The sequence below is a fragment of the Medicago sativa genome, chromosome 8 (genome assembly GCF_051527215.1).
Source record: "Medicago sativa cultivar Bolivia chromosome 8, Bolivia_mono, whole genome shotgun sequence".
Lineage (NCBI taxonomy): Eukaryota > Viridiplantae > Streptophyta > Magnoliopsida > Fabales > Fabaceae > Medicago > Medicago sativa.
The window spans coordinates 88,620,244-88,681,191 of NC_140756.1; the positions used below are offsets into that span (position 1 = coordinate 88,620,244).

General features: G+C 35.2%; 4 protein-coding genes, 1 long non-coding RNA gene and 3 pseudogenes across 27 annotated transcripts in view; 2 read left to right on the forward strand and 6 right to left on the reverse strand.

Annotated features, from left to right (window-relative positions):
* The window catches only part of LOC146902942 (uncharacterized), a 4,402-nt gene extending 3,690 nt beyond the window's left edge, over positions 1-712 (forward strand). For 6 of the 7 annotated variants that reach the window (XR_015023933.1, XR_015023931.1, XR_015023927.1 and 3 more), the window contains one exon: positions 407-712. This is a non-coding gene — a long non-coding RNA (uncharacterized LOC146902942). The remainder of the gene's footprint in view (positions 1-406) is intronic. The other variant, XR_015023928.1, reaches the window with a different exon arrangement.
* A 2,028-nt stretch (positions 713-2,740) lies between these two features.
* LOC146902943 (stress-response A/B barrel domain-containing protein UP3-like) lies at positions 2,741-3,881 on the reverse strand. The gene is made up of 2 exons (XM_085738650.1): positions 3,043-3,881; positions 2,741-2,886 (listed from the first exon to the last, which is right to left on the reverse strand). The coding sequence occupies exon 1, from the start codon at positions 3,840-3,842 to the stop codon at positions 3,048-3,050; it is 795 nt and encodes a 264-aa protein (XP_085594776.1). The 5' UTR covers positions 3,843-3,881; the 3' UTR covers positions 2,741-2,886; positions 3,043-3,047.
* Positions 3,882-8,653: 4,772 nt separating this feature from the next.
* On the reverse strand, positions 8,654-9,904 carry LOC146902944 (stress-response A/B barrel domain-containing protein DABB1 pseudogene; annotated as a pseudogene). Its single transcript, XR_015022624.1, has 2 exons — positions 9,752-9,904; positions 8,654-9,594 (listed from the first exon to the last, which is right to left on the reverse strand). The product of XR_015022624.1 is annotated as a stress-response A/B barrel domain-containing protein DABB1 pseudogene (transcript).
* Positions 9,905-17,048: 7,144 nt separating this feature from the next.
* LOC146902945 (stress-response A/B barrel domain-containing protein UP3-like) lies at positions 17,049-23,221 on the reverse strand. The gene is made up of 2 exons (XM_085738651.1): positions 22,939-23,221; positions 17,049-17,932 (listed from the first exon to the last, which is right to left on the reverse strand). The coding sequence occupies exons 1-2, from the start codon at positions 23,181-23,183 to the stop codon at positions 17,356-17,358; spliced, it is 822 nt and encodes a 273-aa protein (XP_085594777.1). The 5' UTR covers positions 23,184-23,221; the 3' UTR covers positions 17,049-17,355.
* Positions 23,222-27,982: 4,761 nt separating this feature from the next.
* LOC146902946 (stress-response A/B barrel domain-containing protein DABB1 pseudogene) lies at positions 27,983-29,233 on the reverse strand (annotated as a pseudogene). Its single transcript, XR_015023071.1, has 2 exons — positions 29,081-29,233; positions 27,983-28,923 (listed from the first exon to the last, which is right to left on the reverse strand). The product of XR_015023071.1 is annotated as a stress-response A/B barrel domain-containing protein DABB1 pseudogene (transcript).
* An 8,814-nt stretch (positions 29,234-38,047) lies between these two features.
* On the forward strand, positions 38,048-48,836 carry LOC146902947 (protein ELF4-LIKE 4 pseudogene; annotated as a pseudogene). Of its 2 annotated transcripts, none has more exons than XR_015021693.1 (2): positions 38,048-38,226; positions 48,300-48,836. The product of XR_015021693.1 is annotated as a protein ELF4-LIKE 4 pseudogene, transcript variant X1 (transcript). The 2 variants fall into 2 exon arrangements; XR_015021694.1 differs by lacking the exon at positions 38,048-38,226 and adding an exon at positions 47,975-48,170.
* Positions 38,624-46,143, reverse strand: LOC146902948 (uncharacterized). Of its 13 annotated transcripts, XM_085733250.1 has the most exons (13): positions 46,009-46,138; positions 45,688-45,717; positions 45,417-45,598; positions 45,006-45,079; positions 44,716-44,904; positions 44,222-44,331; positions 44,000-44,120; positions 41,765-41,815; positions 41,541-41,684; positions 40,967-41,083; positions 40,811-40,876; positions 39,959-40,201; positions 38,624-39,534 (listed from the first exon to the last, which is right to left on the reverse strand). In XM_085733250.1, exons 4-7 carry the CDS (start codon positions 45,054-45,056, stop codon positions 44,006-44,008), a joined length of 465 nt encoding a protein of 154 aa, XP_085589376.1. In that variant the 5' UTR covers positions 45,057-45,079; positions 45,417-45,598; positions 45,688-45,717; positions 46,009-46,138; the 3' UTR covers positions 38,624-39,534; positions 39,959-40,201; positions 40,811-40,876; positions 40,967-41,083; positions 41,541-41,684; positions 41,765-41,815; positions 44,000-44,005. The 13 variants fall into 13 exon arrangements, with proteins under 13 accessions (XP_085589376.1, XP_085589368.1, XP_085589375.1 ...); XM_085733242.1 differs by lacking the exons at positions 45,417-45,598; positions 45,688-45,717; positions 46,009-46,138 and adding exons at positions 43,762-43,842; positions 45,250-45,405 and having other exon boundaries at positions 45,006-45,115; XM_085733249.1 differs by having other exon boundaries at positions 45,006-45,178; positions 45,417-46,143.
* Positions 48,837-57,801: 8,965 nt separating the features above from the next.
* On the reverse strand, positions 57,802-59,018 carry LOC146902949 (uncharacterized). The gene has a single exon (XM_085731548.1). The coding sequence runs from the start codon at positions 58,479-58,481 to the stop codon at positions 57,912-57,914; it is 570 nt and encodes a 189-aa protein (XP_085587674.1). The 5' UTR covers positions 58,482-59,018; the 3' UTR covers positions 57,802-57,911.
* Between the last annotated feature and the right edge of the window lie 1,930 nt (positions 59,019-60,948).

Sequence of the window (60,948 nt, forward strand, 5' to 3'; positions counted from 1 at the left end):
TTTACCTTCAGACTTCAAGTTTGATTCCTGAAATTAAGTATGCTAAACAATTGCTTTTTAAATTTGCTAGACCTTGCACTGGTTTGTAATTTTTTATTGTGTTAACTTCATTGCTTAATTAATGTAAACTTTATCAACTGGTTATATAGTAGTTCATATGATGATAAGGTTAACCTTAAGGGCAGTCTTGCCCCTGTTTCTCGGAAAATGTTATTTACTAATGTTATGGAAGGTATTTTCTTTTTCATTCGAAAGATGACATGATTTTTGCTTTTTACAAAGGGTTTGACTATGGAGTAAGTCTGTTTTTTTTTTTTTTTTTAAAGAAGGCTATAAATTGAACTTTGATGATTAGCTATAAATTGCACCGCTTTCTTTCTCTCTATTTTAACTTTGAAGTGTTTAGTAGGAATAGGATCTACTAGGAAGGCTCTATGTTGAATCTTGGGTAAGAAGACTTGGTAGATTAGTTAACGTACAAGTGGAGTTAGGTGCATGCATGGAGGGAGTTTATCTATGAAAGTTTATCTACGAAGGACCAAATTCAATGTGCATTATTTTTTGAAAATCAATTTATCCTGCTGCTATCTTAATTTAGATTTACATATGTAATGTCTCTCTATAATGGTGATGTAAATGAAACCCTCTTACACTTCCTAATACTATGTTCTTTAGAAATTTCTTTAGAATAGACAAGGCTACTTTGTGATTACACCATTGTCATGTATCAGATATTTAACAATCAATTAAATTGATTGATTGGGATGAGATTTCCCTTTTAAAGTGGAAAAAAATTCAAAACACGGGAGGTTATGAATATTTGATTTAAGTTTCTGTTTAGTAAAACCTAAACATATTCTCAAAAGACATGTGATATATAGGTATTATATATTCTTAATACTTTAAATTATGTAGTCATTTAATCATTATTGGTCAAGGTTATGTAATTGCTTTAAATTAAATTGAACTATGTCAAATGATGACATTTATTTTGATGATGACAACATCTTATTTATTTAAGAAGTGCATTATATGTTTTTATTTTGGTAATACGTTCAGAGTAATATTTTGTTAACGCCACAATAAATATTATTTTGCTCCGTGCGTTGCACGGTGGAAATCCTAGTTCTCTAAAAACGGGGTCAAGCTAGCCTACGAGGCCAACCCAAAATGCTTTAGTTGTTTACAAATTTGTAAGGTCAATTCAACCTAAAATACGGGTCCATCAAAAATTGATCAAAACACTCTCAAATCTATAATACACCTTCATCTTATCCAATACAATATGTCAACTATGATTTGAATTTGATTAAACTCACGCCAATGATATGATGAGGGAACAAAATTTGCAGCAACCAATAAGCAAAATGACCCTTGCAAATTTGGTTGTCTAGACTTGTGCAAATCATTTTCTACATGTTGTTTCTTGGTCGTTACTTATACAAATCCAAGAAACAAACTATTGTGTAGTTTTCTTCTCCAAAATCTAAGTAGAATTAAAGAATCAAAACAATGAAATCTATCAAGTCTTTTATCACTAAATTTAGTGATAAAATTGGAGAGCAATTTCATTAAACTATTTTGTACATAAAATGATTGCCTGCGTAGAATTGTGTTACACTTATTGTGTATCGTCATAGAACTATTATCATCTATAAAAAGCCTAAAAGAATACCTCCACTTTTATACACTCCTTATAGTTTGTGGCACACCCTGCCTAGATGACAGAGAAACTTAGACAATTCAAGCTGGAAATGGATGCTCATCATTTCCTCTCTACATTTCTTCACTCCATCACTCAAGTTTAGTAATTTTGAGGAGTTTGATCCTCTGTATTTCTAAAAATAATGAGTGTGAAGCATGTGAGTGAAGGTTAATGAAGAGGAGCGATTGCGTAGGAGAGGGCCTACGGTAAGATGGAGGACTTGATCAAGGGAGATGAGAGAACCGAGATTGTTGATCATGGAGGTGATTTTGGAGGGCCAATTATTTGAGTGTATAGTAAACGATATTTAGGCCTAGAGATAAAAAGCAAAGTGCCGACAAAGCAAGGAATGGGTATGACAGTTTTTAGAGGCAATGCCGTACTGAACGTCGAAGGGAAGTGGAAACCTCTTAATGGCATTTGCTTGCTTTCTAGCGTGGACGTCCCAAACTTCTTGTGTAGAGGAGAAAAAGAGCTTTAGGCCATATATGTATGTTGAGCTCACAGAGAATTCTAAAAAGTGACTTGGGAGTTGGGATAGCTCTAGTGGAGAGTGAATATGGCTGAAGAATACAGAAGGAGAAAGATTAATAGTGCATGTGGGTGATAATGATAAGAAAAAGGATAGCATGAAATTAAATAAAATCTCAACTTAGTCTATTAAGTATAACTCTCCAACTTTCAAGACTGATTTATCTATATTTAGAACTAAATTGGAAGAGAGTGTGATATATATTCCAATGACTAAATTGAAGGTTTTTTCCATGAAATTTGAAGAAAAGGAATGGTGGGGACTAGGGGTAAGTGTGAAACTGTGTAAGGTTGCTCTAATAATTTCATGCACCCTTTGCAGGTATATCATTATGCTATTTTACACACAACATCAACTTAAAATTCAAGGAAAATGTTAAAATTTAAGTCCACAGGCATGATCCCATCATTAAGCTTTTTTCCTGTAAGACCATCACATTCATAAGCTTACTAAAGCTTTTATTATCATGTTTTGGATGATTAACCCCTAATATAAGGGTTAGCTTTGGTTAACTTATAATATGATCTTATTCACTGAAATAAATATTTGTGACATTGTTTGAAAGAACCTTCGAAAACAACTTACAACAAGTTCATAAGCTATTTCTAGTTCAAATTTTTCTTCATAAGCTCTCCAAGATGTAATAAAACTGCAAAATAGAGAGTCTGAGATACATCAAGTCTACAATGATACAATACACACAGAAGTGAAAATGTACCAAACTTAATTAATGTTCTACATTGCATTGAAACTTTATTATGTAAGTAAAAATTCAAAAACAATGATCAAACAGAAATAAAATAACCTTGATCAAAGACTTGCTGATTGAGGAGGTGGCGGCGGCGGCACAACATAATCAACGACAACAACACTCTCAATCTGATCCCTAACCTTATCCTTCTGAAAATTGACCAACTCATGATTGGAATCATGTTCCTCCATCTCCTTCTCTCCCGGAAAAACCGCTAACGAAGCAATCGAATATCCTTTAGCTCTCGCCGGAGAGAAATTCTCACCATAGGAAATTTGCTTAACCTGTTGAAAATTTTCAGGAATTTCTTTAATAACCTGTAAAACCTTATCATTAACAACATTCTCCTCCTTCAATTTCAAGAACATAACTCTCATCGCAGAACCCTCCTTCGGAACCAAATCCTCACCGTTAAGATCCTCAGCGATCCAATCAACGGCCATGATATCATCAATGATAGGAAGCACGTTTCCTTTAACAACGCTGACGTGGCTGGGGTGAGCGGAATAAGCTTCGAGATCTTGTTTGGTTTTGTAACGAGTGTGGAGCATGTGAGTGAAGGTTAAGGAAGTGGAGCGATTATGTAGGAGAGGGCCTACGGTAAGATGGAGGACTTGATCAAGGGAGATGAGAGAACTGAGATTGTTAATCATGGAGGTGATTTTAGAGGGCTCGGTGTCTTGTTTGACTTTGAAGAGAACGATGTGTTCTATGGTTTGGGATTTGGATTGGGTTGTTGACATGGTTTTGATTGAAGAAGATCTTGATGGAAATGAGAGAAGATGTGGTGTGAGGTGTTTTGAAGATCGAATGCGAAGTGGAAATGAAAGCTGCGTTGTTCTCAGACACAACATCGTTTGCACTGGAAATGATGGTGACCGGGATAGTGGGTGGGTCACTTGATTCTTGTGAATCTAATATTATTTTTTTAATTATTAATTAATTTGCACGTGTAAAATATATCTGGGCTGAACTTTTTGCACCCCTATTTATTTATAGACTCTCCCCTCCATGTTATTTTTTTTTTTTTTTTTATCAAATTATCACTATAGTAAAGTATAACGTTTTTATTTTTGGAAATTTAATTGCCTAATTTCTGGCTATGGTGGCCACATGTTTAACAAGATCTCATGTTTTCCATGATGTTCCAACATGAATAATGTTAACAACACATTCATATATTGTTTCTTCTTTTTTTACACAATTCGGTATGTTATGTCTAATATAAACTCTTTCATTAATTGAAAAATTTACGAGTTCCACTAAATGTTATCATTATTCATTAATACTTGAATTAGTACTAGTTGATGGTAATTGCTCTTTAGGAACACTAAAAAACTGAATGGTAATTGTTTTAGATTGCCTGTGAGCAATTTTTAGATGTTTATAGAGCAATTTCCCTACTTATTTTTAATGGTTGGGTCATGAGGCATAAGCCAGCAAGACGTTTACTCTCCACCCAGCACATTTTGCTCGCGCCCTGCAAGCCAACCAAAAATGCCCTTGCGCAAGTTAACTTGCGCAAGTGTTAATCATCCGCTACTTAACTAACGCTACGTGAGTTAACATGCGCAGCGTTAGTTAACTCACGTGGCGTGCTGTCTTAAGCATGCAGACCACCTCATTTCCTCATTTCTCACCTAAAAATCAAAAAAATCTCAAAAATCTCTCTCAAATCACCCAAATCCAAAATTCCTTCAAGTTCAAATCAAACAACACTCTAATAACAAGTAAGTTTTCATGATCAAACACCATTAACCTTTTATTTTTACATGTTAGATTTTTTCTCTTAGATTAGAAATTTTTTAGATGTAGAGTTTGTTTAAATTTTGGTGTTTTTAGCAAGAAATCATACAATGTTAGGATGTAAATGACTTGTGTTGCTTAAATGTTTAGATGTTTGCATGTTTATGTTGTAGTTTTGAGATTTTTTTTAGAGATGACTTGTTACATGCAAATGAGTAATATTGACTTGTGTTGCTTAAATGACTTGTTTAAATTTTGATTATTTTTGCAATATATGCTACAATGTTACATGCAAATGAGTAATATTGCTTAATTATTTAGATGTTTGCATGTTTATGTTTAATGTATAATTTTTAAGGTTTATGTATAATATGCACTCCAAGTGTTTGATGAAATGTTTGAATGAGTTTTTTCATTGATTGTGTTTAATTTCTTAATGTGTAGATTTGAAGCAATGGCCGGGTGGATCGACGTTCATGCAGAATTCAACGGCGGAGAACCTCAGAGGTTGAAGGTTCGGTGTCTTGATGTAACGTTAAGAGGTCTCAAGGATCAACTGGATGAATTCAACCAAGGAGTCAGCCCCAGAGACACAAGGAGGGTGTAATACGTCCGGTATAAACGTCCAACGCTCGACGAGGGGAGGGTATCATTCACTTGGGTGGAGTTAAAGAACGACGAAAACGTGACGAGCATGTTTTGGGAGCACACCAAGTTCCAGTGAATCGATATGCGGGTGACGTTGCTGAGATCAACTGAAGATATCATCAACAGCTTGATTCCGCCAGAAGATCGTCATTAGTTAGGATAATAAGGTGCATTCCAACTACAACATTTGTCTTACCTCTGAAATGGGGTAATTCAAACTTGCCAAACGGCGAGGACTCAAGCATTTCGCTCGGCATTCATGTTTTTCCTTTGAAAAGATTAAATTCTTGTTAGGCTGGTTTAGATGAAGGTATTAGGTGTCAAGGAATGGACCTCATTTCGGTGGCACTTGAATACCTTCATCTAAATCAAGCCTAACAAAAATTTATTCTTTTCAAAGGAAAGCATGAATGTCGAGCGAAATGCTTGAGTCCTGTTGTTTGGCTAGTTTGAAATTACCCCATTTCAGAGGTATGACAATTGTTGTAGTTGAAATGCACATTCCAACTGCAACAATTGTCTTACACTGGATGGGGCAATTCAAACTTGTTAATCGGCATGACTCCAGCATACGATAAGCCTCTTGAATGCTGGTATTTAAGTGTCAAGGAATGGACCTCATTTCGTTGGCACTTGAATACCATCATTCAAGATGCTGATCGTATGCTGGAGTCCTGCTGCTTAGCAAATTTGAATTTTGCCCCATTCAGTGGTAAGATAATTGTTGCAGTTGGAAGGTACATTCCAGAATGTAATGTAATTGTTGACATACATGGCATTTATGTAATGTAACGAAACCTTAATTCGGATTTTTATTTGAATTCACGCTATCACAATTTTTATTCGAATTCATGTTATCGCAATATTTAATCAAATTCATGGTATCGCAATATTTATTCGAATTCACACTCTCGCAATTTTATTTTATTGACTTTATTCTAAAATTTTATTTACTTTATTCTAATTTATTTTATTCTAATTTAATTTATTTACTTTATTCTAATTTAGTTTATTTACTTTAGTATAAAAAAATTTATTGCGTTAGTTAAGTCACGCAGCGTGACTTAACTAACGCACCTTATAAGCTGTGCGTGAGTTAAGTCACGCACCTTATAAGTTATGCACCTTATAAGCTATGCGTTAGTTAACTTGCTCAAGGTGACCGGTACTAAAAACTGAAGCACAAACGTTTCTTGGACGGTAGTCAATGGTCTTCAATGAGTTTTGCACGTTTTCCTTAATATTTGACCACGTTTTTGGACCTCATTAAGTGTTATATACCTATACCACCTATAAAAACCCTCACATACTTCCTCTTTTCCTCACATTTTCTCCTCCCACTCTCTCCCCCTCTTTCTCTTCTTCTTTTGTTTTTATAGTTTCTAGGGTGTTTATACCCCTTTAGGTAAATACCGGTGGCTTTTGGGGGAAATAGTGGTCCATTAAGTTGGGGAAAAGGGCATCATCCCTTGAGGTAAATTTCGATTTGCTTCCTTTTACTCCCAAAATCTTTTTACCGTGGGTAAAAAGAATCATCATGGGGGTATAAAAGGAACCAAATATAAATTTACCTCAAGGGGTCTTGATGTCGTTTTCCCCAACACGATGGATCACTATTTTCCCCAAGAGCTATTAGCATATACCGAAGAGGGTAAAAATAAATATTAAGTAGATTAGTTAATTGGAATAAAAGATATGTATTGTTTATTGTAATCTTTGAATAATATTAATAAAATGAGAGTTCTATGTTCTATTTACTATTTGTATCTATTTTTGCATTTATTTTTGCATTTATTTTATAATTTCGAATAAAAATGAATTAGTATAGAATAAAATTGAATTAGTATAAAATCGGATTTATTTTATAATTTCGAATAAAAATGAATTAGTATAGAATAAAATCGGTTTTTACACAAGGTGTGCAAGTTAACTTGCGCATAGACCATGGGTGCGTGACTTAACTCACGCATTGGTTACAACGTGCGTTAGTTAAGTCACGCTACGTGACTTAACATGCACAAGGACATTTTTGGTAGGCTTGCAGGGTGCGAGCAAAAGGTGCTGGGTGGAGAGCAAAATTCTTACTATATTGGGCTTTAAGCAACCATGTGAAATTAAACATCACATCTTAACTAAATTCTTAAGGCGTTCGATTTATGAGTTATTTCATTTATATATTGTAACATCCATTTATTTTTATGCAGTATGAGACTCTTGGTCACAATTTGACATAACAACACTAATAAAATGGTTTAGTTTTGTCTAAAGAAAAATGTTGTACATACGAGCTTTGAGGCAAACAAGGACTCAATAACTCAGAGTAACGAGTCATATTTTTTTGTCTAGGAGTAACGAATCATTTATGAGAGCTATTGAGGACGAGTCCAACATTTTGGGCTAGCTCTTGCAGAGGATGACAGGGCTACATCATTTTATGAAAATGATCTGGATGTACTCCCTCCGTCCCAATTTAATTGACCTACTTTGGTTTTTCACACAGATTAAGAAAAGTGTATAAATAAAGGGGAAAGTGGAATATATTGTATTGGGAATGATAAAAGTAGTATTATTTAGTGTTATATTGTATTGGAAATGATGAAAGTTGTATTGATAATTGAAATGGGTCAGTTATTTTGGGACACTTTTTTTTAGAAAATGGGTCAATTATTCCGGGACGGAGGGAGTAGTATATTTTCAAACAAACTAATCCTCTGAGAAATTAATTTAATGATACACAAACATGTGATGTGTATTACTACTATATACACATAATGACAAGTTTATAATATGTTATGCTCCCCTAAAAAACTGTTTATAATATGTTATGCTAAACTCAAATGAAAATGCTCAATCAACTCGGTAAACTAACAAATTACGTAATCCAAATGATTCCCTGTAAAGAAGAATAAAAGGGTTCCAAAAGGTCAATGATTGTCTAACAAGTAAACATCAAAAAGTATCTAGTAAATCATCTTCCAGTTTTACTTTTCTAGTCTACTACTAGTAGTTATTACACCGAGAAACTCATAAAGAACATGACCACGGTGACAGTCAAAAAGAAGAAGAAAACAGAGAGATATATTAAAATTGTAAAGAACATGACATCAAAATTAAGGTGGCTTGGATTATACTTCATCAATATTTCACTGTTTTGTCAAAAAAACATCATCAATATTTCACTACAGAAATATTTTATGGAATTAACTTGCTTAAGCACATGATGCTAGAAGAATGAAAATTTTGAAATATTTCACACAGTGCACGCTGAAAGTAGCTAAAGTAGCAAATCATGAATATTCCCACTCAACCAATTTAATAAAGATCAACTTACCTAATTTCGGAGGTAGGTAGACTATATAAATCGTGTCATATCATCATCGTACCTAACTAACATCACATTACAATGGGTAACATTAATTCAACTAGCAAACAGGACTTTTAGTCAAAACAAAAATATCAAAGTAAAAAAACCTCGTCAAGATGATGTTGGGCTATGCATCACATACCCAAGGACCAGTACAGTGTCCAGGTTTTCCTTAATCTTATCATTCATGTGATACTTACCAAATTTCTCATCAGAATCAGCTTCCTGCAATTCAGTTAAACCTGGAAAAACTGCAACGGAACCAATAGAGAATCCTTTAGCTCTACCAGGAGAGAAATTTTTCCCACAGTTAAAGTGAACAGCTTTTTCATGTTGAATTCCACTTATACCCTTCAAAACCTCATTTTTCACTTCTTCTCCCAAACCCTCCTTCAACTTGAAGAACACAACTTGCAGAGCAGATCCATGTTGTAGAACCAAGTCCTTACCGTGAACCTCGGTGACCCAATCAAGAGCCATGGTTTCATCAACTATAGGCTTGTTATCTTTGATGACAGCCAAGTGTGTAGGGTGCACTGCATAGGCATGGAGATCTTCCTTGGATCTGAATCTACTATGAATCATGTGAGTGAAACTGAAAGATGAAAGGGAATTGGAGGATTGAATACTTACCAACGGACCCATAGTTAAGTGAAGTGGCTCTTCAAGAGAGACAAGGGAATTCACTTGCTTCACCATGGAATCAATCGCTGATTGTGGAGCGTCTTCTTTGATCCTGAACAGCACCACATGCTCGATTATTGATAACATCCTTTCTTTCTGTTGTTGGTTCTCAATGTTCCCTGCAAAATAACTCTCCCATATTCAATACTTCCTTCATTCTTTAACTTTAATACTTTTAACAGTTTAACTAACCAAATAACGGTCCATTCCCACGGTTTACCTGATTTTTGCATAGTAGTTAAGTTCAATATTATGTTAAGATATATTTTTTTAAATTGATATTATATAAGAAAAAAAATAGTTTTGTGACTAGAAATTTACGGAGTTCAACTCTTGTATACTACAACGTCATTTGTCAACTTAGCTATACTTACAAGAAAAAAAATTAAGTGAAGGTATTGTACAATTTCATGTAAAAAACAATTAGGTGATTTCATGTAAGCCTTATTCAATCAATAATATTGTTTTAATTACAATTTTCGTCATTTTTTTTTTGCTTGAAGAAGCTAAATTATGTGATTGAATTTAATTTTACTTGCACTTTTGAATATATGTTTATGTTACATATATCTTGAATCATAGAAACTCAATGACAATTATTAGATAATGATAAAATCTCGGTCTTTTGTATTTCTTACTCAAGAGGGTTGCTCTTTGGTTAATGTTTTAATTTGATCTATGTTGATGAAAACATTGTTTGATGTAAATAAAATTGTAATATTGGATCAAATTTGAAATATTGTTGGAAATAAGTTGTTTTCAACTTGGTTTTAATGTTGGAAACAAAAAAAATTGTATTGTCTCGCAAAAAACCACAACAATTGAACAAACTCAAACCACATTGATTTGGTTTTGTTCGATTTTTATTTTAATAGGCAACCAAACCAAACTAAACCATATCATTTTTTTATCTTGCAGTTTGGATAACTTTTAGCCTAAAAACCGAAACAAACTGCAAACACACATAGTTGTATATAGTCTATATTATAAGTCTAATTGATGAATTTGAAAATTGAATTTTTGTTTATATATGAAATTGGAGAGAATATTAGTTAGAGGATATAACCATAAAAATGTATTATCTCAGTTCCAAAACATCAAAAATTGATCAAAACACTCTCAAATCTATAATACACCTTCATCTTATCCAATACAATATGTCAACTATGATTTGAATTTGATTAAACTCACGCCAATGATATGATGAGGGAACAAAATTTGCAGCAACCAATAAGCAAAATGACCCTTGCAAATTTGGTTGTCTAGACTTGTGCAAATCATTTTCTACATGTTGTTTCTTGGTCGTTACTTAATCAAATCCAAGAAACAAACTATTGTGTAGTTTTCTTCTCCAAAATCTAAGTAGAATTAAAGAATCAAAACAATGAAATCTATCAAGTCTTTTATCACTAAATTTAGTGATAAAATTGGAGAGCAATTTCATTAAACTATTTTGTACATAAAATGATTGCCTGCGTAGAATTGTGTTACACTTATTGTGTATCGTCATAGAACTATTATCATCTATAAAAAGCCTAAAAGAATACCTCCACTTTTATACACTCCTTATAGTTTGTGGCACACCCTGCCTAGATGACAGAGAAACTTAGACAATTCAAGCTGGAAATGGATGCTCTTCATTTCCTCTCTACATTTCTTCACTCCATCACTCAAGTTTAGTAATTTTGAGGAGTTTGATCCTCTGTATTTCTAAAAATAATGAGTGTGAAGCATGTGAGTGAAGGTTAATGAAGAGGAGCGATTGCGTAGGAGAGGGCCTACGGTAAGATGGAGGACTTGATCAAGGGAGATGAGAGAACCGAGATTGTTGATCATGGAGGTGATTTTGGAGGGCCAATTATTTGAGTGTATAGTAAACGATATTTAGGCCTTGAACCGTCATAATATTCCTAAAGGCTTAGAAGCCCTCCAGAAAGGCTCTAAGACCTCCAGAAAGGCTCAGGCGCCCTCCAGAAGGGCTCCTGAGACTCTGGCGCGCTCGCCTTGAGGCACCGCCCTTCTAGGCTTCTAGAAACCTCTAGAAACCGCCTAAAATACATAAATACCCCTGTTGCTTGGGAACCAAGCAAACCGAAACCCAAGCCCATGACAGGCTATAAATACTACTCTTGAGAGCATTCTCAAGGCATCTAATCATCAGTCTAAAACCCTAGTACACGATCCTTAGCCCTAGAATCCTTACCGTACTTTTGCAAGTACAGTTGGCGCCGTCTGTGGGAACCTCGGTAAAACTAACCTAGGCCACACCCTTATTCTAATGGCGATTTAGAAAACACAAACGATAAACTCTATATCGCATTCCTCACTGAGAGGGAGAAACCTTTTCTCAATCTCTCAGGCCATATCCACGATGACCCAATCCTCCGGTCACGATGTCGTTCGGTGAAAATCAGTTTGAAAGCATGGCAGCAACCTCGCCGCCGATAAGAAGTTGCTTCGTCGCCGCATGTCAACACCTCATCTCGTTCTCACACAGAGTAACCACCTCCAAAGTTATACATGGCAAAGTAACTATCGCTACGCACCCACTACGGCAGTTGTTTTCTCATTTCGTCCACCAGGGGCGAGAGAGGTCGCGATTGTAATGTTTTCAGGTACCCCTCCAGCTGTCTCCAAACGATGGCCCATAAAACGATTCCCGAACCTCAGTTTTCATCTCGCCGGGAAGAATTTGGTCGAAGCCGCCGACGCTGCTCGTCCTGCGTATGAATCCAATTACATCCGAATGAATTTTTCGATCAGGTTTTGCATTCCTTTATTATTTAAACACGCACATGTATCTCCCATGGAATAGAATCGAAGCATAAAACAAGTTTCGTAAGTTACGCACCAACTGTGTTGGTAATTGGATTATCGCTCTTTTTCTCTTTCTTATTGAACTGTCTCTGATTTGAAATCAATTAACAGATTGAAACACTAGTTTAAATTATCACCTATATACCTATCTTTTCTTGTTAGTTATGATTTTTTTGAAGTAGCTTTAGATTGAAGGCTTAAATTTCAATCTCTTATGATGTTCTATAACCAATTGATTGTGTACTTGATAGTAGAGCAGCTGGCCGTGTATGTTACAAGTTAGATATGTATTGTTCCTATAGGAAAGTGGATGGAATTCAAGTTGAATTGCTGAACGGAAATCAATGTTGGCTGAGATTACTAGTGCTATTCATGGCAACTAGTTCAAATATATTAAATGATGTTCTATATTTGCCCTTCTTTAATATCAATTTATTTTCATAACGAATGTTTGAATTAGATTGTGGATTCGATGATGATTGGTTTAGGAATGCTGAACAATGGACTTTACCACCTGGAAGCTACTGTTTTAAGTCTAAAGTGTCAGCTTCAAGTCACCTAATTTGTACTCAGATGAACACTCCAAGGGAACACTGTGCAACCGTAGCAACATCACTCGAGACTCAAGAGCGAAATTAACAATCAGGTTTCATCTTCCCGATCATTAAGTGTAGAACAAACTGTATGACTAAGGTAATCCAAAAGTACTCATTTATCCAATCAAATTGGTGCCTTATGTCTTTGAAAAAATATTAGTTGTATGAATTGACATCCTCATTTGCTTTGGAGATTATTTTTGGTACATATACATGGACGACCAACTGCCTGATTATTATTCTTTGCTAATCTATTATTTCAGCAACAATATTTCATATCTATTCTGATGGACGAGTGAGTGTAAGAGGAGTAAGAAATAAGATAATGGGCGAGTTAGTTCCAATTCAACTAGATGAGTTAAGCCACAACTTAATACGAGAAAGAAGAGAATAAGAAATATAGGTAGAAGAAATAGTTCCCTTTAACGCGAGAAAAAATAGAATAGTATACTTAAGTAAAAGACGTAATTCATTTAGCAGTAGAATAACAAGAGTAAAATAGCTATAAGTATTCCTTTGTCACTAGCAGAATTATTACAACACCCTTTAACTATCCTAGGTACCCAATGGCACAAGTGAAGTGTAGTATTGTTAAAAGGTCACATAAAAGGGATTCTGTCAAGGAAAGCCTTGGTATTTAAGTGGTCCAGGTGACCCACCTCTCTTTCCTGGGAACCCCTTTTATGCACCATTTACTTTGCAAACTAAACTAATGCTTAGTAAAACATAAGTATTAGACTAATAGCCACATGTTAGGATAAAGACAAAATGGACCCAAATAGAAGAATAAAATGAAGCAGAAGACTTAGTTCTAACTTCATAGGTGGGGGTAGAGACATAGAAAATAAAGTACCAAGCAAGTTAAAGTTCAAGTTAGTAGGGAAAATAGAGGGAGTATAAAATAAATAGAACGAAGTGGGCAAGTTAGTATGAATCTAATAAGGAAATAGCGAATTTCGATTTAGGAAAAGTAGTAAGAAGAATTAAATCCAATCTAATAAGAAGAAAGAAAAATATCACAAGATAATTAAGAAAGTTGTGGAGTGAGAAAAGCGAAAAAGAATAGGAAGAGGAGTAAGAAATGTGGGCGAGTTAATAAGAGAAGAATAGTTAGTTCTCATTAAGTATGATTGCATATGATTAAAGGCTCCTTTATTTATGATATTGAAGGAAAGTATGGAAGAATTGTTATATTTCAGATAAATAAGGTTTGGGAGGCAAAACAAGCCCGCCAAAGGCAAGGTTAACGAAAGGAGAGTACTCGCCAAACAACACGCCATAATGCATATGGAAGCAATTGTCCCGCCATTAAGAACAGGAATATGAAACTCTAAGTTATCCTAACCTTTATCAAACTTTGAGATTTGTTTTGCAGGTTTTTAACAAGGATAAAAGCCTTCTCAGAGTGAAGCCTTCCCTCAGAGTGGGAAGCATGATTAAAGCCTTCTCAGAGAAAAGTCTTCCCCCAGAGCGGGAAGCAAAAGTCCTCCTTCAGAGTAGGAGGCGCCTTCCATCAGAGTTGGAAGTGAAAAGTCTTCCCCCAGAGCGGGAAGCCAAAAGTCCTCCTTCAGAGTAGGAGGCGCCTTCCATCAGAGTTGGAAGTGAAAAGTCTTCCCCCAGAGCGGGAAGCAAAAGTCCTCCTTCAGAGTAGGAGGCACCTTCCATCAGAGTTGGAAGTGAAAAGTCTTCCCCCAGAGCGGGAAGCCAAAGTCCTCCTTCAGAGTAGGAGGCGCCTTCCATCAGAGTTGGAAGTGAAAAGTCTTCCCCCAGAGCGGGAAGCCAAAAGTCCTCCTTCAGAGTAGGAGGCGCCTTCCATCAGAGTTGGAAGTGAAAAGTCTTCCCCCAGAGCGGGAAGCCAAAAGTCCTCCTTCAGAGTAGGAGGCGCCTTCCATCAGAGTTGGAAGTGAAAAGTCTTCCCCCAGAGCGGGAAGCAGAAGTCCTCCTTCAGAGTAGGAGGCGCCTTCCATCAGAGTTGGAAGTGAAAAGTCTTCCCCCAGAGCGGGAAGCCAAAAGTCCTCCTTCAGAGTAGGAGGCGCCTTCCATCAGAGTTGGAAGTGAAAAGTCTTCCCCCAGAGCGGGAAGCCAAAAGTCCTCCTTCAGAGTAGGAGGCGCCTTCCATCAGAGTTGGAAGTGAAAAGTCTTCCCCCAGAGCGGGAAGCCAAAAGTCCTCCTTCAGAGTAGGAGGCGCCTTCCATCAGAGTTGGAAGTGAAAAGTCTTCCCCCAGAGCGGGAAGCCAAAAGTCCTCCTTCAGAGTAGGAGGCGCCTTCCATCAGAGATGGAAGTGAAAAGTCTTCCCCCAGAGCGGGAAGCAAAAGTCTTCCCTCAGAGTGGGAAGCGCCTTCCATCAGAGTTGGAAGTGTAAAATAAAAAGTCTTCCCTCAGAGTGGGAAGCACGCCTTCCCTCAGAGTGGGAAGTGCGATTAAAAAAGCGCTACTACTACGACGTCAACGAAATCTACAAATCGACAAGCGCCCTAAACGTCAAAGGCTCTGGCGGGGTGGAAAATCGGCAAATCGACTCCATTAGAAAAACAAGAGAATGAAAAAAAAAAAAGTCTCCAAATCGCCAAACAAATGAAGGTCAACCGAGCCGACAAAAGTCGTCGGAACATCAACGCCAAATGTTGAGAATCTGAGGTGACACAGTCACCGGAGCATATAAGAAAATAAGCACGACAATTCAAAATCGTTGAAAATCGCCGAAGCATCAAAAGTAATAAAATTGTTTATGTAAATCTCCAAAACGAATTCGGCAAACAAAATCGATGCAAATTTAATGAGGAATCGCCATAAAGAAGTCAACTCGTCACGACGTACAAACCACTTCGCCTTGTCCCAAGACTCGTGCTTGGGGGGCTGTGAGAGGTCGACCTATAAAACAATTCGAATATATACTCCCTGGGGGTCTTCGAAGAAAACGAAAAATCACCCTAGGGGGACTCTCCAAGTTCGGACAAACGACGCCCATAGGCACATACGTACTAAAAACAAAACATTAAGCAAATTCAAACACTTCGTCTTGTTCCAAGACTCGTGCTTGGGGGGCTGTGAACCACCAAAACCTTCCTAAAGACTTAAATGACCTCTAGAAGGTCCAGTCCCATGTTATCATCACTTCGCCTTGTCCCAAGACTCGTGCTTGGGGGGCTGTGAACCGTCATAATATTCCTAAAGGCTTAGAAGCCCTCCAGAAAGGCTCTAAGACCTCCAGAAAGGCTCAGGCGCCCTCCAGAAGGGCTCCTGAGACTCTGGCGCGCTCGCCTTGAGGCACCGCCCTTCTAGGCTTCTAGAAACCTCTAGAAACCGCCTAAAATACATAAATACCCCTGTTGCTTGGGAACCAAGCAAACCGAAACCCAAGCCCATGACAGGCTATAAATACTACTCTTGAGAGCATTCTCAAGGCATCTAATCATCAGTCTAAAACCCTAGTACACGATCCTTAGCCCTAGAATCCTTACCGTACTTTTGCAAGTACAGGCCTAGAGATAAAAAGCAAAGTGCCGACAAAGCAAGGAATGGGTATGACAGTTTTTAGAGGCAATGCCGTACTGAACGTCGAAGGGAAGTGGAAACCTCTTAATGGCATTTGCTTGCTTTCTAGCGTGGACGTCCCAAACTTCTTGTGTAGAGGAGAAAAAGAGCTTTAGGCCATATATGTATGTTGAGCTCACAGAGAATTCTAAAAAGTGACTTGGGAGTTGGGATAGCTCTAGTGGAGAGTGAATATGGCTGAAGAATACAGAAGGAGAAAGATTAATAGTGCATGTGGGTGATAATGATAAGAAAAAGGATAGCATGAAATTAAATAAAATCTCAACTTAGTCTATTAAGTATAACTCTCCAACTTTCAAGACTAATTTATCTATATTTAGAACTAAATTGGAAGAGAGTGTGATATATATTCCAATGACTAAATTGAAGGTTTTTTCCATGAAATTTGAAGAAAAGGAATGGTGGGGACTAGGGGTAAGTGTGAAACTGTGTAAGGTTGCTCTAATAATTTCATGCACCCTTTGCAGGTATATCATTATGCTATTTTACACACAACATCAACTTAAAATTCAAGGAAAATGTTAAAATTTAAGTCCACAGGCATGATCCCATCATTAAGCTTTTTTCCTGTAAGACCATCACATTCATAAGCTTACTAAAGCTTTTATTATCATGTTTTGGATGATTAACCCCTAATATAAGGGTTAGCTTTGGTTAACTTATAATATGATCTTATTCACTGAAATAAATATTTGTGACATTGTTTGAAAGAACCTTCGAAAACAACTTACAACAAGTTCATAAGCTATTTCTAGTTCAAATTTTTCTTCATAAGCTCTCCAAGATGTAATAAAACTGCAAAATAGAGAGTCTGAGATACAACAAGTCTACAATGATACAATACACACAGAAGTGAAAATGTACCAAACTTAATTAATGTTCTACATTGCATTGAAACTTTATTATGTAAGTAAAAATTCAAAAACAATGATCAAACAGAAATAAAATAACCTTGATCAAAGACTTGCTGATTGAGGAGGTGGTGGCGGCGGCACAACATAATCAACGACAACAACACTCTCAATCTGATCCCTAACCTTATCCTTCTGAAAATTGACCAACTCATGATTGGAATCATGTTCCTCCATCTCCTTCTCTCCCGGAAAAACCGCTAACGAAGCAATCGAATATCCTTTAGCTCTCGCCGGAGAGAAATTCTCACCATAGGAAATTTGCTTAACCTGTTGAAAATTTTCTGGAATTTCTTTAATAACCTGTAAAACCTTATCATTAACAACATTCTCCTCCTTCAATTTCAAGAACATAACTCTCATCGCAGAACCCTCCTTCGGAACCAAATCCTCACCGTTAAGATCCTCAGCGATCCAATCAACGGCCATGATATCATCAATGATAGGAAGCACGTTTCCTTTAACAACGCTGACGTGGCTGGGGTGAGCGGAATAAGCTTCGAGATCTTGTTTGGTTTTGTAACGAGTGTGGAGCATGTGAGTGAAGGTTAAGGAAGTGGAGCGATTACGTAGGAGAGGGCCTACGGTAAGATGGAGGACTTGATCAAGGGAGATGAGAGAACTATTATGAAAGAGAGAAAAGTGAATGAATCTCTTATTCTTCATTGATTGAATGTGATCAATACAAAGTTATTTATACATGATATGGATTGTATGCTAAGTAATGTAAGCTAGCAACTAGAGTATTACAACTTCTAATGATAACTTGCTGCGCAAGTTATCTCTAATAACATGAAGGAACTTGAACTGTGATAGTCCCCCTCAAGTTGGAGGTTTATATATGTCTATTAAACCCAACTTGAACAAAAGAGAGTTGAATGGCTGAGGAAGAAGAGATTTAGTGAAGAAATCTGCCAATTGATTTTGTGAGGAAATTGGAAGAAGCTTCATGATTCCTGCTGCAATCTTTTCTCTAACAATGTGGCAGTCAATCTCTAGATGTTTAGTTCTCTCATGAAACACAGGATTGGCTGATATATGAAGTGCGCTTTGATTGTCACAATATAAAACAGGAACTCTAGTGCATGTGACTTGTAAATCCTTGAGCAAATATAAGAGCCATTGCAGTTCACAAGTGGCTGCACCAAGTGCTCTATACTCAGCCTCAGATGAGGATCTGGATACAGTAAGCTGCTTCTTAGTCCTCCATGAAATCAAGGAATCCCCAAGAAAGAAACATTGTCCAGATATAGACCTTCTAGTATCCTTACATCCTGCCCAGTCTGCATCTGAATAACCTTGAATGTAAGGAAGTGAGGATCTTGGGAAGAAAAGACCTTTGCCAGGACATGTTTTGAGATACTTGAGTACTCTTAATGCTGCATTGTAGTGTGTTTGAGTTGGCTTTGACAAGAACTGGCTTAACTGCTGGGTAATGAAAGTGATGTCTGGCCTAGTTGCATTCAAATACAATAATCTGCCAACAAGCCTTCTGTATGCAGGAATATCTGGATATGGAGGTGATGAATCATTGTATAGTTTGATGGATGGATCTGAAGGGGTGGCTACAGGTTTAGAATCCAAGAAACCTGAATCAGTCAACAGATCCAAGCAATATTTCCTCTGACATAAAGAGATACCCAGTTTTGAATGAGCAACTTCCAAACCCAAAAAATATTTGAGCTGGCCCAAATCTTTGATTTTGAAAGAACTATGAAGAATGTTCTTAATGAAAGTGAATTCATCCAGAGAGTTGCCAGCCAAGATAATATCATCTACATACACTAAAAGTGCAGTAAAATGATGCTCAGTATGCTTGATGAATAGAGAATGATCTGCTGAAGCATGTGTATAGCCATGAGTAAGTAACAAAGAAGCCAGTTTCTCATACCATTTCCTACTGGCCTGTTTGAGACCATACAGGGATTTGAGCAGTTTGCAGCATTGATTAGGTTTATTGATGGAAACACCAGGAGGAATCTCCATGTACACATCTTCTTGGAGATCTCCATGCAGGAAAGCATTGTTTACATCAAGTTGATGAAGATGCCAATTGTTTAAAGAAGCAAGAGCCAGTACTAATCTGATGGTGGTATGCTTAGCTACAGGTGAGTAAGTGTCAAAATAGTCCAATCCTTCCACCTGATTATAACCCTTAGCAACCAATCTGGCCTTGTATCTCTCAATAGTGCCATCTGCATGATGCTTAATTTTGTAAATCCATCTGCAGCCTATTGGTTTGGCATTGGGAGGTAGGTCAATGATTTTCCAAGTTCCAGTATTTTCAAGTGCAGTGAGCTCTACTTGCATAGCTTGCCTCCAACATTCAAACTTGTTTGCCTCAGTGAAGGATTTTGGTTCAGTATGAGTATGAAGAGACAAAATGAAATGAGAATGAGAGTTAGAAATATTATGATAAGAGATAAAATTGTCAATAGTATGTAAAGTATTAACAGATGTAGATGGTTTATTTTGACAAATGAAATCCTTCAAATAAGAAGGAGTGGTTTTATTTCTGGAGGATTGTCTGATTGGGGGAGGAGGAGAAATGTCATTGAGGGGTTGAGTGGTGGTAAGAGTCTCACAAGAAGGAGAGGGAACAATGACAGTGGTTGAAGAAGGAGAAGATGGAGCTTCATCAGATGAAAGATCTGAAGAAGATGGAAAAGATGTGAAATACTCCCAATCATGACTCTGAGATGAAGAATTTGACTTATAGGGTAAGACACATTCATGAAAAACAACATGTCTGGAAATGAAAATTTCCTTGGTGTGAAGATCATATAAGACAGAACCTTTGAAACCTAACTTGTAACCTAAGAAAACTGACTTTCTGGCTCTTGGTTCAAGTTTGGTTCTGTGACTTTGAACAGATGAAGCATAGCATAGGCAACCAAAAACCTTAAAAGTATTGACATCTGGTGGATTGTCATAGAGTAAATGATAAGGAGAATGATTGTGAAGAACAGGTGTGGGAACCCTATTGATTATGAAGACAGCATATAGGAAAGCATATGACCAAAAAGATAAAGGTAATTTGGATTGATACAATAAAGCTCTGCCTATATTCAAAATATGTTGATGCTTTCTCTCCACTCTCCCATTTTGCTGGGGGGTTTCAACACAAGATCTTTGATGCAAAATACCTTTAGAGGCATAATAGTCATGAAGGAGAAACTCAGAACCATTGTCAGTTCTGATGACTTGGGGTATGGTATGAAATTGATTTTCAATCATGGCAATGAAGTTTTTAATGTGAAGGGGTACTTCAGCTTTAGTTTTAAGTAATATGATCCACAAGAATCTAGTGTGATCATCAACAATGGTAAGAAAATATTTATGACCATGAACTGAGTTAATAGCAAGAGGGCCCCAAATGTCAAAATGCAGTAATTGAAATTTACTAGTAGCATGAGAAGAACTATTAGAAAAAGGCAATTTCTTATGTCTTGCAAAGTGACAAATGTCACATGCAGCTTTATTATCAACAATAATAGAGGGATACAAATGACTCATAGAAGAAAGTCTTTGATTAGACAAGTGACCAAGCCTGAAGTGCCAAAGGGCAGATTCAGGAATCCTAGAACTATCAAAGACAGTTGAAGACTTAGAAATGCTAGAATCTGAAACATTACAAGCACTATGTGCTACATTATTAGGTAAAGACTTGAAACTATTTTGAAGTTGCAACTTCTGAGTGACATATTGCATGGACAATTTGTAGAGACCATCTGATTTCTCACCCAAACCAATCATCCTCAGTGATGTCACATCCTGTATAACACATTTATTAGAAACAAAATTGACACTGCAAGATAAGGATTCACACATTTTGGATACTGAAATCAAGTTAACTTTGAATTCAGGAGAATACAGGACATGATGCAGATACAAATGAGGAGTGAAAGAGACATTGCCAGCATGATGCACATAAACAGAATTACCATTAGGAAGAGTAACAAGGACAGGTTTAATTTGATAAAATGAAGTAAAATGAGATTTAGAGAAACAAATGTGATCATTAGCTCCTGAATCTATGATCCAAACAGGTACAGAATTAACATGAAAAGAACAGGAGAAAACACTTTGTATACCTGACTGTAAAGGAGCAATGGGAACAGTTGGAGAGGTAGTAATTTGGTTAGATGTAGAGGCAGGTGTCTGAGGCAACAAGGTTGCTTGTTGAAGCAAGCTCACAAGGTGCTCATATCTGTCTTGAGAAATACTGAAACCTGAATCACCATTCCCATGCTCAGTGTTACTTGCATTTTCAGATTCAACTGTAACACTATTTGTGGATCCATGTGTAACATTATTGGAATTTGCTGATTTGTTAGCATTAGGAAATCCATGCTTGAGATAACAAGTGTCAATGGTATGATTAGTACGATTGCAAAAAGTGCAATGTCTAGAGGAATTCTTGTTATGATTGTAAGATCCTCTGCCACGACCATAAGGTTTCTTGGAATCAGTGGCATTAACTAAGACACTTGATTCATCAGCAGGAAGAGAAAGAATAGGTGCATGGTTACTTTCCTCTTGAATCACCAAAGAGTACACCTTATTCAGAGAAGGTAAAGGATCCATAAGCAAGATCTGAGTCTTGACCACAGAAAATTGATCGTTCAAACCAACAAGGAACTGCATAATCTGATCCTCAACTCTGTATTCATGAGCAAGAGTTGAAGATTCACAACGGCATTGGTGGAGGCAAGAACACTTTGGAAGAGGTCTATGTGAATTCAGTTCTTCCCAAAGTGCACGCATTTCAGTGAAGTATTCAGAAACCGTTTTGCTTCCTTGCTTGAGGTTGTTAATGGAAGAACGAAGAGTTGAAATTCTGATTCTATCAGCTTTGGAAAATCTTTCTTTTAGATCTTCCCAAACTTCAGATGCATAATCATAGAAAACAATAGTTTGAGCAATAGATTCAGAAACTGAATTGATAATCCATGAGTGTATTAGATGATTGCAACGCTCCCACGCTGCTCTGTTCAAATCCATAGCATCTGGTTGAGGAAGAACGCCATTGATGAAGGCGAGTTTGTTCTTCGCTCCCAATGCACGCTTCATTGAACGACTCCAAGCCAAGTAATTGGAGCCGTTAAGCTTGGGAATGATTGTAACCGAATTTGGACCTTCGCTTGGATGAACATAGAAAACCGATTCAACATCTGGTTGATTCGGTGCAGCTTGAATGATGATAGGTGCTTGACGAGGAGGCATAGTGCAAGATGAAAACAATGCGTAAACACAGAAATTGGAGAAATTGAAGAAGAATTCACCGATTGAAGCAAAGAAGAAGAACAAAAAAGCTAAGAGAAAAAGCTTCAGTGAGCAACAATGGCGAAAAACAGAGTAGAATCAAAGGTTGAAGATGAAGATTGAAGCGGAAGCAACCGTAACAGAAAACGGTTAGGATCGTAACTTCTCTCTCAAGAGAGAGAAATCTGATACCATATTATGAAAGAGAGAAAAGTGAATGAATCTCTTATTCTTCATTGATTGAATGTGATCAATACAAAGTTATTTATACATGATATGGATTGTATGCTAAGTAATGTAAGCTAGCAACTAGAGTATTACAACTTCTAATGATAACTTGCTGCGCAAGTTATCTCTAATAACATGAAGGAACTTGAACTGTGATAAGAACTGAGATTGTTAATCATGGAGGTGATTTTAGAGGGCTCGGTGTCTTGTTTGACTTTGAAGAGAACGATGTGTTCTATGGTTTGGGATTTGGATTGGGTTGTTGACATGGTTTTGATTGAAGAAGATCTTGATGGAAATGAGAGAAGATGTGGTGTGAGGTGTTTTGAAGATCGAATGCGAAGTGGAAATGAAAGCTGCGTTGTTCTCAGACACAACATCGTTTGCACTGGAAATGATGGTGACCGGGATAGTGGGTGGGTCACTTGATTCTTGTGAATCTAATATTATTTTTTTAATTATTAATTAATTTGCACGTGTAAAATATATCTGGGCTGAACTTTTTGCACCCCTATTTATTTATAGACTCTCCCCTCCATGTTATTTTTTTTTTTTTTTATCAAATTATCCCTATAGTAAAGTATAACGTTTTTATTTTTGGAAATTTAATTGCCTAATTTCTGGCTATGGTGGCCACATGTTTAACAAGATCTCATGTTTTCCATGATGTTCCAACATGAATAATGTTAACAACACATTCATATATTGTTTCTTCTTTTTTTACACAATTCGGTATGTTATGTCTAATATAAACTCTTTCATTAATTGAAAAATTTACGAGTTCCACTAAATGTTATCATTATTCATTAATACTTGAATTAGTACTAGTTGATGGTAATTGCTCTTTAGGAACACTAAAAAACTGAATGGTAATTGTTTTAGATTGCCTGTGAGCAATTTTTAGATGTTTATAGAGCAATTTCCCTACTTATTTTTAATGGTTGGGTCATGAGGCATAAGCCAGCAAGACGTTTACTCTCCACCCAGCACATTTTGCTCGCGCCCTGCAAGCCTACCAAAAATGCCCTTGCGCAAGTTAACTTGCGCAAGTGTTAATCATCCGCTACTTAACTAACGCTACGTGAGTTAACATGCGCAGCGTTAGTTAACTCACGTGGCGTGCTGTCTTAAGCATGCAGACCACCTCATTTCCTCATTTCTCACCTAAAAATCAAAAAAATCTCAAAAATCTCTCTCAAATCACCCAAATCCAAAATTCCTTCAAGTTCAAATCAAACAACACTCTAATAACAAGTAAGTTTTCATGATCAAACACCATTAACCTTTTATTTTTACATGTTAGATTTTTTCTCTTAGATTAGAAATTTTTTAGATGTAGAGTTTGTTTAAATTTTGGTGTTTTTAGCAAGAAATCATACAATGTTAGGATGTAAATGACTTGTGTTGCTTAAATGTTTAGATGTTTGCATGTTTATGTTGTAGTTTTGAGATTTTTTTTAGAGATGACTTGTTACATGCAAATGAGTAATATTGACTTGTGTTGCTTAAATGACTTGTTTAAATTTTGATTATTTTTACAATATATGCTACAATGTTACATGCAAATGAGTAATATTGCTTAATTATTTAGATGTTTGCATGTTTATTTTTAATGTATAATTTTTAAGGTTTATGTATAATATGCACTCCAAGTGTTTGATGAAATGTTTGAATGCGTTTTTTCATTGATTGTGTTTAATTTCTTATTGTGTAGATTTGAAGCAATGGCCGGGTGGATCGACGTTCATGCAGAATTCAACGGCGGAGAACCTCAGAGGTTGAAGGTTCGGTGTTTTGATGTAACGTTAAGAGGTCTCAAGGATCAACTGGATGAATTCAACCAAGGAGTCAGCCCCAGAGACACAAGGAGGGTGTAATACGTCCGGTATAAACGTCCAACGCTCGACGAGGGGAGGGTATCATTCACTTGGGTGGAGTTAAAGAACTACGAAAACGTGACGAGCATGTTTTGGGAGCACACCAAGTTCCAGTGAATCGATATGCGGGTGACGTTGCTGAGATCAACTGAAGATATCATCAACAGCTTGATTCCGCCAGAAGATCGTCATTAGTTAGGATAATAAGGTGCATTCCAACTACAACATTTGTCTTACCTCTGAAATGGGGTAATTCAAACTTGCCAAACGGCGAGGACTCAAGCATTTCGCTCGGCATTCATGTTTTTCCTTTGAAAAGATTAAATTCTTGTTAGGCTGGTTTAGATGAAGGTATTAGGTGTCAAGGAATGGACCTCATTTCGGTGGCACTTGAATACCTTCATCTAAATCAAGCCTAACAAAAATTTATTCTTTTCAAAGGAAAGCATGAATGTCGAGCGAAATGCTTGAGTCCTGTTGTTTGGCTAGTTTGAAATTACCCCATTTCAGAGGTATGACAATTGTTGTAGTTGAAATGCACATTCCAACTGCAACAATTGTCTTACACTGGATGGGGCAATTCAAACTTGTTAATCGGCATGACTCCAGCATACGATAAGCCTCTTGAATGCTGGTATTTAAGTGTCAAGGAATGGACCTCATTTCGTTGGCACTTGAATACCATCATTCAAGATGCTGATCGTATGCTGGAGTCCTGCTGCTTAGCAAATTTGAATTTTGCCCCATTCAGTGGTAAGATAATTGTTGCAGTTGGAAGGTACATTCCAGAATGTAATGTAATTGTTGACATACATGGCATTTATGTAATGTAACGAAACCTTAATTCGGATTTTTATTTGAATTCACGCTATCACAATTTTTATTCGAATTCATGTTATCGCAATATTTAATCAAATTCATGGTATCGCAATATTTATTCGAATTCACACTCTCGCAATTTTATTTTATTGACTTTATTCTAAAATTTTATTTACTTTATTCTAATTTATTTTATTCTAATTTAATTTATTTACTTTATTCTAATTTAGTTTATTTACTTTAGTATAAAAAAATTTATTGCGTTAGTTAAGTCACGCAGCGTGACTTAACTAACGCACCTTATAAGCTGTGCGTGAGGTAAGTCACGCACCTTATAAGTTATGCACCTTATAAGCTATGCGTTAGTTAACTTGCGCAAGGTGACCGGTACTAAAAACTGAAGCACAAACGTTTCTTGGACGGTAGTCAATGGTCTTCAATGAGTTTTGCACGTTTTCCTTAATATTTGACCACGTTTTTGGACCTCATTAAGTGCTATATACCTATACCACCTATAAAAACCCTCACATACTTCCTCTTTTCCTCACATTTTCTCCTCCCACTCTCTCCCCCTCTTTCTCTTCTTCTTTTGTTTTTATAGTTTCTAGGGTGTTTATACCCCTTTAGGTAAATACCGGTGGCTTTTGGGGGAAATAGTGGTCCATTAAGTTGGGGAAAAGGGCATCATCCCTTGAGGTAAATTTCGATTTGCTTCCTTTTACTCCCAAAATCTTTTTACCGTGGGTAAAAAGAATCATCATGGGGGTATAAAAGGAACCAAATATAAATTTACCTCAAGGGGTCTTGATGTCGTTTTCCCCAACACGATGAATCACTATTTTCCCCAAGAGCTATTAGCATATACCGAAGAGGGTAAAAATAAATATTAAGTAGATTAGTTAATTGGAATAAAAGATATGTATTGTTTATTGTAATCTTCGAATAATATTAATAAAATGAGAGTTCTATGTTCTATTTACTATTTGTATCTATTTTTGCATTTATTTTTGCATTTATTTTATAATTTCGAATAAAATTGAATTAGTATAAAATCGGATTTATTTTATAATTTCGAATAAAAATGAATTAGTATAGAATAAAATCGGTTTTTACACAAGGTGTGCAAGTTAACTTGCGCATAGACCATGGGTGCGTGACTTAACTCACGCATTGGTTACAACGTGCGTTAGTTAAGTCACGCTACGTGACTTAACATGCACAAGGGCATTTTTGGTAGGCTTGCAGGGTGCGAGCAAAAGGTGCTGGGTGGAGAGCAAAATTCTTACTATATTGGGCTTTAAGCAACCATGTGAAATTAAACATCACATCTTAACTAAATTCTTAAGGCGTTCGATTTATGAGTTATTTCATTTATATATTGTAACATCCATTTATTTTTATGCAGTATGAGACTCTTGGTCACAATTTGACATAACAACACTAATAAAATGGTTTAGTTTTGTCTAAAGAAAAATGTTGTACATACGAGCTTTGAGGCAAACAAGGACTCAATAACTCAGAGTAACGAGTCATATTTTTTTGTCCAGGAGTAACGAATCATTTATGAGAGCTATTGAGGACGAGTCCAACATTTTGGGCTAGCTCTTGCAGAGGATGACAGGGCTACATCATTTTATGAAAATGATCTGGATGTAGTATATTTTCAAACAAACTAATCCTCTGAGAAATTAATTTAATGATACACAAACATGTGATGTGTATTACTACTATATACACATAATGACAAGTTTATAATATGTTATGCTCCCCTAAAAAACTGTTTATAATATGTTATGCTAAACTCAAATGAAAATGCTCAATCAACTCGGTAAACTAACAAATTACGTAATCCAAATGATTCCCTGTAAAGAAGAATAAAAGGGTTCCAAAAGGTCAATGATTGTCTAACAAGTAACAATTATGTAAAAACATCAAAAAGTATCTAGTAAATCATCTTCCAGTTTTACTTTTCTAGTCTACTACTCCCTCCGTCCCGGAATATCTGACCCATTTTTTAAAAAAAAGTGTCCCAAAATAACTGAGTCATTTCAATTTTCAATACAACTTTCATCATTCCCAATACAATATAACACTAAATAATACTACTTTTATCATTCCCAATACAATATATTCCACTTTCCCCTTTATTTATACATTTTTCTTAATCTGTGTGAAATGAGCCAAAGGGTCAGATAAATTCGGACGGAGGGAGTAAGTAGTTATTACACCGAGAAACTCATAAAGAACATGACCACGGTGACAGTCAAAAAGAAGAAGAAAACAGAGAGATATATTAAAATTGTAAAGAACATGACATCAAAATTAAGGTGGCTTGGATTATACTTCATCAATATTTCACTGTTTTGTCAAAAAAACATCATCAATATTTCACTACAGAAATATTTTATGGAATTAACTTGCTTAAGCACATGATGCTAGAAGAATGAAAATTTTGAAATATTTCACACAGTGCACGCTGAAAGTAGCTAAAGTAGCAAATCATGAATATTCCCACTCAACCAATTTAATAAAGATCAACTTACCTAATTTCGGAGGTAGGTAGACTATATAAATCGTGTCATATCATCATCGTACCTAACTAACATCACATTACAATGGGTAACATTAATTCAACTAGCAAACAGGACTTTTAGTCAAAACAAAAATATCAAAGTAAAAAAACCTCGTCAAGATGATGTTGGGCTATGCATCACATACCCAAGGACCAGTACAGTGTCCAGGTTTTCCTTAATCTTATCATTCATGTGATACTTACCAAATTTCTCATCAGAATCAGCTTCCTGCAATTCAGTTAAACCTGGAAAAACTGCAACGGAACCAATAGAGAATCCTTTAGCTCTACCAGGAGAGAAATTTTTCCCACAGTTAAAGTGAACAGCTTTTTCATGTTGAATTCCACTTATACCCTTCAAAACCTCATTTTTCACTTCTTCTCCCAAACCCTCCTTCAACTTGAAGAACACAACTTGCAGAGCAGATCCATGTTGTAGAACCAAGTCCTTACCGTGAACCTCGGTGACCCAATCAAGAGCCATGGTTTCATCAACTATAGGCTTGTTATCTTTGATGACAGCCAAGTGTGTAGAGTGCACTGCATAGGCATGGAGATCTTCCTTGGATCTGAATCTACTATGAATCATGTGAGTGAAACTGAAAGATGAAAGGGAATTGGAGGATTGAATACTTACCAACGGACCCATAGTTAAGTGAAGTGGCTCTTCAAGAGAGACAAGGGAATTCACTTGCTTCACCATGGAATCAATCGCTGATTGTGGAGCGTCTTCTTTGATCCTGAACAACACCACATGCTCGATTATTGATAGCATCCTTTCTTTCTGTTGTTGGTTCTCAATGTTCCCTGCAAAATAACTCTCCCATATTCAATACTTCCTTCATTCTTTAACTTTAATACTTTTAACAGTTTAACTAACCAAATAACGGTCCATTCCCACGGTTTACCTGATTTTTGCATAGTAGTTAAGTTCAATATTATGTTAAGATATATTTTTTTAAATTGATATTATATAAGAAAAAAAATAGTTTTGTGACTAGAAATTTACGGAGTTCAACTCTTGTATACTACAACGTCATTTGTCAACTTAGCTATACTTACAAGAAAAAAAATTAAGTGAAGGTATTGTACAATTTCATGTAAAAAACAATTAGGTGATTTCATGTAAGCCTTATTCAATCAATAATATTGTTTTAATTACAATTTTCGTCATTTTTTTTTTTGCTTGAAGAAGCTAAATTATGTGATTGAATTTAATTTTACTTGCACTTTTGAATATATGTTTATGTTACATATATCTTGAATCATAGAAACTCAATGACAATTATTAGATAATGATAAAATCTCGGTCTTTTGTATTTCTTACTCAAGAGGGTTGCTCTTTGGTTAATGTTTTAATTTGATCTATGTTGATGAAAACATTGTTTGATGTAAATAAAATTGTAATATTGGATCAAATTTGAAATATTGTTGGAAATAAGTTGTTTTCAACTTGGTTTTAATGTTGGAAACAAAAAAAATTGTATTGTCTCGCAAAAAACCACAACAATTGAACAAACTCAAACCACATTGATTTGGTTTTGTTCGATTTTTATTTTAATAGGCAACCAAACCAAACTAAACCATATCATTTTTTTATCTTGCAGTTTGGATAACTTTTAGCCTAAAAACCGAAACAAACTGCAAACACACATAGTTGTATATAGTCTATATTATAAGTCTGATTGATGAATTTGAAAATTGAATTTTTGTTTATATATGAAATTGGAGAGAATATTAGTTAGAGGATATAACCATAAAAATGTATTATCTCAGTTCCAAAACATCTGTCTTAATCGATCAATTCACACAAATTAAGAACAATGTACAAATGAAAGAGAGAACATGGTATTTATACTAAAGTACATTTATTATGTATTGGTGTATTCACCTTTACCACAAATGCAAAGTAAAAGATATTAAATTAGAAGTGGTGCAAGTAATATTAATTAGAGAGTACAATTGAAAAAAAAAAAAAATAATGTAGATTGAAACTTGAAATGAGTCACTACTTTTGGGACAATTTCTTTTGTAAAGACTAATATCACGTAATGAAGCTGAGAATTCTAGCATCAGACCATACATGTGTTTTGGCCTTCCCACCACTATACCAAACAGCCTAATAGTTATTAATATGTATAAATGGTAATATAGATTGATTATTGTAGGTCAATGGAAGTATAAATTTCTTTTGTAACACAACCAGCGTTCAATATACAGATTTTTTTGGTCAAATCAATTATATGATTTTAATTAATTTTTTTTAGGGAAGAAATTCATTGTCTTTCATTATCAATCAAAGTTCAGATACATGACGGTATATCATCATAGACATGAGAGATAGCATGAGATGGGGCTAGCATGGAAGAATTAATACTTTTTTATTTTTTGATATCAAGAGGGCTTTTTCTGGAAAAAAAGAACAAATTACCGCTTAACAAGACATTGAGGCGAGATATAAAAAACGGCTAAAAATAACAAACTAATTTGAATGTCATGTTCGCCAAAACATTGAATGACACCATTAGAAAGAGTGGGGGTAGCACCTATAGTAGAAAAGTTGGTAGAAAATAAGCTTAAATGGTTTGTGCATGTAGAGAGAAAACTTGTAGAAGTCGTCGTAAGAAAAGTAGATCAGATGAAGGAGAGTCGGATTTAGAGATCAATGAGTTGGATCCAAATATAGTTTATGATAGAATTATGATGTAATTTGATATCATGTAGCTGACCTCACTGAATGGTATAAAGCTTGATTGTTGTTGTATTTTCCAAAACATTCACACATTTATTTGTTTCACGATATGAATGCATAATCTTTTTTTTTCCGACAAAAACAAAACGATATTCATTCATTCAAATCGACAGAGTACATCATTCAATACCGCTAAAAACGTAAAGGATGAATATGCGAACAAACTCACAACATCCAAGTTAATACCATATAACGTCATAATGCCTACAAAGATATATGATAAAATTAAAGTGACCGGAATATTCATGCCTCCAGATCTGCAACGTTGACGGCCCAAGTCTTTGATTGAATAATTGATCTTCCAATATGAATCGAATGAACATTGCAAGAAGACGGGGAATTAAACAATTCCGCACAAGACGACGAACAACACACAACCACCACACTCGGATGACAAAATCACGAAGAAAAAACCTAGATATATGTGAAAAATCACTTATTTATATTGAAATAGAGAGAAAAAGATGAAAGATAAGGTGATTTCAGATCAAAAATTAACCTAAAACCACCACTCATTGAAAAACTGAAAGAAAAAACCTAGAAGAAAAAAAAGTATGGCCGATTTGTTGGAGAGAGTGAAATCTAATGAATTTTATTTTATGAATGCGGAATCTTAATCTCCAGCTCCATCACGTTTTAATCTTTGATCAATTTTTTTTTTTTATATATATATGTTATTCATTCATTTCATTGTAGAATTAAGAGAAACAATGAGAGATTTTGAGCGTAGGAGCGGCGGGAACCTGCGGCCTAGCCATGGGCAACCGCGTCGGAGCTATTCTCTGGCAGAGAGATATCAGGGGGGGGATCGGGGTCCAGCCAGGGTGGCAGAAATTGAGGGGGATAGGGGAGATTGGTCTGTAGTTAGGTCGAGGAAGAGGAAAGCGACAGAATTGGATTCCAGAGGATGGGACAGGTCAAGAGGATCAGACGGTCAGAGAAGAGTGGCGACAGGCAACGGACAACATCGGCTTCAGGGTTCTGGTAGAGGTTTCAAGGTTGAGGTTTTCGGTGGGCAGCGGGAGGAGGGTAGGGTTAGGAATGGCAGTGGTAGCTCCAACTATTTGGGAGGTCGAGTTTCATCTGCAGAATGGCATGCTACTGATTTGGTTTCCTCTGATAATAGTAACGGGCTTAAAGTTTCTTATTATGTCACAAATTTCCCTGAGAATGTTCCATTGTTTCGGTTACGACAGGTTTTTGAGGTTTGTGGAATGTTATCTGATATGTATGTGGCACGCCATCGCAATGCTCGAGGGCAGGAGTTTGGTTTTGTCAGATTCGTTAATGTGAAGAACAAGGGTAAATTGACACAAGATCTGAACAATGTTTGGGTGGGGGACTTTCGAGTATGGGCGAAGGAGGCTAGGTTTGATCGTTTTGCACACAACGATGTTCCTGTGGTCAAGCCTTTAGCGGTCTTGAGGAAGGAGGGAAGGGAGGAAGGTGCGGTCGTGTCTAGGAGGGGGTCTGGCAAGGGAGTCTTGACTGAGAACAAAACTGGAGTGGATGGGAAGGTTACGGTTGGTACTGTTGTGGTTCCGGTGGGGGATAATGAGAGGATGAAAAGGGTTAAACGGGAGGAGGAGGGTCTGGGAGGCGCTGATCGGTCTGTGAAGGAGAAGGGGAAAGGCGGAGAGGAGAAGGTGAGGGTGGAAAGGGTAGTGGGAGGAGGCTGTGGTTATGGTAGCATGCCACAGAAGAAAATTGTTAGCGTATCACAACCAAAGAGCACGCCAGTTGCTTCATTTATGCCTGTGTATAAGTCAAGCGAAGAGGATCGAGCTTGGGCTACTTCTGGTATGGTGGCTCATGTGAAAGCGGGGGATTCAGCACTTTCCTTCCAACAACGAATTCTAGATGCCGGTTTCCTTACTGTTATCGTTACTCCGTTGGGTGGTGATAGAGTTTTCTTGAATTGCACCGACAATAATGACTTTTCGAAAGTGTTTGAAGGAGCAAAGGAGTTTTTTGGGATGTTATTTACAAATTTCCAAAAGTGGTCTGAGTCTATGATCCGATATGAACGCGGTGCGTGGTTAAGGGTGTACGGTATTCCTGTGCATGCTTGGAATGATATTTTTTTCAGACTTTGCGTGTCCGGTATTGGTCGTTTTCTTTATGTTGATGAATGTACGGCGGATAAGGCGAGGTTTGATTTTGCCCGGATTCTTGTAGCAACGCATCAACTTGAGATTGTCAACAAGATGTCTGATTTTGTTATAGATGGAAAACAATATGGCATTAAGATTGTGGAGGAGTGGGGGTACAATATAGGCGAGGATGTTTTCATGTTGGAAGGCGACACAGATGCAATACCGGAAGAGGAGCCACAAGTCAATAATTTTACGGGGACGGACGAGGTTCAAGGTGAATGGGAATTAGATGATCTGGTTACAGATTTGCAAAATGAATGGTGCCAACATAACAAAAAAAGTGATGAGCCTTCGGTACATACAGCTGCGGCTTCTAGGGATACACAGGATGTTCGTGATGGTTTCTTTGAGGTCCAGTTATCTCCCATTTTAGAACCGGTTCAGCAAAGTGCAGAGGCAGCAAGTGATTGTAACAAGCAGCAGAAACATGATCTGAACGTGAAAGTTTGCACCAAGCAGGGACCTTGGAGTATTAATTGGTTAGAAAGTCAAAAAACTGTTACTGAAGGCGGAGTTGTTTTCTCTTCAGCCCGCAAACTAGACACATCAGCCGAGAACAAGGTGTCTTCAACAACGTCTCCAATTTCATCATCGAATAAATCAGCAACTAGGAAACATAAAGGCGTGGTTATTCAGTCGGTTGGGTTCATGAAGAGGATAGCGCGCATGCCGGTGGGTGATCGCAAACAGATTCTTCGATTGCTGAAGAAACATAAGCGGAAATCCAGAGGTGTGGCTAAGCATATCAGTTCACAATCAGCAGGTGTGTCAACTACAAATTCTTCTAAAAATTCAACATCTTCAGGATCTGGTTCTGGTTCAAGTGACTGGGTGAATTCGTGGCATCTTAATGGTAAAGAGAACTCGGTGAGGGAGGATGTTAGGGAGTTTGGGAAAGGTTGTGGGGGTAAAGTTTAATTGTGATACCGCAAATAAATTTAATTTACTATCGAGGGATGGGAGGAGAGAGTGGAGGGCAGCAGGTGGGTGTGAGAGTTTGACTGGTGTGGTGAAGGGGAAAGAGGGTGTTGGGGGCGTGAATTGAGGTTGTAGGTGGCGAGGGGGGTGGGGTGAGGGAGGTAACAATGAAGATTATTACTTATAATGTGAGAGGGTTAGGGTGTGGTGAAAAGTGGGCGGAGGTGCGGAGGGTGGTTTCGGAAAAAAAACCAGTTGTGTTGTGTATACAAGAGACTAAGTTGGGGTTAGTAAATGATCGGTTGGTTAAAGCTTTGTGGGGCGACGGTGTGCATAATTTTTCTTTTAAACCTTCAATTGGAGCCTCTGGTGGTCTGCTTACGGTGTGGGACACTTCCAAAATAGATGTGTGGTCTACTTTCAGTCTCGGACATGTTTTGGCAATCAAGGGTAAGGATTTAATAACAGACGAAGTTTTTATTATTTATAATGTGTACGCACCATGTGATTTGTCGGCTAAAAAATTATTATGGGAGAGTTTGTCCTTGCATGTTCATAATAATAGCAATGTGGCCATTTGTGTTTGTGGAGACTTTAATTCTGTTCGGTGTTTAGATGAAAGAAAGGGTAGAGCAGTGGCATACAGGCAACCAGATGTGGAGGTGTTTAATAATTTTATTTGTGATAGTCTGTTATTTGATTTGCCTATATGTGGAAGGTTGTTTACTTGGTACAAAGGTGATGGAGTGTCTATGAGTCGTCTGGATCGTTTTCTGTTGTCAAATAAATGGTGTGATATATGGCCTAATTGTATACAGCTGGCCTTTCAACGGGGCTTATCTGACCATGTTCCGCTGATGTTATATGTTGATGATTCTAATTGGGGACCCCGGCCGTTAAGGATGCTCAAATGTTGGTCGGATCTTCCTGGTTATGCAGAGTTTGTCCGTGAACAGTGGGAAATGTTTGACTGCCAAGGGTGGGGCGGTTTTGTGTTACAGCAGAAGTTGAAAATGATAAAAGCAAGTTTAAAAGTGTGGCATTCTCAACACGTTCAAAATTTGGATGGTAGGATGAAGGGTCTTACAGATAAGATGTCCGATTTCAACTTAAAAGCGGAAGTTGTTGAGTCAAATGAAGCGGAGGTTACCGAATTACATGATTTATCAGCATCGTTACAATCTTTGGCTCGTATGCAAAATTCTATTCATTGGCAAAATTATCGCATGAACTGGTTGAAGGAGGGGGATGCAAACTCGAAATTTTTTCACAATTATATGTCCAACCGGAGGCGCCATAATGCTATTAACATGGTGTCTGTTGACGGCGGTGTCGTGGTAGGGGTTCATGGTATTCGTGAAGCTGTCTTCAACCATTTTTCCAACCACTTTTTGTCAAGGGGGATAAGGCGGCCAGACATTGATGGGCTAAATTTCCGCAGACTTTCTGTGTCCGACGCGGGTACCTTAATAAAGCCGTTCTCTTTAGAAGAGGTGAAACAAGCTGTATGGGATTGTGACAGTTACAAGAGTCCGGGGCCTGATGGTGTTAGCTTTGGTTTTATTAAGGAATTTTGGAATTTATTAAAGGATGATTTGTTTCGATTTATGGTGGAGTTTCATCGAAATGGAAAGCTGACAAAGGGAATAAATTCTACTTTCATTGCTCTCATTCCGAAGGTGGATAGTCCGCAACGGTTGAATGAGTTTCGACCTATCTCCTTGGTTGGAAGTCTGTACAAGATTCTTGCTAAGGTTCTTGCCAATAGGCTTCGGTCTGTTATAGGTACGGTGGTGTCTGAATCACAGTCCGCTTTTGTTAAGGGGAAGCAGATTTTGGATGGAATTTTAATTGCAAACGAAGCGGTTGATGAAGCAACTCGATTGAAGAGAGAGCTTCTTTTGTTCAAGGTAGATTTTGAAAAAGCCTATGACTCTGTCGATTTAGATTACCTGGATTCTGTTCTGGCCAACATGAATTTTCCCACAATTTGGAGGAAATGGATTGCTGAATGTGTTGGAACGGCTAAGGCGTCTGTTTTAGTTAATGGTTGTCCTACGGCGGAGTTCCCTTTACAGCGGGGATTACGTCAGGGTGATCCCTTGTCGCCTTTTTTATTTTTGATTGCTGCTGAGGGTCTGAACGTGTTAATGCATGCTGCTGAGGGGGCGCACCTTTTCACAGGTTACGGTATTGGCACTGAATCTGAGGTTCGATTGACACATCTTCAGTTTGCGGATGACACCTTAATCATGGGGGAGAGAAGCTGGTTGAATGTTCGTACAATGAGATCGGTGTTACTTCTTTTTGAGGAGCTATCGGGTCTCAAAGTGAATTTTCATAAGAGTATGTTGACTGGTGTAAATATTTCTGGTTCTTGGTTGTCTGAGGCTGCTTTAATGTTGAATTGTCGAAGAGGCACCATTCCTTTCGTTTATTTGGGGCTGCCTATCGGAGGTGATTCCAGGAAACTCTCTTTTTGGAAACCGGTTGTTGAGCGCATCGTCTATCGCTTGTCGTCGTGGAATCATAAGTTTCTCTCTTTTGGTGGTCGTCTGGTCCTTCTGAAATCAGTCCTGTCCTCTCTTCCAGTTTACTTTCTTTCCTTTTTCAAAGCCCCTGCAGGTATAATTTCTTCTATCGAATCTATTTTTAAAAAAATTTTTTGGGGGGGAGGTGAGGATATTAGGAAAATTGCCTGGATAAAATGGGAGTCTATTTGTACTCCCAAGGAGGAAGGAGGGCTGGGGGTTAGGAGGATGGGTATTTTTAATTTATCTTTAATGGGTAAGTGGTGTTGGAGGATGTTGGTGGATAAGGAGGGATTGTGGTACCGTGTTCTCAAAGCTCGGTATGGAGAGGAGGGGGGGAGGTTGAAAGAGGGAGATAGGCATGTTTCGGCTTGGTGGCGGTCTCTGACTAGGATTCGGGATGGGGTGGGTGAGGGTGTAGGTCACTGGTTTGATAACAATATTCGAAGGGTTATTGGAGATGGTAGGGGTACTCTTTTTTGGCACGACATTTGGGTTGGGGATATTCCGTTAAAACAAAAATTTCCCCGCCTTTTTGAGTTATCTGTTGACAAGGAGTGTTCGGTGGAGGAGATGAGGAGAGTTTTAGGGGCGGTTGAAGGATGGGAAAGGGTGTGGCGACGTCGATTGTTGGCATGGGAAGAGGATAGTATGAGGGAGTGTCTTGTATTACTTAATAATATTGTTTTACAGGATAATGTTGAGGACACTTGGAGGTGGTCGCTTGATCCTACTCTTGTCTATTCGGTGAGGGGGGCATACCGCTTCCTCACTACCTCGGCTGATGTGATGGACAGGTCTCCAGTGGTTGACGTTTGGCATCAACACATTCCTTCGAAGGTGTCTGTGTTCGTGTGGCGCCTTTTACGCAACAGACTTCCAACTAAAGATAATCTGGTTCGGAGGAGGGTTCTCTCTCAGGTAGATGCGAATTGTGTGTCTGGGTGTGGGAGCACCGAAACTGTAACACATTTATTTTTGGGATGTGATGTATTTGGATCTCTTTGGTCTCTGGTTTGGGGTTGGTTGGGTATATCTTCAGTTTCACCTGGTGATCTTAAGCAACATTTCATTCAATTTATTAATATGCCTGGTATGCCTAGATATACTCAGAAGTTTTTCAGGATTATCTGGTTTTCTTCAGTTTGGGTTCTTTGGAAGGAAAGGAATGACCGGGTGTTTAATAACATGGCATCGACACCGCTTATTCTCATGGAAAAGGTTAAGCAGACTTCTTTTTCTTGGTTAAAGTCAAAACAGACAACCTTTAGTTATAGTTACCATGACTGGTGGAAGCAACCGCTTCTTTGTATGAGTGTCCACTAGATTTGTTGTTTTGTTTTTGGCTGTTTTGGTGGTGCTTCGTTTGTTTGGCACTTTATTTTTGTAAATACTCTTGGGTGGCTTCCCCTTTGCACGCCTTGTGCGGGGTAAACCACAATTGTTAATATATACCATTTTTGCTTGTTCAAAAAAAAAAGAGAAACAATAATAAATTTACTATATTATTTTTAAAAAATAAATAATAAATTTACTATATCATAATTTTTTAATTAATTTTTTTAAATATAGTGAATGTATCCTATATTTAGTCTAAGGACTTAACATATAAAAAAAAGTCTTGGGGGGACTGTCAAATCTACATATTCTCTCTCTATCTATCTGGATTCATAGGACAGATCATATTTGCTCAGCACAGCAGATTCGATTTAATCGCCGATCTTTATTACTCGCTGCTCCTCTCCTCTTCTCCATTCAATCTCTGTCTCTTCTCATATAAATGTTTCAAATTTTCAAGGTACGATTTTTCATTCATACTAACTAGTTACAAACCCGTGCTTCGCACGGGATAAATTACGTATTTTTTAAAAAATTTGCTCTAAAGGAGAGATGTTCAAATTACGAAACATTGCCATTTTTCGTAAATTCGAGAACGAAGGTCGCATAATCCGAATATTTGTGATGGTGGATCTGAATAAGTTTGGCACCCTAGAGAGGATAATCTATAATGTCAATGGGATAATATTTTTCTCTATGTATTAGTCATATTTAACAGTGATACTTCGTAACACCAGTCATCGCATACTTCATAACACCAATCATTGTTATTGCACTTTAAAACCCCGTTCTCTGTTGTTGTTCAACATAAGAGAACATAAGAAGAGGAATATGAAAGTAGAAGCAAGAGAGAAATATCAAGATAAAAATTTAATAAAAAATACAATTATGTATGTAAATGATACAAAGTATCCACTGGAATAATAGCATGGCGAAAACCATACTCCAGGATTTCACTGTGCTATGAAAGAATAATCTAAAAATCAGAATCCAAGAGTATACTACAAAAACTCATGCAACAAAATATACAAAAAAGGTCTAACACCAAAACTCATAAGCCAAAATCCAGCATCTATATCTATCTCCGTACCCTACACCCTAGAACCATATCCATTACCTGTAGTAGACAAATTTCAAGGTCTGAACTTGTATTTCAAGAACCTGGATGATTTCACTACTGATGAAAAACTCAAGGAAATGTTCTCCGAGTTTTGGCACAATTACTTCGTACAAGGCGTGCACTATTATTCTTTTAACTGATATCTGTGTCAGTCTATTCATTTTTTAATGCTGCAGACGTTGGCCAATTAAATTCTTTTCACCAATAATACTTCAGATTATGCGAGACCCAAATGGTGTCAGCAGAGGATCTGGCTTTGTTGCATTTTCAACTTCAGAGGAAGCATCAAGAGCTATAAGTCTAAATCTATTAGTGGCTATTGTATTTGTTTTTTGTGAAGAACTGTAATATAACATTCATACCATCCATTCCTTGCAACTTATTCTCTGATTTCTTCCTCTAGATCACAATGATCCATGTGTAAGCTTTCAAAAGTACAGCAATGCCATCCAATGCTGCAATAATGCCGGTGTATGCATGCTTCCAGTTATTGTAGCGATCTGCTGTAGACACCTCCAATGTCTCAAACCCTTTAAAGATGTTGATGATGTTGATGATTGTAGTTGCATATCCGACACCCCAATGGTAAAGGTTCCAGTAGCATCTGAATTTGTGATCTTTTTTTGGCCTCAACAGCATAGCAAAAACCTGTATTCAGTAGCAGAAATTTCTGTCAATTTCATTTTAATTATTAGCAGCATAACGTAGCATTCAAAAGAGGCATATCAGCAAGGCTTCAAAAACAACTTCGACACCGCAATCTGGATGTGCATCAACATTGCTTTTTTATATTTTCACAACAGCAATTGAAGTTGCATCAATCATATTTACTGTGTTTCTCTGCAATATCAATGATTGCAACAGTTTCCACAGCCACAATTCAAAACCTTGTATATTAGTAGTTTACAGTATAAGAAACTACTCATCAACAACAGTTGAAGTTGGGTCAGCTGTATTTGAATGTGATTTTCGGCAATATCAATTGTCGCGACACAACTGCAACAGTTACCGCGTATGCAATTTAAAATATTTCATGTAAACAAATCATGAACATGAACATGTAATCTCATACCTAAAGGGCTCCAAGGCAGAAGATGATGATCTCGAGTGTTCTATGAGTTGAATATGTAACAACAGCCGAGTCACTGCCAAACTTGAGACCGGTACCCCATCCAGCAACACCAACTATATAGGCAGCTGATTGGCAGGTAACATGAAGGTGAAACCAAGCAGGGTCTGCAGATTTGAACATCTTCAAGTACCTTGCAATCGGCATCTAGATCCCCCAGCCCACTACATTCAGCACTCCATGAGTCTGAAAAACAATTAACATCCTTAATCAATTTCCAAATCACCGAATAAAATCCAAACCTTCTTGTTGCATAACATCTAAAACCATTGCAGAACATGATCACAATGATATTCATCACCCATAACTTTTTTTGCTTTATGTATGCTATAACTATGATCAAGATTGTCTAAACAATTATTCCTTAACATATGCTAATATTTCCCTTCTACTTTCCCTTTACATATTCACCTTTTGTGCAGTAAATAGAGAAATCTCATCAAGATTTTAGCAATGAAAAAATAGCTTTATTAGAATCCAAGGTTTTACCGCAACCTACTAAACTCAGCTAACAATTAAATCAAAACTAATAATTAAAGAAACACAAGTATCTCCCTATAACTTGTCAGCTACTTCACTTTGGTACCTATCACTTACTAACTTCTAGCTTCTCCCTTTTGCCCAATTAAATTGAGAAAGAGTGCTTAGTTGTGCAGGTATCTCCGAATAATTTAAATCCATAAATTTTAGTATAAGAGAGGCAAATTCCATCTAATAGACTACCAATAAACAATTACAAGTAGAGCAAGCAGAAGTCATAAGACCACTCCAACTGGGTTGATGAAAAATATATACCAGGTCACGTACTCTTCGTAAGAGTTACAAATTCTTGAAGATCTTCAAATTTTGTATTCGAGAGGCCTGCAACCAGAAATATTCAACTTAGAACTGTGGAGTTCATCCTGTGAAAATAAATTCATGTTGCAGAACAATGAATGATATTTTGGTTACCTTTTGCAGCATGTGTAGCAGAAATGTCCACTTTATTGTTGTCAATCCTTTTCACTTTCATTTTTCTGGTCTCTTCAATCATGTTGGTGTTAAGCTTTCACATCTTCATTCGAAGTTCTGAGGCGGTTGTCATAATCTTTAGAGGGAATACAAATAAATGTAAAAATCTACTGACTTATAAAGTTCAACATATAAAATTACCTAAATAATTTTTTAATAATTTCAATCAGAAAAAACAAAGTCATTCTTTCCTACAAATTGCAGTATTAACATCCTGACCTATGGTACCTAATACCTATAGCGGTACCCCCTAAATGTTGCCCCCTTTCAAACAAATTTTATCTTAATCTAATACACATGGACATGAAAGGCATTATAAGAAGTATAAAACACAATCAAAAGACAGATTATCCTGAAAGTTCATTGTTTGCTAAAACATGTTATTCAAGCCAACCACTGGAAAAACATGTTCTAATGAAAAGATGTTTTCGGCAAAACACCAGTTACTTTATATGAAGAGCCATTAAGATGCACCTCAGAGTGCAGAACGACAGTCACTGGTTACTTTACTAACCTTAGATATGTATGGTATGAGTTTAAATCTTGAATTTCTGAAGGCACTGTCACCTTTGATAAAACTATCAAGCAAAGGAGCATCTTCCTCAGGAGTGTTCATCATATAGTATAGTGCCAAGCTATATGTTGTAGAACCTGGAACCTGGTTCAAAGAAACGTCTAAATCAGTGTCATGCTAAATTTTATGTTAAGAACAACCTAAGCCAAGGATTACTAATTAACCTGGATGTTTACAATGAAGAAGAACTCAGGCCCACCCTATGCTGCATATGTCTGCAAGTTAACAAAATTCATTAAATTGATTTTTCTTCATAGTATAAAAAAATATATATAAGTAATTACTTGATGGCTAAATATAATCAAAATTCAGAACCAAAACACCAAAGTCAACCTGCACAATCTACCAATTGATAATGATTGTTTTATACATTGAAAGAAAAAAGGACATTTGTATGGAGGAAGTGTATGCATAATCCATAAGAAGGTTGGTTCTACTCCTGAGACTGAGATGAAAACAGACACATTAACTTTGTTTATAACGGGATTTGATAATTTTTAAATGCTTTAAGAGATATAGCAATATTTATTACAGGAAATGATGTTAGAAATTATTAGCCCATCTCCTATCTAAAACTGAGTTGCTGCAACATATCAGCTTCATCAAATAATGACTTCACTCATTCAGTATTTCTTGAAAGAAAAAGAACCAAATCCATAGAAACAAATCTTAGAATTTAATTAACAATACTAATTACTTGGTCAATAAGTCCAAAAATTAATTCAGATCACTTATCAAAAGCTACATCATAACAGAAAGATGTGGCAGTATTGGTTCAGTGTGCTTGTGTTTCACTTCAAAAATCAATTTGTCACTCTATAATGATTTCTGAGCTTACTATAGTATCTATACATGATGAACTCAAAACTATTTTTCATTGTAACAATGATTCCCAAAAAAGGATATGATTTTCAAAATAATAATGTTAATGTTAAGATCCTCTGAAATCTAAAAATCAAAGCGAGACCTAATATGGAAATTAGCTCTTTAACATCCTCAGCTTGCAAAAGAAATACACAATCTCTCTGTTTCTATCATGTAAATTTTATAGTTCAGGCCTGCAAATTCAGGGATTAATGAAGAAAAAGTGGGGAAAAAATAAAAGAAGTTCTTTGAAAAACACCCTCCGGACTCAAATATAAGTAAAATTTTCTAGAAGAGCTCAGGCCTACATCTTCAACAAAGTTCCTCTCTTCCAAGAAATATTAAGAAGAAACTAAACTAAAACTATCAACATAATCTTAATAAACTCCTAATATCAGTTTATTTGCTAATCCCTTTTTTCTTTTGCTACATGACTTTAACATGAATCAATTCTACACTTTAGGACTGAAAGAAGTGACATATAAGCAAGCAAAGAGAAGTTTCAAATAATGCAATCAATTGGTGTTTTCTTTCAAGTCAAGCATTGTATTAACCGTGCATAAAGTTGTAACCTCTTTGAGCCTTTAAAATTTTGAACTAATTATTCTTATCGGCTCATTCGAAGAACCACTTCCCTGAAGTTAAAAATGCATTCTTTAGAAGAAAGAGGACATGTCTGGAGGAGTAATAAAAATGACAGCGTTCTCATGGCTTCTCAATTGATAATTAAGGTTTAGCATCATGTCCTATCTTTTTTTGGAGTATAAATTGTAATAGATTAGTCATTAGATGTAAAAGATACAAAAGGAAGATCATGATGAAAAATGTTGCTACTACAATTTAAGACAGAAGAAAAGAGCTATTTGAAAGGAAGATCTTCATTAATCTTAGTGAATCCCCTGAAGAAGCATTTAAACAACAATGAATATAGTTAAAACATGGATTGAAGTAAAAGGCCAAAGTATTCCCATACTACAAATCTACAGAGGATGCAAGGTAATATATCATTATTCAAATCTGCCAATAGAACAGATACTTAACAATGAATATAGTTAAGACATGGATTGAAGTAAAAGGCCAAAGTATTCCCATACTACAAATCTACAGAGGATGCAAGGTAATATATCATTATTCAAATCTGCACATGGATTGAAGTAAAAGGCCAAAGTATTCCCATACTACAAATTGCAGCAAGATATCTAGACATCTTGAGCTAGATATCAAGAATAGCGACACAACCGATCGTTATCATTACTACTACCATGGTTTAAAACTTCATCTTAGACTGAGAACTTACCATGCTCACAAGAGAAGAAACTGAAATCATCATTGTAGCAGGATATCTAGACACTTATGTTGATTGAATAAGGTTAGTGTACTGCTTGAAAAGTGAAACTTCAATTATATTCTATTTCCATCTATCAACTCTCACTACTACTAACATCAACCTCAACATTAACAACAATACAAAATGCAATTGTCATGATGCGAGTAAATACTACAATTTCATGAAATGTAAATGAAAGCATGCTCACCTGTGGCTATAATAAGAAACATAAAAAATGGAAGACATAAAAAACTGTTGTAGAACATGATTCCCACTGATGAAAGTCCATTCTCAGTGCCAGATTCTTCCACCAGCACAACGTACATGGTCTGCATAGGAGAGTAGGCAACACAATGAGAAAAGCACGCACAGTTACAGTATCTATTACCCCATTTAAAGGATTATGCACAACAAAATATCAGCATATCACCTGGAAGAAAACAGAAATGAAAGCCATGCTATACCCAAAAAGTCAAAGGAAAAATATCCAAGGGCTTCTATGAGAACTCCAGCAGCAATCAATATCACTGAGAGAGTCACCTAATATAGCACAGAAAGGAACACCGTTTCTATTCAGTGTAAACTCTACTAAAATTGGTAGAGAAATCAAAACAACATCCCCACAAAATAAATACAATCATAGTTTAGATTGAGATTCCATAACGTCTATTCTACCAGAAATTCAGTAAGATAAAAAGCCAACTTAGCAAAATTCATATCACAGTTCAATCTTAATTTACACACAATAGCAACATATAAAATATGTTACCTTTCCATTAGAATTGAAAAGAAGAAATGAACTTGTAACAAAAAAAATTAACATTGTTCGATCATTGTTATGAAAAATGAAAATCAGGCACATTCAAAAAAATAGAGACAGAAGTAACCCTCAAAATGAAACTTAAATGAAAGGCAATAACTAACCGTGTAGTCCTGATTATACCAATCACCAACATAATGAAAATTTATCAGTTTTTTCTCACAAGATTTTGCAGTGGTTGCAGGTTTGATAGTACCACCAAATTTCCATACACCATTAGCCCCAGTTTGTTTCCATTCACTATAGGATTTAAGAGCCAATACACTACTCACAATCCTTGATGATTTTCCTCCCTAAAAACATAAATCAATTACATAGAAGAAAGCCAAAGTCAAATTTTATTGAACTTACATAGTAAAAACATAATTAACTTCTTATATATCTATAATCTAACCTTTCTATCTCGACCAACAACAACTCCACACGCTATTTCTCTCATCGTCATTAAGGAGTGAACTTGCTGGTCATCTAAATTCACCAAAGACATTGAATTGAAGTCAGTACCTATAGATTCAGCCAAAGTGGGAAAGTGAGGCCGCAAAACTCAGTGCACCATGAAATGTCTCTCTGTTTTGCAAAGAATCATCACACGGAAGTTAGGGAAAAAAATAGAAATATGCTATACAAAGTTATAACACCTTTAAAACACAAAAACAGCTTCTGCAGAGACATATTTGCATCAGAAACTAATCATTGATATTTCTTCTCAGCACAAATTAAACCAAAAACAGCCCAAATCAGTTTAATCATCAAAAACCAAGAACAAAAATCACTTGATTCGACGTTACAGGAAGTGAGTTCTTACCCTTTTAGTGGAGCCTTGTCACAAATACGGGTTTCACCAAACTTCTTCCAAAAACAGCTTATTCCTAGCTTGTATCCCAATCAGCGGCCTAATTACAATTTATCCACTTCTGCCCTTGCCCTAATCCTCCATAATCACTTTCTGTCAGCTTCTAAAACAGCTCAACTATGATTTAAGCAATTCTGTCAACTCCCAAAACAGTTTATCAGTCCAACTACTCATATGGTAACTTAAATATAGCATTGGTAATATAAAGAACACATAACCATACCTGCAACAACTTGTATTCCAACTTAAGCTTCTGCAAAACAACTTAATTGACAGCTTATTGCTTATAAAGACTTCAATTCTAACCCAAACACTAAACATCAATTCAAACATACCCCACAACAACTTAATTGCTACTTTCTAAACAATCTGATCACAATAGTTCAAAACTATACAAATTGAGAAATTTAATTTCACATAGATGAATTAAACCCAAAATTGCAAAGAAACAAACCAAAAACCTAAATTTTTGAATTAAAAGCACAAAACTCATTCAATCTGAGACATGCATGGCCTTAGATTCAAGAAGGAATAAGAAAATCACCTCTTTGATGAAGAAGAAGACGACCCTTCTTTCACTGTTCCCCCTTCTTCCTCTCCCGTTCCCGTTTCTCTCGTCCCACTTCTTTTGTTTTTTTTTTTTTTTCTTTTCACACATATATAGGCAAGGGGAGTCCATTTACCAATTGACGAAAATGCCCTTAATAAGGGCAAAATTGTAAAAAGCACGGACTATTATTTTCCTATCTAGTTTAGTAGATAACTCTACTAGTACTATATACACTCCGTATTAATATTATTATTATTATCAATAAACCAACCTTTTCAATCATTTATTTGTAAAAAATAAGTAAATTAATTCACCTTATATATTTTCATTCTACCAAACAAAACATGATATAATTTCATAAAATGTGAATTTTGTTCTCTAATGTTTGTTTCCAGCTTCAGTTTCCTTTCCCTTTGATTGGGTTCTTTATCTTAGTTTCATTGACATTGGTTCTATAAGTTTTTTTCTTACAATAAAATAATCTCATAGTGAAATGGACAAGGACAACCTCAATTGGGTTCTTTTGTTTTTCTTTGACCAGTTTTATTTTTTCTTCTTTTGATACACCAGTTTATGTTTCCTCTACAAACGAATACAGTTTGAACATTTTAATTCATCATATTAATATGATTAATTTCGGATTTTAATGAATTTAAAGTAATCAAACCAAGACATTAATATTAAATGGATTTTTTGGTGTTGTTCAATGTGTGCGTTGTTTGCGGGATTTGGACAATCGTATCAAACATTTGGACTTCTCTTATTTTTGTTTTTGGTAATTTTGCCTGAAAAAGGGTTTAATGATATTGTCTCTGCAATAGTACCTTCACAGACTCATTTCCTCTGTATCATTTGCCAGTTTTTATTATATTAATTTTTATATTTTTTGATTTTGAGATTCTTCTTTGGAACTCTGTGCTTTAGGTAGTATTCGATGAGTAGTTGAGTACAATAAAAAAAGGTTCCTTTTATGGAAAATGAGATCTGCTTTTTCCAATCTCATCATTAAAAATAAATATTACAATCAATAAAAGACAATATACACTCCCAAGTTTCACAAACCAAAAATATTTGTTTCATTTTATATAGACAATTTTTTCTTGAGGGAATTGATTCATTTTGTATAGGCAATTATTATTAATTTAGTTTCTTATTATATATTTATTATTTATTACTCTCTCTTTTTCAACTTTTATAATTTTGATTTTTTATACCACTAGTAAATAACAATTTTGTAAAGTAATTCATTATTTATCTTAAAGTAAATTATGTTTCTTAATTCAATTAAAAAAAATAAGAGAGTATAGTCTATCGTGGATCAATATTTAAAAATTATTTAAAACTCTAATGATGATTATGACCATCGAAAGTAAAAGTTTACCTTCTTTCAGTGTAGTGATCTCATCGGTGTTAGTTTTACAAAAACAAAACAAAGCAAATATTTGTATATCAAAACTCAACGCATATTTGTTTTCTATTGTAGTATTACTTTTGTATTTTTGAAAGAGAAGTTAATCATCATTGATTTTTTTTTTTTGAAGCAAGCTAATCATCGATGTTTTTGAACATTTTTTGAGTATAAGTCCACAGTGTACTACTAAACCTAAAAAGGTACTCCCTCCGTTTCAAAATGAGTGTCGTTTTAGGTGTTTACACACATATTAAGAAATGCAATGATTAAGAGAAAGAGAATGGTTATTTTACCAAATTATCCTTATTAACTATTGGTTAGTTTTAAAAGTAATACTTTGGAAGTAGTGTGCAGAGTATTAATTGGAGGGTACAATTGAAAAGAAAAAGTTATTATTGCATTGGAAACTGAAAGCGACACTCATTTTGAAACAATTTTTTTTGGCTAAAGCGACACTCATTTTGAAACGGAGGGAGTAAAATTGAACTTCATATCCTAGAGTTTACGCTATACATGCGCCGACCACTCACGATAGAACTTGGCTCAATTAAAATAAAATAATAATAATAATAATAATTGATGTTATTTTAATGTAATAATAAGTCATGCTTATAATTTGATTCCTCTGGAAAAGGAAGTCATGGTTGTCATGATTTTATACCTCAGAGCTTGTCTCATCTATTCAATGCATTAAACAATTCTAAACATCTTATGTTTTGTCTATTTGTTTGGTTAGTGCAGGCAGGTACAGATATATAGGAGAGGATATGTTTATAGATAAATCTAAAAATATATATTTTTTCAAATATTTCATTTCACATCTTTTTTCTTTCCATCTTCTCATCTTATTTTCATCTCACCCATCATGATGCAGAACTGATTAATCCTTTGACTCCACCCCAACCAACAAAGAAACATGGAGGGTGACACATACTCCACCCTTGGCAATGGCACCCAGCAAATTGATGGCAAGATCTTGCAGACATTTCAAAAAAGGTTTGTTCAAGTCCAAAACATTTTGGATCAGAATAGAGTACTCATCAATGAGATAAACCAGAATCACGAGTCTAGGGTCCCTGACAACCTCAACAGGAATGTTGGTCTTATTAAGGAGCTTAACAACAACATAAGAAGAGTTGTTGACCTTTATGCAGATCTTTCAACTTCCTTCACCAAATCAACTGATGTTTCTTCCGAAGGAGATTCAACTGGTGCTGTGAAATCAGAAGGAAAATCTGCTCACAAACGACACAGACCTCTTTAGGGAGTTTTCTTTTTCATTTCGGAAAAGTATTAGGTTCTGGAGCTGAATCTCTCTTGTATTGATTACAGAACTTTCTCTAGCTCATTAGTTACTTTTTACTGCTTACATTTATCAAATAAATAAATATATATATTCTATGTTTTTTCAGCATTAATTCCTCTTATAATTATTATAGCTTTCTAATGTCTTTCAACTGGTGAAACATTTGAATTTGAACGTGTAATTGGCTTTTAGGTTTGATAAACTTTTCTTCCTTTCTTGTGTCAAAAGTGGTTTTTTAAAATGTTAAATTCAACCAAAATGTGGTTCTTAAATATTCTTACTTTAGCTAAGAAAGTAAGAAGGGGTTGCATTACTGTTTTAGGAGTATTCACATGTAGGCAACCAAGGTCCAAGAAAACTACGTTCATGTGTTTCAATGTGGGGGGGCGTGGCAATTGATAACTCAAAACTGCATATTTATTTGTGCACATGCTCTGAAACAGATGGAAGAAAGTACTCTACTAGTTTTATACTATACTACTAATAATTTAAATAAAATATTTTTTTTGTTCCCGATCACTGATCACCACTACAAGAATATAATCACGACCAGCTGTTGAACCGGGACACCATATGGAGCTTCAGAAGAGTTTAAACTTTGACCAAGTATTAACATAACATGCCAATAACTATCATTTGTGCCTAAAAAACAAGAACATAATCTCGTATAGGGTACATTTGATATATAAATACTTTTAAAAACTTTCATCTGCTTGTTATATATTTTTTTAAACGAGAATATGAAGAAAAAAAACTGCTTTAAATAAAAACAATTTTCAGTAGCATTAGTTTGAGAATGATATAAAGTAAAAACAATATGCAACAAATTAAACTAGCCATAAACTATGATGAGCCTTTTGACTGGTATATTGGCTGAGAAATAAAAAGTATTCCATTTGAGCTCAAAACAAAGCACTACGGCTTAAAACAAGGGACCCAATGGTTGGTCCCTATGGGATGAAACTGAACTTCTCCATAATTATCACTTCATGCTGCTCAGGTACCAAAATTTCCTCTTCCTTTTATTCTCTCAAATGGATATCATACATATCCTATGGCTATGTGACAACGTGTAGTGTAGGAATCATATATGGTTGCACGGTGACGGTACAGCAACAGCAGCATGTAAAATACTAAAGAGAAATGATATTTTGACAACCACTTTTTGACAACTTTTGGACAACTTTCTCTCTCATACTCACATGATGTTGTTATCCTCTCTCTTCCTTTTTCTCTCTCCATTGTTTTTGACCAATAAGAAGTGAGAAAAACAAGGTTGTCAACAAAGTTGTCATCAAATGGATGTCAAAATATCATTACTCAATACTAAAATCGTTAGATCTCTCTCTGATTGCAAATATGTCTTTATTGGTGGACCCGGATTATGCCAACCTAATTTCTCCGTCTTAAAATAGAGACCCACATGAGTGAATGTTGACAATAATCTGTTTTCTGTTGGTTAGAATGCTCATTGTTTTCTCATCACGTTAAAAAGGAGAAAAATATTTGTTATCCTGTCATTTCGGAAGTGTTTATTTGAAGAGTTTAATTGTCATGTAAAATAGTTTTATGCATATGCATCTAAATTAATTATTTTGTAGCGCCACTTATTATATAGGATAATTTCTATATATATATTCACAAATATTCACGTAGCATATGTAAAAAGGTTTACACCGTTGGTAAAAAACGATTAAACTTTTATATGAATTTATACTACAATACAAGTTTATTTGAATTTAGTATAGTTTATTTTTTATTTTTATAGGTTTTTTCTACAAAAGAAATTATATTTGAAACCTATTGAACACGTTGATTTGCTGCAGTATAATAATCTTGGTTCTTTCCCTAACCTCCATTGGTAGGTATCACACAAGTATGTACAATATTCGGTATGTATTTGCAATATTTTCCTACGATCAATCAACATTGTTTAACTTTTTTTTGATAAGTTTTTCTACGTAGTTTATAAAAACATCTTTTAAGTTTATCTCTAATATCCGGTCTTATCTAGTACTAATATAGTTTCTTTTTTTTTTCTTTTTTTCAGAAGTCAAATTAATACACTAATATTGACATCGGAAATAATCGAATTTGAAACCTTGAAATCAGTACATTTCAAGATCTCAAGTCAACATCATCAAACCAACCCAAGTGATTTTCTTTTTAAAAGATCCCAAGTGGGTTTTTATCTATTACCAATATAGTAAAATTAATATCCACCATTTTTTCTAATATATTCTCGATTAATCTCTTAATATCACTAATTAGGAGGATTTAAATGGTCAGTTTGCAAATAATCATCATAGGTGATTAGAATCTCAACTCTTGATCCAATGATTTGTTTAAAAAAAAATCCTAAAAAAAACTTATGTTTATCCGTGGATCCAAGATGTTGAAGATATGTAAATATAAATGATTTTGTCATCGCTCTATGAGCCATACGATTTTTCCTACCTTCCTAAGCGTGACACCAATCCCTCATCTTAAAATTATTACACAAAAAAAAAAAATGTAATGTACATTCTTTAGTTAAAAGTAACAAAGAGATATGGACATTATCCTACAATACATACAAAAAACAAAAGTCTGTGTATATGTAATTAACAGACGGCCAAATTAACTACTTTCTTACACATGTTCATGACTTTTAATCAAAGAAAAATGCTATATCAATTATATATAAAGATTACAAAGTTGACCAATCTGGGATCGGTTAGATGATGACAATAGGGTGATTCAAATTCTGTTAATCCTTATTAATCGGATAAAACGCTATATAAACCCAAACCTAATCCAACAAAAGAAAAAATTCCTAGTACATAAGCATGCCATGTTTAGGGTAAAAAATCAACGACTAGAACAAATATCCTATATAAAAAAAAAATTGGATTTGGTCCCCAAAGCAAGCCAAGACAAAATAGACATTGTGTAGTACATAACATAACATGTGGTGTGGGAATCTACTTTTGCTTTTCTTTCCCTTTGTTCCTTACATTTCCAGCAAATAGGTTGAAAGGAGATCAACTCTAGTTTGTCCAATGAAAGCTATGTTTTTAATTAATAATAATGGAACTTGTAGATATCTACATCATTGGTTGGACCCAATTAGAGTAATCCAACTATAGTAATACACGTCCCATGGCGGAGATGTTTAATTATGTCCAAATGACACTTTATAATAATTTGATGATAATTTTTAATATGTTTTGTCCATCCTTTAATTTTCTTTTCATTCTCTCTCATGCTTTTTATAAAACTAAACTCTAATGAATTGAGAGTTGAGACTTTCAGAAAGACAATCACACACTGATTTGAAAATTGTATTACTTATTAAAAAATATTATCAACTTTCCAATGTTGACATCACTTAGGTTAGGTGACCCGTAAGCATTGCAAAGTTACGTTTTAAACATTATATATTGGATGGTTTGGTACACAGATCATGTCTCAATGAAGTTTCACCTGCCATAAGGTAACGAAATTCATGTGTAGTTTTTTTTTTCCTGTCATAATTAAGGTGCATCACTATTCCTCCTTTCCTAATTGTATATGAATTTTAATCATTTGAAATCCTAAAAACTAAACTGTTCATTATCAAGATTCTTGATTTGCACCAATTCTTTTGGTTTGCAAAACTTTAGTTATTGAGAAATGATAGTTTAACATCCAATTTTATTCACAAAATACTTACTTACAATATCCTAAATCGTGATATAAATTACTTTCCTAGAACTCCAATTTCCGTTCTATGTTTTTTGAAGAAGAATTTTCGTTCTATGTTCTTTATGGGAAATAATGGATATAGTGACAAAATATATCAAGAATTCTTCACGAACATTTTTGATTGGTTGGTTAAACCATGACCCAACCTGTTTTCCACAAAATCCGGAGTTGAAGCGTTTCTCTTTTCCTTAAACGCAAGACACGTCGACTTCGTGAATTTCTCTGGAAGGAATCTTAGCTGTGTGTAACACTTTGGTGGTGACACTTGACATAAAAAAAAAAAAAAGTACTCACAACATGTTGATTTTCGGTAACACTGCTAATACAATATTGAAGTTGGGAAAAACGACAAGGAGAAATTAAAATCACAACCATAACATAAGAATACGACATTGGAACATCAAAATTGGAGAGAAAAAACCGTTACTGTTGTCATAATTAGGACAACCAAACAACAACATTATGTGTTGCAAAAAAAAAAAACATTATGTGAGATGTTTTACAACACATACTCTCTCAAAGGCCAACAACCCCCTATGCAGCCTTATTCTGCAATGCAATTAAAGTATATCTTATAATGCTATATAAAACAAGAGTATAAGGAGAAAAAAAAAATGAAATTCAACCTTAAAGTGCTTCCGACTATGATGCAAAGTCCGCACATATATAGAGAGGATGGATCAAATTACACCGATGTAATGTTACATCAATTTTATACCGCTAAGAAGCTTAATATTGTTTCAGTCGATGCTTATTTTTAAAATTTGATCGTTGGATAGTAAGCTTATATCATATAGTTCATTCATGCAAATTTTCACGCAAATTTAAAATCATTTGATATGTTTATTAGATCCACTAAGATTGACTATGTTCAATAAAAGGACATAAACCCTTAATTGTGATGTGCCTCAATAGCATATCAAATGATTTTAGATTTGTGCAAAAAAATTATATATATTATCTATATGATATAAACTTACAATTTAACAGTCAAATTAAAAAACATATCTGTCATGTAAAACGATATTGAGCGGTGTAACATTGGTGTAATATTCCAACGTAATTTTATCCCTCCTTATATATATTCTCCCTCTTTTTTTCTTTATCTTTTTTGGTTAAGTAGCTTAGTGACTATTGATTAGTAATTCATTTTCTTAAAATGTATAAATGTGGTGTATGGAGTTTCATATATAATGTAATTCCCTAACAAGACCCTAAACTGTTAAGCTTACAGCAAAAATTTAACCTAAAAAGCATGACCCTAAAAAGTATGTAGTTATTCTTTTATCGAGGGATTGTATCTATGATCTATGGCCTTATTGTTAAGTTCTACAATGTTCAATTCCTAACAAGTGTGTATAACTCACACATAAAATCTGTGTTATTGATTGAATTAGAAAATGACACATTTTGTGTCTCATATCCTTTTCATTAGAATTTAAGAGTCAAATCATATGAAACGATCCCCTTAATAACATAAACTCCATGTTCCGGAATACACGGATGGTTGAGGTTAAAATTAATTTTTTTTTAATAAAAAATAATAATAACAACACTCACATTTAATGGAATACATGGTGTGGAGGCGGGGACGGATGCATGTTGGTACAAGTGTGGGCTTGTGCCTACACAAAAATTTTAGAAACACTTTTTTTTAGTAATATAATGTATCAATAGATGATATTTTGACCATATGACCCACACTTATCAGAAATTATTTCTCTCTTAGCCCACACATATCATCATATATCTCAAATTCTTTCTTGATATTATTCATATTATCAAGAATCAAATGTGAAATCGTGTGAGAGATGACCAGTTAAATAATTGTTTAGTTATTTATATAGAAAAAGATATTTTTATTGATATTGAAAATGAGAAATCATTCAAAATTTACATAATATAAAAAAATGGTATAAAAAATGGCATAGGATAATTTTATACCCACTATTCATAAATCCTGCATAATTTTATATATGGTGCACCCACTATTCAAAAATTCTGGATCCGTCACTGTGTGGAGGGTGTTCGTGAAATTTCATTTAACCCCAACAAACATTTCTCTTATATCATATATGAACTCCTAATTATGCATTCAAGCAAACATATGCATTTCTCCCGCGCCCGGTTCTTTCCACGGGCTTTTGGTTTTCACAGATATATAATGGATTTGGATAATCTCAATGCATTTTAATGATGAGATCATATAGATGACAACATAAATTAAGGTTTCAAAAATAGAAATTATGCATCGTAAATTGTGCTGATTTATTTCTCATAAGATTTAAATTTAATATTTCAGAATAATGTGTTTGTTAGCCTTGTAACAAAAAAAAAAAAAACCTTAAACCATCCCCAATGGTGGTGTCTTTACCAATTAAGACACCGTACCTAATAGGTACCCCCATTGGGGAATTTTTTTTTGGGGGTCTCTTAAGACCCGGGGTCTTATTTAAGACCCGGGGTCTTATTTAAGACCCCCAACTTTAAATGGGACCCGCACGTTTTTAATATTAAAAAATTGAAATGTAGTGATATAAAGTTATGGATAGTTGATTAGTGGGTCCCATTTAAGAACTTTGTGTGAGATCTGGGTTGGAGGGATTGAGTGCTTATTAGGTACTACTATTAAAAAATGATAAAAGAGTGATGTGTACGTGTGAGACCCATTTAAGTACCCAAAAATGGGTGTCTCCATTGTGGATGCTCTAAGGGATCCGATTCACTTGGGAGATCCAAATCTTCATACTACACTGCACCACTTTACACCCCTCATGAGTGTCACACAACCGGTCTTCATTATCTCTTCTCTGTCTCATTTAACCTTCTTCTTTAAAATTCAATGTATATCATCCAAGGCCTGCCCTTGCTTTAGGCCGATTTAAAATAATTCATCTTCATCCTCACTCCAAAATCTCTCTATCTAACTGTTTCAGAACTGATCATGCCGGCGAGTCTGACTTTGAATACTATCTGGTCGATACTTGCCAGGGAGGTGAACTCGAAGTTGGGGGTGCAGGTTCTGAATATCAAATTGATTTTGAATAGCCAGGGGCATGAGATGTGCCACATTTTGATTTCCCATGTCGTTTTCTCTCAGCACACTGTGCTCGCAACTCGTCTCAACTTCTTGTTCCTACACTTATCGAATTTGTATTTTGATCATTGTAATTATGATTCAATATATCACGTGATGTTTGACATATGATTGTGAATATGAATTTTTATGCTAACTTTAAGTTCTGTAGAATATTATAATCTGGTAGAAATTTATATAGTAATTTACGTTGTTGAGTTGATGTTGCAGCATTGTTTTTGTGGCGATTGTATACGAGCCAATGGCATCGCCACGACCTAATTCAGTCATAACAACCAAAATGTTATCGCTGCATATGATATCAATCATTAACCGCGCTCTTGGATTTGTAGAGGTTGATACAATTTTGAATGTTTACCATAGATTTTTTAAACTGTTCATCTTCCTTCTTGAAGCAAAACTTGGCCTCATTTTGTATTATTGACTAGGATACTTGGAAAGACATACATATTTTGATCAATTTTCAATCTTATTCATCTAGTATGAATTGCAATCATTGATGACTCACAAAATAGAAGAAAATTCATGTCACTTGGGTCAACAAAATCGTTAGAGAAAAAGGACGTATGTCACTTGATCCAATAATTTAAAAATAAAGATAATCGAAAATATTCTTTGAACCTTCTACAAAAGAGAGCAATGATTGGTGCCACACAATATTGATGAAAATTCACTATTTTCCTTTGGTACTATCTTTCGTAGAGTAATGGTCTCAAACACTTGTACTTGGCTCTTCTTCTATATTCTAGTACCCTTTCCAAGGGATGAGGATTTTCTCATGTTGAAATCAACATGAGGAAATAATGTGAGAGATCACGACCCTTTGAAATATAAAGAGGGGAGAGTTTTGGAAATTGAAAAATTAGTTAAGGCCTAAGGGTATAGATTTAAAACATGATAACACTTTGAGAGAAAAAAAACTTGAGAGGATCCTTTTTCCTTGGCAAGAAATGAATTGCTATTCATACTAGATCGCACTGTAAATCTCTGTTTCCTGTTGTACTGTTACATTAAATCAATAGTGAAACATCAAAGATTGCAATTCCTTCTACGTTATTTGCTTTACTCATTACATAAAGCCAACCATATTATTGATTATCAAAGCTGTTGAAGTGTTTGTATTAGTATTAAACTATGCACATGTTGAAGAAGAAACCTAGCCTCTTCAACAATGGAATTTGCCAACAAAATTAATTTTTAATTATTATACTTATTAATTAAACTACTTGCAATGGCGATGGTAGTAGCATTGGTGTGAAATAAGACAATGCTCTTCTTGTGCATATTGTGTAACATGGAAACTCTAACCCCATATTGCGAAGTCATTGGAAATCCAAATTCATTTGTGGAATATGATTTACCAACTCAAGAGACATTGCTTGATAAGAATACAAAGTTTTTTTTTTCCTGGCCTAATAGTAATCATCTTCCAGCACAAAATGCAAGTTGTAATATGCATAATTTCCAGCCAACTGTTCAATCTCAACACCAAGTGCCCACGCTCTACAAAGGCCATGGTGAAGCGCTTGAAAATGAGCCCCCAACACACTATTACAATTGCAGCTTTAAATCCTTATCAAGGTCTGTGCGTAATAAAAGCAAAGGTAGCTGCAAGGGGATTTATGTTCATACAAGAATGCTCGAGGAGATGGGAAGGTGAAATGCGAGCGATTTGCTTTAACTCAGTTGTTGCTCATGTGATGTAATTGAGTTCCATAGAATTTATTTGATATCCAAAGGTAACTTGAAACCAACACATAAGAACTTCAACCATTTTTTGGTAGTGAGAACTTCAACCATTTGAAAAATCAATGAGTATTTTCTATTTTAGTTTCTATAATCCTTTGGAATTATAAAATTTTATAGGAAATAATTGTAGGTTGGTTTCTCCCACAAATAAGTGTACAATTTAACAGAGAATTAATGATTAATTAGTCGTTGTGAATTACCTTGTCATCTCTATGCCACCACCAAAACCATGGTTTAATATTGATTCATGTTCTAAATAGTAAGTAAATTCTGACGAGGAATTGTTCTACCAGAAATCGAACTCTAATTATCCTGAACTATTTTGCTAGGGCCCAATTACTTGGTTGGTTCATGTTCTATATTTATCTTGCATGTAGAGTTTTTAATAACATTCCATGAAATAATAAACAATATATTTTCTATAATACGCCAAATATAAAACACATTTTAAGAATAGGAAAGCTAATGCATGCTCAAGTGAAGCTCAAGAGTCACATATTACACACAACAGAGAGTTCATTGATTACTGAAAAATAACAGAGTTATACAGATATATAGGATGATGAGAGAAATATTAAAATACCCCACTTGGGTCTGAAAATAATTCATCAACCTCGCTTAACAGGATCGAAATTGGAAACACCAATAACAGCACCAAGAATAGCAGTAACCACAACACCACCAGAAACGATGCTGAGCAAGAAATTCTTGAGAGAAGGTGAAACAGTAGCAGCTTCAGCCACGTCAGGAGAAATCATTGAAGCTGTCAATGCAGCTGCAGTTAACCCTGTCACAAGTTTCTCTTTCAAGGATGCTTTCACTACAAACCTTGCGTTACGGTTTGTTGCTGCCACAGACTTTGATGGCTTCAAAGTCAATGGTGCCTTCAAGAATGCTTGAGAGGTTGGTGCCTCTAGCTTCTTGCTGGCACAAGTTAATGGCACAGCCATTGAAATTGTGGAAGTTGAAGCCATTGTTGTTGTTTTGGTTGCTCGGATGAAACTTGTTTGGAGATTGATGAAATGAGGAGTGTGGTGGGTGTGTTTTGAGAAAGGTAAGGTGGAGACTGGGAGAATTTGAGGTGGGAATTTTTGGAAGATTTTCCTATGTCTGACGTGGCAACTTCTCCATTGGAAATGAATGGATAAGGTTATCTTTTTTGTCCAATCAATTTGCATGAATAATCTGATGTCTAGATTGGGTTTGTTTGTTTTTACTATAATCTTAGATTGTTCGTTCAATAACCCTTTCAAATTGTTTAACTCGTTGGGTTATAATTCCTTGGCTTTTTTTGTGTGTAAATTTTAATCGAGTCATAAGTCTCAATCGACTTTTTTTCAGAATTGTGAGCAATTTTGAAATGTCTATTGAATAACCATTTAGGGCCCGTTTGTTACGGATTAAAATAAAAGTGATTTTCACATAGAGAAATTATATTTGTACAATCATTTTCTTACAACTTTTGGGACAACCCTCTCTCTCATACATTCATTAGGTTCTTGCTTTCTCTCTCTCTATTGCTTTGATTTTCGTGCCAAGACATACATTTCTTTCTATATTCTTGGTTGTCCCATAAGTTGTACAAAAAGTGGTTGTTCAAATAACATACCTCTTTCACATAAAATAATTTAGAGATTTTTTGAAAAATCATAATCTATTTTGTGTTTGTTTACCACGATAAAAATCACTTTTTTAAAACAAATAATTTAATTTGTTTGGATACAACTATATAAAAGAGATTTTTTTGTTACAAAATTAGTTCAATCTTTTAAAACATATTTTCTCTCTCCTCTAAAAAAAATCTATTTTTTGAGAAGCTGCTCTTAACGGCTTCTCATTTAAAGCTGTTTTTAGATTTTTTTTTTAGATTCTGATTTTTTTTAAAAGTTGTAACAAACGGATGCAAAACTCTTAAAAGTGATTATTTTTTTAATAAAAGTGATTTTTTCCTGAAAAAAGCTATAACAAACGGGTTCTTAATGTTCTAGTCTTCTTGGGCTGAAATTCAGGTGTCTTTTGCCTACAAGTATTTGGGCTCGGTTGATAACTATTTTTACGGCCTAAAATATTAGCGATAGTGACCAAAGACACCATCTTTTTCCATTTTATTCAATTTCTCGTGCGTTCTATGTAGTTTATAATTTGAAAGGGAAACAAAAATCCATGAAATCCTCCAAAAACACATTAAACATTTTGAATTTTATAATTCAAAAAGAGAAACTCATAGAGTGAGAAAATTAAGTGTTGTGACCAAAATACTAGTACATTTTCATAGATAGCCTTGCATTTGTACCTTGTAGTGCTGTTGTGTTGATGAATGTTAACCCGATTAACTTAATCACTCAGCTCAACCCAAAATAATTTAATTTATGTTTTATGTAATTTGCATCACATGTGAACCAATTCGGTTAAATTTGAAGTGGCCTGATTTGAGTCACAAGTTTCTGATTTTATCAAATTCATAATCCCTAAAACTTGAATAGTTAAACGTAAAATATGAATTGATTGTGGATATGATTTAAGACTCTTAATTGTTGAATCTATAAATGTTTTAATTTGATTCATGATAGAAAACCAAAACCTATCACTAAGTAAACTATGATGAACTAGAAGAAACTATGGTCTAAACTAAAAGAAGAAGAGAATAAAAACTAGGGTTAAATATGTTTTTGGTCCCTATAAATATATCAATTTTTCGTTTTAGTCCCTCTAAAATTTTCCTTCAACTTTTAGTCCCTATAAAATTTTCAATCACTACTTTTGGTCCCTATTTTTAATTTAATTTTTGTATTTTTTAATAAAATTGTGCAGAAATGTGTAAAATATTCTAAAAAAAAAGTCCAAAAAAATTAGAATTTTTCAACAAAACACAAATTAAATATGAATTTTTAACCTTAAAAAATACAAAAATTCATATTAAATTCATGTTTTGTTAAAAAATTCTAATTTTTTTAAGGAGAGAATCTTATAATATTATGAATTTTCCTGCAAAATTTTATTCGAAAATATGAATTCTACATATGATTTTACTTTAAAGGAGGGACCAAAAGTGAAGATTGAAAATTTTTTAGGGACTAAAAGTTGAAGAAATTTTTTAGAGGGACTAAAACGAAAAGTTGACATATTTATAGGGACCAAAAACATATTTAACCCTAAAAACTATCTAAGAGAAATAAAATAAAATTTTCATTCATTTTGCTTGATTGTTTGCTAATAGGACAAAACAATGCTTATATACGTTGATGCATGCACAATAAAAGGTTGATCGTTTGTTCAAAAAAAAAAAAGGTTGATCGTTTGTTCAAAAAAAAAAAGTTGATGCATACACATGATAAGATAACTATATCAACCATACAATAACAATACTATCAAACAAACTTATATAACGTGCTTGAAAGATCTCTTTCTAGAATAAACTAAAAGATTCATTATTTTAGTCTCCGTGATCCTATCAATTCAAGTGGTAAAATATGGAAGGGTTTGGCCAACTAGTATCTTAGGACACGAATTAACATTTTATTTATTTTTAATTAAACAGATGTATGTGCTGATTAAGAGAGCATATAATCAGTTTATGAGATTAGGAATTGACATAATATTTAGGATGAAAACTATTGGAACCAATAAAGGAACCAAAGATGTGTG

Bases quoted from the DNA above. Each gene is read 5' to 3' on its own strand.
- LOC146902943 (XM_085738650.1), bottom strand. From the start codon at position 3,842: ATGTTGTGTCTGAGAACAACGCAGCTTTCATTTCCACTTCGCATTCGA.
- LOC146902949 (XM_085731548.1), bottom strand. From the start codon at position 58,481: ATGCAAATTGATTGGACAAAAAAGATAACCTTATCCATTCATTTCCAA.
- LOC146902945 (XM_085738651.1), bottom strand. From the start codon at position 23,183: ATGTTGTGTCTGAGAACAACGCAGCTTTCATTTCCACTTCGCATTCGA. The intron at 17,933-22,938 runs GTTATTAGAGAT...CTTTCATAATAG, and splicing joins CACAGTTCAAGTTCCTTCAT to TTCTCTCATCTCCCTTGATC.
- LOC146902948 (XM_085733242.1), bottom strand. From the start codon at position 45,283: ATGTCTCTGCAGAAGCTGTTTTTGTGTTTTAAAG. The intron at 44,905-45,005 runs GTTAGATTATAG...TTATGTTTTTAG, and splicing joins TTGTTGGTCGAGATAGAAAG to GGAGGAAAATCATCAAGGAT. The intron at 44,332-44,715 runs GTTAGTTATTGC...GTGCTATATTAG, and splicing joins GGTATAATCAGGACTACACG to GTGACTCTCTCAGTGATATT.